Below are 71,456 nucleotides of genomic sequence, written 5' to 3' on the forward strand. Positions count from 1 at the left end.
ACTTCACCTGGAAAGGTCGGGTGGTGCCGAGGCACAATCCAAGCTGGAGAAGATGCTTCAGGAGATCTCGGCAGCTCCCCTCAAGCCATACCAACATCTGGAACTTCTCAAAAAGTATGCGGTTCCCAAACTAACGCATGAACTGGTCCTGGGGAACGCCCACCGGAACACCCTCAAGAAAATGGACGTTCTGATCCGGACCTACGTCCGACGTTGGCTCCGCCTACCCAAGGACACACCCTTGGGCTACCTGCACACCTCAATCCGTGATGGAGGTACCGGGATCCCCTGCTTTGGCACGAGTATCCCCGTACTCCAAAAGAACCGGTTTGCCAAACTCCTCTCCAACAAGAACCCCTTCATACTTGCCATCACCAAACAGAGGTCCTTCGAAGTGCTCCAACGGATCACCAAACGGCCTCTCCAGCTTGGCGATGATCTAATCCAATCGAAGACCAACGCCAAGAACGCGTGGTGCCATGAGCTTCGCCGGTCAGTTGATGGGAGAGACCTCTTCGGCCAACCAACCTGTGACAAACCCAGACCTACTGGGATATGTCACACAGTTACACTAAGCTGCCACCAACCATTCCCTATAAAAAGTCACACAGACCAGGGATGGATTTTTAAACAATAAAAAGAATAAGGTTTATTTTAAATACACACAGGGAAAAATAAAACAATCAGGTGAATAGATAAAGTAACGTGGCTTATTCTCACTCATACAAGCATACAGTTTGGTTCACCCAGAACCCTTAACTTGAAGCACAGACCCTGAACCTATCAGTTCTGGCTAACCAACAGACACCTGAACCTATCAGGTTGGTACTCTGACACACAGTAGTACCCTGTCTGACACACAGACTCCCACAACAGCTTCTTCTTCCCAGCTGCTGCTTCGTCACACCCCAGTGTCTCTCAGCGTCTCAGCATCTTCTAAACTCTTCACACAGGCATCTCATATTTATACAGTACAGCCCCTCCTCCTGATGTCCCGCCTTCCACTCCCCATAGGATGGAACTTTCCCTCCAAACCCATGACAGACAGGTAACATCAGTGCTGTTATGTAACACCTCCCCTCTTTAAAAGTTGTTTTGTAGGGGGAAAGCTAAAAGTGCTTTTCACCAAAAAACAACCTGTATAAAATACACAACAACAGTTATACATACCATATTATACTTACTTACCCTTACACTCTAAGTTAAACCATAGCAAATAAGCATTTAAACATTTACCATATACATTACATCAATTTACCTTTATTCATACAAACCAACTTCAAAACCAGGTACATTTAACTTTGTCATTATTATATACACATAGTCCATGTTCTTTCGCCGTCTTCATTCTTCAGGTCTTCTTGATAAGGCGTCAGCAACACAGTTCACTGACCCTCTGACCACCTTCACTTCAAAGTCATAGTCCTGTAGGTTTAAAGCCCACCTCATAAGTTTGCTATTGTGGGTTTTCATTGTCTTTAACCATTGCAATGGTGAATGGTCAGTACACAGAATAAAATGTCTTCCCCAGATGTAAGGCTTGGCCCTCTGGATCGCGTAGACTATGGCCAAACACTCCTTCTCCACGGTTGCCAAATGTCTCTCACCTTTTTGAAGTTTCCTACTCAGGTAGGACACTGGATGCTGGTCACCATTCTCATCCTCCTGGCACAGAACTGCTCCTACCCCGCTGTTAGACGCATCGGTGTAGATGATGAACTCCCGGTCGAAGTCTGGAGCCCGCAGCACAGGATAGTTGATTAACGCCTGCTTCAACCTCTGGAACGCCGCCTCACAGTCGCTGGTCCACGGGATGCGGTCATCAGCCGTCTTCCTCGTCAGATCGGTCAGCGGAGCCGCAATCTCGCTAAACCTCGGGATGAACTTTCTGTAGTAGCCCACCAACCCAAGAAATGATTTGACTTTTTTCTTGGTGTTGGGTCTAGGCCAATCACGAACAGCTTCTATTTTGGCCTCCAGGGGTTTTATCACTCCTCCCCCTACCATGTGACCCAAGTATTTTATTTCTGGGCTACCCAGCTGACACTTGCTGGCCTTTACTGTTAGCCCTGCTGCACTTAACCTCTGCAGCACTAACTCCAGGTGTATCAGGTGATCTTCCCAGGTATTACTGAAGATCCCTATGTCGTCAATGTAGGCCACTGTAAAGTCACTGAGCCCTGCCAAGGTCTGGTCCATCAGCCTTTGGAATGTGGCTGGTGCATTTCTGAGACCAAAGCTCAGGACTCGAAACTCATAGAGACCAAAAGGGCTGCAAAAGGCAGTCTTTTCTTGATCCCTGGGATCAATTCTTAATTGCCAATATCCCTTTACCAGGTCCAATGATGAGATGAACCGACAACCCCCTATGGTTTCAATCAGGTTGTCTAGCCTGGGCATTGGGTAGGCATCAGGAGTGGTTACACGGTTTAATTTCCTGTAATCAACACAAAACCTAATGCTCCCATCAGGCTTGTCCACAAGGACTATCGGAGAGGACCAAGGACTAGACGAGGGGACGATTATGTTCTCCCTCAGCATCTCGTCCAGCTCCTTCCGCACCTTGTCCCTATAGGGTCCCGTTACTCGGTATGGGGATACTGCCTGCGGGGGTGCATCTCCTGTGTGGATCCGATGCATCACTCCCTTCACTATCCCCGGCTTGTTGGAAAACACCTGTTGATATTTACTAAGCAGCATTTTTAGTTCTTGCTGCTGGTCTTGGGTGAGTGCAGGACTGATCTTTACCTCCTCTGGGTTGTATTTTACTTCCCCTCTACCCTCCCAGAAGGGTAATTCAGCTTCCTCACTCTCAGCTGCTTTTATCGCGAATAAAACCCTCTGTTCCCCTCTGTAGTAGGGTTTTAGGGCATTCACATGAACCACCCTCCTTGCTTGGTTCTCCTCCTGCTCTATTAGGTAGTTCAGGTCTGACATCTTGGAAATGACCCTATATGGTCCTGCCCATTTGAGCTGCAGTTTATTCTCTCTGCAGGGCCTAAGCCAAAGCACTTCCTTCCCTGGGTCAAAGTGCCTCTCTCTAGCTTTGTGGTCATACCATGTTTTCTGTCTGACCTTCTGAGCTTGCAGGTTTTCTGCTGCCAGCTCTAGATTTCTCCTTAGGTCATTCATCAAGGTGTCTATGTATGTCACAACGTCTTGTGGGTCATCCTGGGTGATCTGCTCCCAATCTTGCTTGATCAACTCAAGGGGCCCTTTCACCCCTAAGTGTGCAGCAAACATGTCAGAGTGACCCCTTTGTAAGATCATGGGGCGATACTTTTCAGGTACCACCAGCTGACTTCTGATCCCATCTCCCCCTTTTGAGATATTCCTCAGGGTCTCTCTATATAAAATCCCCTTTTTCTCTATAAATCTCACTGGGGTTTCAGGTGTTAGCTGGGCGTCAGTCACCTGTTCAAAACACTTTTGGAGAGTGGCGTCTGCCTTTTGCTCCTGTCCAAATCTGCTGTCTGTGGTTAAGGTTTCCACCACAGCTTCTGAACTTCCCCCACCTGCTTCCGTCTCTGGCTCATCATTACCCCCCTGAACTGTCCCCGTGGTGGCTTGTGAGCGTGTAATCACTAGCACCCGTTTCACATGTTCAGCCAGGTCATTTCCCACGAGCACGGCTGCTGGCAGAGTCGATGAAATTGCTAGCCGCCAAGCTCCCCTCCAGCCTTGAAAGTTGACAGGTACCTCTGCTACTGGCAGAGAGATCACCTGCCCTTCAATCCCTGCCACCTTCATGCTCTCATTTGGGATTATAAACTCCCTAGGGATGATATCTGGATGGCACAGGGTTACCTGGGAACAAGTGTCCCGCAGCCCCCTATACTGACGGTCAAGTATTCCTACGTCCACCCCTGCTGTCTCAAACAACTGAGAATCTGTTTTTATTAGCAAGCAGCGCTTTACCTCCACAAGAGGACCATTTTCCTCAGCCTGATCAGCAGAGGTAGCTGTTCCAGACTGAGTAGCCATGGCAACAGGCTCCCTCTGTGACACTGAGCCTTGCTCTTTCTGGACACAGAACACAGCTTTTGGCTTGGTCCCACTAGAATTCTGAGGCACCATTCCTTTTAGCTGCTTTAATTTCTCACACTCTGAGATTAGATGACCCTTTCCCTGACAGAAATAACATTTTCTGGTGTATTTTGATTCTCTCTCATCTTGTTTTGGTTTTCCCTCCAAAATCTGAGGTCTTAGTTTCATGTCTGAGGGCTTCCCTTCACCATGGGCCCCTCCCCCTTGCTGGCTTTTTCCTTTTATTCTCAAATCCAGCTCCTTTTGCTTGGCCTCAAACTCAGCCCTGATCTGTAAAATTTCTTCCTCAGCCCTAGCTTTTATCTCTTTTACTTTTTCTTCCGTCTTATCTCTGATTTCTTTTAATTTAATGTCTTTTTGCTGATTATATTTTTCAAGATCTTGCTCCCTTTGTCTGGCCTGAGCCTCATACTTTTCTTTCTTTGACATTTCTTCCACTGATAAATTGTTAATGAACTTATTTAGGAACTTCAATTCTAATTGTACCATTCTAATTTGGAGTTTCAGTTCCATCTGTTTGATCCTCATGTCCATTCCCCTTTTCTTGGCATCTGCCTCTGCCTGACTGATTTCAGCTCTTTCTTTTCTTCTGATTTCCATTTCCCTCACCCTCAGTTCATGCTGTTGGGCTAGGAGCATTTTTCTGAGTTCTGGGTTCTGCTCTCCTGTGCTGTCACCCTGCACTGAGCCAAATTCATCCTCAGAACCTTGGTCAATCTGGGGGTCTTTCACTTCACTCATGTCTGCTACTTGGCTTCGAGTCAAGGGCATAACCCCCCCTCAGAACAGGCTGCTTTAAAAGTCAAGCCTCAAAATAAAACGACCACTTTTTTTTTTTTTTTGCCTCAGAACCAGCTCTCCCTAGAGATTGCTGCTGTTCTTCAGCACTACTTGCAACAGTATCGAGTCAGAGCCTACCCCCCTCTGCTGGGCCTCTCAGCTGGCAAGCTAGATCACTGTTACTACGCAGTTTTGCCTCAGCTTTTTCCCGCCAAAACTAGGCTGCCTCAGAGCACCTTAATCTAAGTCTCCCCAGTTGGCACGTTCTTCCACTAGTGCACCTCCCCGTGAGGTACACCTAGAAGATTACCTACGCGCCTCAGACTGTCCCTGACTAGACCCCCCTTGCTCTGGGCACACTTGCCAAGGCTTTGCTGGACCGCTGGACAACTGGACCAGCCGTATCCCACACGCTGGACACCAATCAATGTGACAAACCCAGACCTACTGGGATATGTCACACAGTTACACTAAGCTGCCACCAACCATTCCCTATAAAAAGTCACACAGACCAGGGATGGATTTTTAAACAATAAAAAGAATAAGGTTTATTTTAAATACACACAGGGAAAAATAAAACAATCAGGTGAATAGATAAAGTAACGTGGCTTATTCTCACTCATACAAGCATACAGTTTGGTTCACCCAGAACCCTTAACTTGAAGCACAGACCCTGAACCTATCAGTTCTGGCTAACCAACAGACACCTGAACCTATCAGGTTGGTACTCTGACACACAGTAGTACCCTGTCTGACACACAGACTCCCACAACAGCTTCTTCTTCCCAGCTGCTGCTTCGTCACACCCCAGTGTCTCTCAGCGTCTCAGCATCTTCTAAACTCTTCACACAGGCATCTCATATTTATACAGTACAGCCCCTCCTCCTGATGTCCCGCCTTCCACTCCCCATAGGATGGAACTTTCCCTCCAAACCCATGACAGACAGGTAACATCAGTGCTTTGGCACGAGTATCCCCGTACTCCAAAAGAACCGGTTTGCCAAACTCCTCTCCAACAAGAACCCCTTCATACTTGCCATCACCAAACAGAGGTCCTTCGAAGTGCTCCAACGGATCACCAAACGGCCTCTCCGGCTTGGCGATGATCTAATCCAATCGAAGACCAACGCCAAGAACGCGTGGTGCCATGAGCTTCGCCGGTCAGTTGATGGGAGAGACCTCTTCGGCCAACCAACCAACCCGGCAAGTCATCACTGGCTACGATTCCCAGATCGGGTTTTCCCCCGTCTCCATCTTCGTGGGGTGCAACTGCGTGGTGGACCCCTACCTACCAAGGGCCACTCAGCTCGAGGGCGTGGACTTTCCAACCCCGACAAAGCCTGCCGAGGTCCTTGCCAACAACCAGAGACCATCAATCACATCCTGCAGGTCTGTGAGATCACGCATGACGCGAGGTGCATGCGCCACAATAGGATCGTCCACAAGACAGACCAGTTCCTGAGGCGCAATGGGCTTCAAACTTGGGTCGAGCCCATCATTCCATCTGGCTCCTCCTTTATCAAGCCGGACATTGTAGCTCTCAATAACAACCACCTGGTCGTCCTGGATGTATCTATTGTTGGGCGCCATAGACTGCAGGAAACCTGGGACATTAAAACATCCAAGTATAGCTCCCCCGCTTGCACTGCCGCCTTGGAGAAGTGGCATGGACTATCCATCCCAATCCGCCACTCCCCAATTGTCATCTCCAACAGGGGACTGTTGCTGTCTAAGTCTGGCCGTCATCTCCGCTCCCTTGGACTTTCCTCCCGTGACCTCTGTGACATTTGCTTTCTGGCCATTGTTGGCTCCCTCCGGTGCTATGATTTGTACACCCGAAGCACTTCGGAAAAACACCGACAGAGTCGGGAAGCCGGTTGTGTATGACTTGCCCTCGGGCACGAACTTCCTAGATAAAGACGCCATTAGCGTAAATACGCCTCAGAGTTACATGTTACATGCTGGTGACAATCTGGTGTATCATACCTGTATGTTTAACTGTGTGATTCTGATAATAAATGGTAAATAGCCAAATGCCTCGTCATCTAATTAGTGACGCGCATGAATGGATGAACGAGATTCCCACTGTCCCTACCTACTATCTAGCGAAACCACAGCCAAGGGAACGGGCTTGGCGGAATCAGCGGGGAAAGAAGACCCTGTTGAGCTTGACTCTAGTCTGGCCCTGTGAAGAGACATGAGAGGTGTAGAATAAGTGGGAGGCCCGCCCAGGCGGCCGGTGAAATACCACTACTCTGATCGTTTTTTCACTTACACGGTGAGGCGGGGGGCGAGCCCCGAGGGGGGGCTGGACCAGGTCTCCTATCTTCCTTTCCTCTTCTTTGTCCCCTGGCCACCCCCACCTCATGTTGGTAGACTGCCCCCTCTCTGCCGCCTGCGGGGAGGGCCGGCTTGCCTTCTCCCCACCATGGGAGAGACAGCCTGCTGCCGGTGCTGGCCCCTCTGGCCAGGCGCCCTGCCCCTCCTCCTCCCGCACCCACTGCCCTGGGGCTGAGCTCCTAGGGCCTCCGGAGGCTGAAGCAGGAATGGGGGAACGTGACAGCTTGGCTGAAATTATTTTTTGGCTGTTTAAATATTGTCATGCATGCTACAACATTCGTGCTGCCGTCGCCCTTGGGGCTAGTGTTGCTCCTTCCCTGGGCGTGAACCAGTCAATCGGATCGGTCAGCGTTTCTCAACTCTCGGCTGCCGCCATCCTCATCGTTACAAAGGCCTAATTTTGATTGAGCCTTCTTAAGATGGCAGAGACCGGCGGCTTTAGCGCGGAAAGGCGTTAGCGCCGAAAGGGGTAGAAAAGGACACCGGCTCTCTTTCCAGGGGAAAAAACCATAAAACGGGCAGCTGGAATCCCGCACAGGGGGCGCAAAATGGAGGCGGCTCCCAACAACATCATCCTTTTCCCCTTCTTAATCCTTGCTTTCAGAGCTTCCCCTCTTCACTCTTTCAACAATCTCAGAGCTGTGTTGCACTGTTTTGAAAACCAATGTTTTATTTTTTATTTTCAGCCCTCCGTATTTCATTCAGAATTAAGTCTCAGGAGGGGGTATTTATTTATTTAATTTTATTTTTACCCACTTCTCTCCTTTAAAAAGACCCAATGCAGACTATCATTAAAAAACCATTTTAAAGCTAACAGAAGGAAGTATGCAAATACTAAAATTCATCAAATACAACACTAAATAAAGGGTAAGCTCTTTTATACTGGGGAGCCCTTTCCTAGATCAGAAAAACTGGCCTTCAACCTGGAGGGGCAAAATAAACCTCCAGGATGCTGATGGATTTGGGGTGAGGGAGCTGAAAAAGTTTCCTTACCCTCCATTCTGCCCCACAAACCTTTCTGGTCCCTCTCTCTGAACACCCTAGACGTTCTTCCCAGAGCCACGATGTGCTTGCTGATGCTGGAGAACTCCGTGGAAGCAAAAGTCTTGCCCAACCAAGAGCCATTATCAGGAGACCCTTGAAGGCGCTTCTGACAGCGATCCAGTCTGCACCACAAATGACCAGTAGTCCTGGACTGCCGCGGAACTGTGTTGCTGCAGCAACCACGTCAACAGACCAGGCTCTGGAATCCAGCAGAGGAACCACTAGGAAATAGATGCCTCCCCTTTCCCCGAAAAAATGTCTTGGGTTAGTACCATGAATCCCTTCCTGTTCCTTCAAGTCCCTGCTCTTAATATTCTAGGTTGCACCAACATCAACAAGGAAGGCAAAGCAAAAGCTAAACAAAAAAGTGTGGCACCTTAAAGATTAACTGGTAAATTTCAACGTAATACAATATGCATCGTGAAGATGAAGAATGTATCGTGGAAGAAAAACTACCCACACACTGTTCAGCACAAGTCGCAGAACCTACAGCACTGAGAAGGGCACCGCAGAGCTCCAAAGGCAAAACCACCAACGTTTATATGGACAGTAAGTATGCTTTCAATACAGTGCGTGTGAAAGCTGTTTTGTGAAAGGAGAGAAGGAAAAATGTGAATAAGCCGCAGATCCTGTTGTTACTAGACACCCTAAACGTCCCAACAGCTCCGGCCATTATGCATATCAAGGAACACAGCAAAACACGGGACGCTAGTTTACAAGAAGGAAATCACCTGGCCAATGCATCCTCAGCGACAAGAATGTGCCACCTTGACACCTGCAGGAGCTCTATCAGCCTTGAACAACGTACAAATGGAATCGTAGAATCATTTAAAAATGAAGTTGGAAGGCACCTACAAAGCCATCAAGTCCAGCCCCCTGCTCAAGCCAGGAATACAATCAAAGCACACCTGTCAAGTGCTTATCAGGTTTTTTTTTCTTGAATGCCTCCAGTGTTGGAGCACTTACCAACTCCTGAAGAAATATATGGAAGCCAAAGACAAACAGGCCGAGGAAAACCCTAGAGAGGTTTTGTGGCGCCAGGAGGAAAAGGATTTGAGCCGAGAGCACCAATAGGCCACATTGTCCCTGAGACGCCTCAACACACCCACCTAGGGGGCAAGGGATAGGAAGAGATGCTTTTACAACATTTAATAGCACCTGGCCTTGAGGTAGGAACACTCTGTGCGGCAGCACAATCTTTGTCTGAAAACTAACCCAAAGAGAAAAGGCCCACCAGCAGCAGTCGGACGACGGGAATGGGCACTTCATCCCTTCCAGAACCTCCAAACGGAGATTTCAGAACCGCCACCAGCAATGGGATGCTGATACTTACTTATCATCCTGGATCAGCTTCCAGGATGGGGCAGTACATTTCCAACAAGAACTAATGCAGGAAAAGCAGGTGGCCCAAATCTTGCTGAAAGACATAACTCCCATAGATTTAATACCCCAAAGTAGGTATAAACACAGACTGCATTTCGTAAATACAGTGGTGCCTGTTACAAACAGCTGTGATGTCACCTGTCCTTCAAGGTTTAGGCTGGAGTGTTAACATCCAATGGTGGTCGGAAGGCGGGACATCAGGGGGAGGAGCTGTGATATATATGGGTGTGTATGGGGGTGAGAGATAGATCAGGATCAGTGAGTGCTGAGATGAGATAGTGATCAGATTGTGTGGAGATATGAGTCTGTGTGAGCTAGAGCCTTTCCTTATGTGATTACCTGATTTATTTGTTTTACCAATCTTAATGTACCAATCAATAAACTTTAGTTATTTTGTTTAAAATCCATTCCGGCCTGAAGATACTTATTGCAGGGAATGGTTGGTGGCAGACTACCAGAAGAGTAACAGTGGAGTGAGGTAGCGACCTTCCCTTGTGAGGCAGAAGGAGGTCGTTACAGTGTCCTGCTTAACAATTACCCCACTCCATGACAAATGCGCTTCACAATGTTTTAATAGGAAGAAATTGCTTGACGATGATCAGTTCCCTGTTTCAGGAACCAATTTTTTTCTTTATGACAATCTAAAATCCGCTGATCGTGGGGATTCAAAATGGCCGCCCGCTGTGCAAAATGGCTCCCTGCTGTTTTCAGGACTGCTTTTTCTCTTTACAGGCACTGGAAAATGCCGTCCTATGATCTTCACTGGACGATTAGGTATTTCACCCATTAGAACACATTAAGCAGTTTCTAATGCATTCTAATTGGCTGTTTACTTTCGCTTGACAACTATTTCATTTTACAGCGATTTTGCTGGAACAGATTATCGTCGTGAAGCGGGGCACCACTGTAAACTAATAAACATCACAAACATTTTGGCTTCAAATGGATCTTGCACACAATAAGGACCTCAATGTTCAGGCCAGGTCAAGAGTTAATAGAACTCTGGAAGAGTCAGTAGAAAGAATTTTCTGTGTGGGAAATGCCTTCACGAGATGAAATAAGTTGCCAAAGGAGATCCATATAATTTGTTTAAGAAAAGCAATGAAAGAAAAAATATTGAGTCAGTAGAGAGAAAGACCTGACAATTAGAGGGATGAAGATTAATGTGCTGAAACAGGTGCCTTGGAGTATGTGGGGGAAAAGACTAGAATATTCTTTCCTCACTAAAATATTAATAGATAGAAAAATCCCATTCCAATGGCAAAATTCTGAAGGAGTTTCTTTGAATTGGGAGACAATATAACTTGAATAGCAAAATGAAAGCTAGAAACTGAAGCTGTCAGAAAAAGATTTACAATTTTCCAGTGGAGAAACAGCAGAAGAACAAGGAGGAGAAGAACAACAACAACAAGAGCTAGAAGGTGAAAAATCAAGTGCTCCACCGAGGAGAACCAGAGGCAAAGAACACAGAGATAAAACTGGGTAGTAAAAGCCGCTCAGATGTCTAAACAAGTAAAGCGTTGTCAGTGAACGTAAAAGGGCTGAACTCGCCTCAGAAAAGAAGAAAAATGTTCAATAATTTTTTTAAGCTAAGGCAGAAATCATATTTATCCAAGAGTCCCATGATAAAGAAACGTATAAAAAGCTATTAGAAAATCCAAAATTGAGTAAGACCTTTATAGCCTCAAATCAACAAAAGAAAAAAGGATTAGCTATGTATATAAAATGAGAATTAGACCCGAAATTGGATTACGCTTTGGAGGATGGGAGATTATTGATGTTGGAAATCTCTAATGAGGGAGAAGAAATATTACTGGTGACTATATATGCACCAAATGACTCGCAACAAAAATTTTTTATCATCAATTGAAAACTCAGCTAATACAAAGAAAAGAACAGAAAATGTGTATCCTGGGAGATTTTAATGCAATCTTGATAAAGAAAAGGATACATCAATGGCAAATGGAAATGGGAGGAAGAGAACAAGAAATGTGATACCCAAGGTGTTTTTGGAAATGGCAGAAGAATTAAATCTAAGCGATATATGGAAAATCAGTTATCCTAAGAGAAGGGACAATACATTTTATTCAAATAGGCACAATTCATGGTTGAGAATCGATAACTGTTGGATCTCAGAGGAACTTACACATCAAGTGGAAGAAATTGAAATTCTACCAAATACATATGCAGACCATAACCTTATATCAATGACATTAGGGAAAGCAACAAGATCTCTTGGAGATTAAATGATTACCTATTGAGAGAGGAGATCTTCCTGAATAAAATTAAAAATGGGTTAAATGTTTTCTTTCAAATTAACAAATCCCAGGACACAGGGATGATAGTGATATGGGATGCTGCCAAAGCTTATTTCCGCGGTTTTGCAATAGAATTAATGCACAAAGAAAAAAGGAGAGAAATAAACAATATCAAACATTAACAACATCCCTAAAAAGAGAGGAAATGGAACTAAAGAAGACTCAGACAGCTAAGGACTGGTTAAACAAAATAAATATTCTAAAGTATAAAATTAACTTACTAGAACAAGAGATGGAGAAAGAAATTAAATTTGCTAGCCACATTTTTTAAAAATGCGAATAAACCAGGAAGATGGTTAGCACATACAATAAAAAAGAGAGAAAAAACCAATGATTACTGTAATGATGGATAAGCAAAGAAAGGAAGTATATAAACAAAAGGAGATAGAAAAAGAAATTCAAAATTTCTATGCAAAATTTCTACAAAAAGAGAATTGGCACAAGAGAGACAAGTGAACTACCTAAATAAACTTCCAGCATGAAGATTAAACTCTCAACAACTGGAGAAATTTAAAAATATCCAATGAGTAAGATCGGAGAAGCGTGGAAAAAACTGAAAAGTGGAAAAGCCCCCAGCCCAGATGGACTTCTAGCTGAATATACTACAAAGCATTTGAAGAAATTTTAAGTCCACACTTCAAGAAGTTAATTAAGATGCATAGGCATCCTTCAGTCTCGAGAGATTATGGTAACATGCTCTGAATCGAGGAGTGTCCTCTCCAGAGCATGAAGCCCGGGCAAGGTAATATGGAGGATAGGCTGTTACCCAAGCAGCAGATCCCCCCTCTCCACGTTGCTGAAATGGTCCAATGGAAAGGCAAGAGCCAATACAACTGGTTCCAGCAACGTCGCAGGAGTTGGCAGAACGACACATGCTGCCTTCGGGACTCCAGCTCCGGATTTTGCCTCAAGGTTAACTCCTGAAGCCTTTTCCATGAGTGGATGTAGCCACAAGGTAGTGGAGGTTTGAAATCAGTTTTCCTTCTCCTAAACGGGCTGCCTTCCATGGTTGACGAGTCCCACCTACCTGGCCTGCTCTTTAATAGTGCAAAAGTATGATCTGATCATGAAAACTTTCCTGACTACCCGGCTTATGCAAATCTCATTGGCTTTCCTATTTACCATATTAAGGCCAGATATAAAATTCGATAATTTCAGCGCGCGGTCCTGGGACACCCTCTTTTAAATCAGGAAGTCCCACCCCTAGGCCCCACCCCCAGGCCATGTGCTCAGGAGACAAAAAGAAAGCCCAGGAAAAAAAAACTCAGCAAGGCATCCATGCAAACAGACTTTTAATTAAGATGAGGGGGGGGAATCCCAAACTCATGGAAAGAGGCATATATATCCTTAATACATGAGAAAGAGACAGGGAAAAAAATCAAACCAAGAATTATAGACCAATATCTCTCTTATATGTCGAATATAAGATATTTGCAACCATATGGCCAAGAAGTCTAAAAGAGGTAATTAAAGAAATAATACATAAAGATCAAACACATTTCGTTCCTAAAAGGAAATTATCATGAAATATAAGGGCAATAATAGATATTATGGAATATTATGAAATACATCCAGAAAAGCCGATGATGTTAATCTTCTTAGATGTAAAGAAAGCTTCTGATAATGTCAACTAGGAATTTATGTTACTAAAATTAAAGGAGATGGGAGTGAAAGGAACTTTTTTTACAAACAATCAAAGCAATGTATACCAACCAGAAAGCCAGGATTAAAGTTAATGGCAATGTAAACTGGAAACATACAAATTGAACAAGGCACAAGACAGGGATGTCCGCTACCCCCGTTATTATTTATTTTAACATTGGAAATTCTGAACAGAAAAATAAGGGAGAATGACGGAATTAAAAGACTTAAAATTAGAAGAGAAGAATTTAAGGTGCAAACATACGTGGATGACCTTGTAATAATAATAGAAAATATGGGAGAATTAATAAAAGTTATAGAAGAATTTGGACTGGTGCCACGTCTTAAAATAAATTATCAAAACCCAAAATTTATGACCAAAATAGTAAAGAAAGAAGATGTGGATAAATTGGTAAGGAAAACACCCTGTTGAACCACTGCCCAAATCTCCAGAAATATTCGGCTTTCTCCCATTCTCCCATGAGGGAGAACTGTGCCATGCAACGAAACACGGGCGGCTTCTACTGGGACTTGAGCCTCTCTGGCCATTCGTTCCCTTGGCTTTACAAATTGACCCTGATCCATTTTGACGTGGAGAGTCCCTTACCTTGGCAGCATGCTGACACCTTCAGACAACGCCCAGGTTCCCAGAAGAGACCTTTCCCACTCCTGGAGAGCCTGCATCTGGCCAGTCTGCCTTTCTCTCTGGATCACAAATTCTGGAAATTTAGAGTGACAAAGGAAGAACACATCAGGACCTTCGCCAACCTAGATTATGAAGGAAGATAGACGGGTAATGGATTTTACAATGAATTTCCAGAAGGTAGAAAATTTATTTCTCTTCTTTAAAAAAGAGAGCTCCCAGAATCTCCCAGTCAGCACTGTCAGGTTTTCCGAGTTTCAATATGAAATTAAACAAGGAGAAATTGGGCTGCCCCTAAGGTTGTTATATATATAAAATAGAGAGAAATAGCCAAACGAAGAATACATCCTTGTTTTTAAAAGTAGCACAGTACGACTAGATGGGGCGGCTATAAATGTAACTAACAAACAAACAAATAAATAAATACATAAAATTAATGTAACTTCAAATAAGGAAAAGTGTATTTATTTCAGGGGCTCAACTTTAGGGGAGCCCTCCTTCGTTTGTGCTGCGTCTGTGTTTGGTAATTGCCTTTAATGACGATAGGGGGCTTGGCTTGGGTCCCGCTGCAAAAAGCGGGGGTTCCTGCTCGTACCTTCCCCTTGTTTCTACATTGCCATGATAGCTCAGGGCATGGACTCACCGTTCAGTGTATAGGATTTTTAAACCCATTTAATATACGCTTTTAAAAGAACCTTTATGATTTCCTGTTATTCTGCTCTATGCTCAGAGGGTCTTGAAAGGCTGGGGAGCGGCGGAGTGGAAAGGGGGAGGGATTCTTTACAGCCAACTCGGCTGTCCGGAGAGAAGCCTTTCGCTTCAGGCAGGCTTGTTTTTAGAACTGGTTTTAAATGCCTACTGAAGTTGTGTGCTTCTTTTTTAACATTCTTTGCGCTTCTTTTATTCTTTTTAACATTCTGCAAGAATACATTTCTGTTAAGCTTTTTCTAGTGTCTGTTTTTCACACAGTAAGCCGCTTTAGGGGCCTTTTCAGGAGAAAAGTCCAGTTCCTTTGGAATCAATGAACTAAATAAATACATAGCCTACTGGAGACCTCAGCTGAGATTCCCTCCTCTAAACAACTCTTATTTCACGGCTGCTGCTCCCATGGGTGGGTTAGCATTTTTCTCTTTTAGGCCACCAGGGTAGTTTCAAAGTGTGTTTTTTCTTAAACACCCCCCCCCCCCCGCTGCCAGGGTTATGGTTTTCCAACAGCTGGGTGGTGTAGAAATACAATGACTCGATTTAAAACTCTCACAGGGACAGGGGACAGGTCCTACAAACATTGAAAACAGGACAGCCCCCTTGGAAGCACCCCTTCTTAGGCATGGAAAGGAAGCACAGCCTGGAGAGATGTGCATCTGCCAGAACGTGGCCTTTCCAGCCGCTCTTCAAAGCACAGCCCTCTTTTCCCTCTGGGACCCCCCTAAGAGGGGTGGAAGGGGAAGGGGAGGCAGGGCAACCTCGCAGGGCTGGTTTTCCCTTAGCCTTCCAATTGGCAATTACCGGGTGGGGCGGGACATCTGGTTCCCGCTTGTCAGGCCTTCCTCCCAGAGAGGCTCTCGGGAAAAAGGACCATTCCGGGGTAGTAAAGGACGCCGACTCTCTTTCCGGAGGGGGAAAAAACAAAACACGGACCTGGAATCCGGCACAGGGGGCAAGAAATGGAGGCGGCACCCAACAACCGCATCCACCAAACATGCGGGCACTGACCTCAGGCCTATTTGCAGGCCCCCAACCCAACCCCGGCCATGCCCTGGGAGAAATATTTCTGGGAGGGGAGAGGTTTGGTGTAGGTAGATTAAGATATCTTTTTCATTTAGAAATAGTTTAATTTCATTTTTCAAAAATAAATTTTGTCTTTGGATTGTCAACCAACAATGATTACTTGATGACCCGCCACAGGGATGGTCCTATTATGAGAGATGAATTTGGAAGTTAACAAGTAACGTTTTACTTGTTTCTTCTTTTTGCAAAATGCTTCTGATTCTTCTTGAGACTTTGGTTTCTTTCCATTTTCAAACTGTGGACAAAAGACTTTCAAATGCTCACCAAACTGGATATGCTCCTTCCTTTTCCCCTTTTTAATCCTTCCTTTCAGAGTTTCTTTCCCCTGTTCACTCTTTCACCAAACTCACAGCTGTGTACCACTGTTTTGAAAATCAATGTTTTATTTATTTTTATTTTTAGCCCCCTGCATTTCATTCAGAATTAAGTCCCAGGAGGGGGTATTTATTTATTTAATTTTATTTTTACCCACCTGTCTCCTTAAAAAGGACCCAAGGCAGACTGTATAATTAAAAGGCAATATTGAAAGCTAATAGCAGGAGGTGTGCAAATACTAATATGCATTAAACAAATACCACACTAAAAAAGGGTAAACAAAAGCAACATCAAAAACACATTCGAAGCAGTAAGTCACAACCATCCATCCATTTAAAAAAAAAACCCACTCAGGTAACCCCATCACTCAGGAAGAGCCTGCTGAAGTTCTGTAGGCCGGTTGTTATTTTGATATGTAGCAAAGGAACCAGTTCTTTCTTAGATTCTGGGGAGCCCTTTCCTAGATCAGGAAAAGTGGCCTTCAACCAAGGGGGGCAAAATAAACCTCCAGGATGCTGATGGACGTCTTACCCTCCGTTCTGCCCCACAAACCTTTCTGGTCCCTCTCTCTGAACACCCTGGACGTTCTTCCCAAGAGCCACGATGTGCTTGCTGATGCTGGAGAACTCCGTGGAAGCAAAAGTCTTGCCCAACCCAGAGCCATTATCAGGAGACCCTTGAAGGCGCTTCTGACAGCGATCCGGTCTGCACCACAAACGACCAGTAGCCCTGGACGGGCTCGGAACTATGTTGCTGCAGCAACCACGTCAACAGACCAGGCTCTGGAATCCAGCAGAGCAACCACTCCTTTTTGAGTGAAAACTAGTCCGAAGCTTTCCCAGGGATCCGTGGTGGTTACGTAGGCTGGGCTGCCAGCTGCTTTCCTCGCTAGGGTTTCTGTGCTTGGAAGCAGCAGCCTGACTAGCAGCAAGCCTTCTTTTGAGAACAGCTGCCCAGTTCACCTAGCAGGACACTGGCCTTCACCATCCCTTCTGCTCTTCACCAGCCAGGAAAGTTTCATGTCACCTGCACACTTGGACACCTTTGCTCCTTATCCCTGTTCTCCAGTTCATTGAGGAGCAGGTTGAGAAGCACCGGCCGGTCCCAGGACAGAGCCCTGGGGCACACCGCTCTTCCCCTCTCACACCCAGTGTGGAAATGGCCCATTGACACCTACTCTCTCTTTCCTGGTTCTCAATGCCTTCTCAATCCACAAGAGGACCTGCCCTCTTATCCTGTGACCGGGAGTTCTCTCAGCAGCCTTTGGTGAGGGACTGCCTCAAACGCCTCAGTCAGAACTGTCACCTGAGTTCATATTTAAGAACTGACACTGGAAATCATCTTACTTCATTTGAGTGAGGAGATCCAGGCAAGAAACATAAGCGACTTTGAATCTGGAATAGCTTCGGTGACAGGAGTAGCCTTACTTCACATCAAAGAACTCACATTTCAATGAACGGGATCTTCATTTACATGGACTGCTCATTAGTGAACTCACACAGGGTGGGACCCGGAACCTGTTTTCTTAGCAGCATTCACCCTCTTTCACGTGAGATAAGTCACAGTGGTCCCCAAACCTGGGCCTCCAAATGTTCTTGGACTTCAGCTCCCAGAAATCCTAGCTACCAGAAGTGGTGGTGAAGACTTCTGGGAATCGTAGTCAAGGAACATCTGGAGGCCCAAGGTTGGGGACCTCTGAGATAACAGATCCAGGGCAAAAAAAGTGGAATGAAACAAGCTGCAGGGAATGTTGAAAGAACTACAATAATAGAAACAATTGTATAAAATATCAGAAGGGCACCTGTTTTCTTTCAATCTGTGGAATATGCTAGTATCTAAATATACAGAATGTGGGAAGACATTGGGTAAAGGAAAAATGTTTTTTTTTTTAAATCAAAGAAATTTCATGAGAGAGAATCTCAATCGATTCATGCTAGAAGAACTCTGGTGTGACCTTCCCTTTCCTCTTTCAGGGGAACCCAAACTTTTAATCTAGATGGGAAATACATGACCTTCTGTTTGAGAGGGAACATCTTCTGGCACAGAATGATTTTTTGAAAAAAAAGAAAGAAAAGAAACTAGAAGTGCAATAAGGTTGTATGTCTGGAGTCACTCTTGAGTTAAAAATGATGGAATTCCTGTTCAACTCAGTCTAATATAGGACAGGGTTTACATCCAAGGACTGTCAATGCAGAAGCACTTCTGTAGCGAACTTCACCATTTGATCTACACCCGAAACTGCACACCAACCAACCAGTTGAATTTGCTGCTGTGCCTATGGCACTGCTTCCTGGATATGACTTTTATTTCTGTTCAACTCTCACTACAGCTCCAAGTTCTGCAGGCCTAGCTACACAAGAGGATTTTGAGCTGTTAATGGGTGAATCACCTACTTTAGTGGTAAGACGACCAGAGTAGCATTAGTACTAAAGCTGAGATGCAGAAATTGGTTGAAGAGAATTATCTTAACCTTGTCCGTCACTAAGAGGTCTGATTGGACACAAGGCAAACTGGGTTAGAGGCAGAAAATGTGAGAAATGGCCACTTACGTGGAATATGAGAAAAAAATTAAAGACGGACATTAATTCCCAGACACACACTCCCTACTTGAGATTTTGTTGGCAGATGGGAAGGCTGTAGGAGAAGAGGAGGCATGAACATAAGAGAGAGTGACTCAAGAAAGGAATCCCCTGCCTTGCTTTTCCAAAATCTGGACTAGGTGATGGACAATAGAAATTCTGGAGGTGCTTAATTATCAGAGTCCACCTAAGTCAGAAGCAACTTGATGGTTGAAAAAGAAAAAATATCCTTACGTTTATGTTTCCTTCTGAGTAGAAGGTGATCCCAGCCCAATTTATGCCAACCATATTCAACCGTATAGGGATCCCTCCCTACCACTTTCCTGCCAACTTTCCCGTGACTAGAAGCTCGCTCAATTTGTACCACTCCGTCTCCCTCCCTCCGATCGGGACCTGGGGAGTTGGTCCACGGATCTGTGGAAAGCAGAAGGGCAAAGTAATAAACTTTTAGCAACGTGAGGGGAGGGGCTGTATGGACTATTGAGAAGGGAAAGGGTCACACGCATTGTAATACATAATTCTACTTGCCTCCTGAATGGCAGGATCTTGATGGTCGTATAATCCTCCTCCATTCCCATTTGAGAGAGGAACAGAGAAAGAATATCTCTGGGTAGAAAGAGAGAGATGTCAGGGTCGAGAGAATTCCACTGATTTGTGCTTGAATTGGAGGAGTCCTGTTTTTGACTGTGGATGAGATGGAAAGATCTCTGCTGTTTCCCCTTCTGTTTCTGTGGGGTGGGAGTGCGAAAGTGGACCCGTCCGGTCCCTCTTTGCCTTGCTGAGCTCCAGCCTCAATGCGGTGCTAGAAGAGAAATCACAAAGAAACGTCGTCGTCACCTTCACTTCCTCGTTTGGACTGGATGCTCGGACATCCCTTGGTGCTGGAGACCCTGCTGTGGCCATGAAAGGAAACCGAGCGTCCATGTGGATTCTGGGTTGTTTGATTACTAACTTTATGACAAGGGCTAGAATATTAATAGTTAGATTTTGGAAAGACAAAAATGATATTAAATTAGAAGATTGGTATGGTGAAGTATGGGATACTGCATTAAACGATAAATTGACTATTGAACTCAAGATGAAAAGAGGGGAAATAAGGTCTAATGTTTTTGGGTGTTTGCTTTTTGAGGTAGATTTGTTGAATTTGAATTAGTGAAAGGAAAGGGCAAACCCTCTAAACAACAATCTAAGCAATGTTGGAAAGGAAGTTTGTAATAAAAAAATTGTTCAATGAGGTCCAATCGGTATGGGGTGCACGGAAGAATCTAGTATATATCAAGCAATACTATTTGTATTTTTTCTGGGTTTTGTTGTTGTATTTGTTATTCTATAATAGTCACTGGAGTTTGCAATGCCAGGATAGGCACAAATGATGAGACGCTTTCTGCATGGTTCAATGTGACCTTTCCAGAACCTATCCCTCATAAAAATTTTAACCACAGGCAATTTAATGATTGTGTCTGTAATACAAGCAGTATTATTTGTATTTTTCTGTTTTTGTTGTACAGTATTTATTTATTTTTTAAATTTAAAAAGGATTCTGGGTTTTATTTTGGGGTTTCCATATATATTTTTTTTGTTTGAAATTTGTCCTCAATTTAAATTCAAACACTTTGGTACAAGTTCATTTTTGATGTTTTTAATTGCTTCATGTATTTGTAAGTCTTGTGGTAGTTTAATTGCTTTTTCATTTGTAATTTTTTTTGTGCTTTGAGTGAAGCTGTTTCTAAGCTTATGATGGCAACCTTTGCTGAAACATGATTTAAAAAAATGCCCAAAGCTTAAGTTCAGTTTTCATATATTACTAAGTGATGTGCTGAGTTTTACATAATCAGAAGACATTTAAGCATTCATACTTAAATGTTTTTTTTTACAACTGTAAGATGTTTAAACAATAGGACACCTTTGAAATAATGTTATATATTATGCTACTTAGAAGATATGTAGAAATAAAACTTGTAGTAAAAGTCAAGCTTTGGAGTTGCCTGGAATGATTGCAAGAAATAAAAGATTTGTTCCTCGATGCCCGGAGGAGTCAGGAACCGTTTTTGTCTGTTTCTATCCTGGGATTTACCCTCTGGGGAGGTTCTCCCTCCCTCAACGCGTGACACGGAACATTTAATGATAAATCGATCAGGACATTTCTATCCTGCGATGCCCTCCCCACACATACGCACACCGCCCATCATCCTAACATTACAAAGCGATACACACAGAGAGCAGAGGATGGGTGGCGCTGGATCAAACCACAGGCCTTAAAACAGTCAAAGCAGTAAAAGAACGTAAAAACAACTTACAGCCTCCAAAATAAGTTCTCCCCTGTTCTCCAGAAAAGGCTGTGTGGGCGGTGAAGGAGGCCAAGTTACTTTCTTTCGTTCCTTTTTTTTTCTTTACCCCCACCACCACCACCATTGGTGCCTCCAGGATTCAAGCAAAGGGTTGTGTGTGTCTCTGGGGGTGGGGTGGGGGGTTCTCCTGCCTCCAGGGGTGGGATCGGGACCCCCGAGGCATCCCATCTCCCCCTCCCCCACCGAATCAGAGAAGCAAACCAAACGCCTGCTTTGCAAGGCCTGCGTGCAATGCACAACAAGGGAGGGGGGGGTTGATCTAATTTACAATCCGGATTTCACGGAGAATCGGCGACGCCCCCCCCCGTCCGAAACCCTAGGGGGTTTAGGGGCGAAACCCCCCCCCCCCATCTTTTGCACACCTCCCAATGGCTCTCCTCCTTCGAGGTTGTAATCCCTGCATAAAGACCCTAAAGACGCGGGAAAAGGGTCAGGATAAGCGCCCTCTCGCCCGCTTTCGGTTTCTCTTTTGAAGAAACGCCCGAAGGGGGGGAGGAGCTCCTCTATCCTCCTTCGTAGCTCTAGGTTCCCCCCTCTTCAGGCCAAAGATGGGAAAGGAAACCTGGGGGGGGAAGGAAAACTGGGGGGGGGGAAGGGTGCCCCTGGTTTGGACTTCGAAGCAAAACTGGGTCCAAAGGGCAGGAATTCATCCCCCCATCATCATCATCATCATCTTTTATCGTCTGCTGTCATCCCATCTCTCTTCCCCCCCCCCGCTCTTCATTCATGGAAGTCTCCCTTCTGAGGGACTTAGAGCTATGAAAGGGGAAGAGGGGACTCCTTCCTTGGCGCCTTTCAGACTGGAACCAGAAAAAAAAACTGGAGGGAATTGGGAGGAGGCTAATGGGGGGGGGGGAATCCTGGGTTAGGGAAGGAAGGGAAACCCTAATTTGGACCTCCTTCTTCTCCCTCCCGACTCTCTCCCCTTTATTTCTGCAATACTTCCCCTCTTTCATTTATGAAAACGTTAATTTAATTTAAATTGATCCCTCCTCCTTCAGTGAGCCTGCCTGCCTGCCTGCCTGCTCTTCTGCCTCTCTCTCTCTCTCTCTCTCTCTCTCTCGGTTCTCCGGGGGGATCCGCTTGCAAAGGGGTTTTCCTGGGGGTGTCCCGCCTCTGGACCTGGAATGGGGGGGGAATGAGTTGCAGAACATTGTGTGTGTTTTGGGGGGAGAAAGAAACGAGGGCGGGCTTCTCCCCGCGATCAGGAGTGGATATGGTCTCTTCCCCCCCCCATCTGGGTCTGCATTGCACAAATGCCTGCAAGGGAGGTGGGTTTTTCCTGGTTCCCCTCCCTTGGGATCTTTGGGGCAAGATGTCCGAGGTGGTTCGGAACCCACCCCTGGAGACACAGAGACCTCCCTTGTCTCCTCCCAGCAACCCCTCCTTGGGTGTCCAGGCGGCGGGGGAAGGGTTTGTCCTGGTTATTTCCAGCAAGGAACACCCCCCCTCCGACTTCCCTTCAATCGTGCAAGGATCAGTGGGTGTTCAAAGGAATGAGAAAAAAATGTTGGGGCCTGTCCCCGCAATGCACCCTCCCATTTTTCCTTTTCCAGCCAAAGTCTCAAACCACCCCCACCCCCAGAGATATCTCAGGCCCACTATATCGATGATATTCTGTACTGTGGTTCTGAAGGGTGTTGCAAGTCCTGTATGCAAACACATAGGGAGAAATTGCAGAAACCTTTCCACTGCTTCACCACTGCATCTATCAACACAACACAATGGGAAAGTTAACTGGTCCAAATGACTCACATCAGGAGTGGAATCCACACATATTGAATAACACTCGGCCAACTTCACCTCCTTCACAACTACGTTTTGAACTGCCAGGCCCATCAAATTAATAAATCCTCTTTTCTCTGAAATAAGATCAAAACTTCCCACAGGTATGTCGCAATCTCCATCATGGGATGTTGATGGCACAAGTTTACTTTTAAATTTGCCCAAAACTGGGTAGCCTGCCCTGTAGCTCCCTTCTTTTACTATTCCTTCCTATGCCATCTCCCCCTCCCCCAACGATTCAGAGAAGCAAACCAAACGCCTGCTTTGCAAGGCCTGCCTGCAATGCACAAGGGGGGCGGGGGTTGATCTAATTTACAATCCGGATTTCACGGAGAATCGACGCCCCCCCCCGTCCAAAACCCTGGGGGTTTTAGGGGCGAAACCCCCCCCCCCCATCTTTTGCACACCTCCCCAATGGCTCTCCTCCTTCGAGGTTGTAATCCCTGCATAAAGACCCTAAAGACGCGGGAAAAGGGTCAGGATAAGCGCCCTCTCGCCCGCTTTTGGTTTCTCTTTTGAAGAAACGCCCAGAAGGGGGGGAGGAGCTCCTCTATCCTCCTTCGTAGCTCTAGGTTCCCCCCTCTTCTCTTCAGGCCAAAGATGGGAAAGGAAACCTGGGGGGGGGGGGTTGGACTTCGAAGGAAAACTGGGTCCAAAGGGCAGGAATTCCTCCCCCCATCATCCTCATCATCATCTTTTATCGGCTGCTGTCATCCCATCTCTTCACTCCCCCCCCCCGCTCTTCATTCATGGAAATCTCCCTTCTGAGGGACTTAGAGCTATGAAAGGGGAAGAGGGGACTCCTTCCTTGGCGCTTTCAGACTGGAACCAGGAAAAAAGGGGAAACGAAACGAGAGAATTGGGAGGAGGCTAATGGGGGGGGGGGAACCCTGGGTTGGGGAAGGAAGGGGATCCCTAATTTTGACCTCCTTCTTCTCCCTCCCGGCTCTCTCCCCCTTTATTTCTGCAATACTTCCCTTTTTCATTTATGAAAACGTCAATTTAATTTAAATTGATCCCTCCTCCTTCAGTGAGCCGGCCGCTCTTCTGCCTGCCCCCCCCTCTCTCTCGGTTCTCCGGGGGATCCGCTTGCAAAGGGGTTTTCCTGGGGGTGTCCCGCCTCTGGACCTGGAATGGGGGGGGGGGACTGAGTTGCAGAACATTGTGTGTGTTTTTGGGGGGGGAGAAAGAAGCGAGGGCGGGCTTCTCCCCGCGATCAGGACTGGATATGGTCTCTTTCCCCCCCCCCGGTCTGCATTGCACAAATGCCTGCAAGGGAGGTCAGTTTTTCCTGGATCCCCTCCCTTGGGATCTTCGCGGGGGGGGGGGGGGAAATCAAGATGTCCAGGGTGTTTCAGAACCCACCCCTGGAGACACAGAGACCTCCCTTGTCTCCTCCCAGCAACCCCCCCCCCCCTTTGGTGTCCAAGGGAGGGGATTGTCCTGGTTATTTCCAGCAAGGAAACACCCTCCCCCCCCCCCACACTTCCCTCCAATCCTGCAAGCAACAGTGGGTGTTCAAAGGAATGAGAAAAAATGTTGGGGCCTGTTCCCGGCAATGCACCCTCCCATTTTTCCAGCCACAGTCTCAAGCCCCCCCCCCAGAGATAACTCAGCCCCACTATATCTATGATATTTATGACATCTGTACTGTGGTTCTGAAGGGTGTTGCAAGTCCTGTATGCAAAAGCATAGTGACACATTGCAGAAACCTTTCCACTGCTTCACCACTGCATCTATCAACACAACACAATGGAAAGGTTAACTGGTCCAAGTGACTCACATCAGGAGTAGAATCCACACATATCGAATAACGTTCAGCCAACTTGACCTCCTTCACAACTGCATTTTGAACTGCCAGGCCCATCAAATTAATCTAATGAATAATACCATCAAAGCTACAATGAATTGCAATATTTCAAAAAGCATACTGTACCTTTCTTTCCTTTAAAGAGATCCAGACTTTTAAAAAGATCCAGCAATCTACGACAACACCAACCCACACCACCACAGAGTGTGTGTGTTAGGTCTGCTAGCTTTATCCCAGGGTTAGCCAATCCTGGGATTGCTCTCTCAGCTGTTACAATTTACTCAGCTGGATAAATTCTAGCTTTCCCTGTTTCTTTGGTAATGATCCTTACAAATACTTATTGCATCGTACAAAACTGTATTTAACAATTCCTCCAGGTTTCTCCCAAACCTGTCAATACGCAAGAACGTATCATGGTCTTAGCACCCCAGAATCTGAGGTTCGGCCAGAGAACCCTGCCAGCTTCCGCTGCTGTCCTTCACACCTGTTGACCGGCCTGGAACCTCTGTTAGCCTCTCTCCTTTCTTTCGGATTCCAGGCTCAAGAATTCCCTTATTATGTTCCTGCCGGAGCTTCTAGGCTCCCAAGGTCCAAGGCAGTCACACCAGAAGAAGGAGAGCCTTCCTTTGTTTCTTCTCATGAGTATTTTACTCATTTCCAAGGGACAAAAGGGGAAAACATACACACACAGAGCAAGAGCCAGCAAGCTATCGCCTTCCTGTACACCAGGCCGGTTAAAAATGTGAGGCGGGCCGGATGTGGCCCACCAGCCGTCGTTCAGAGACCGCTGTATTTTCCCCAGACAACAGACTCTAGTATTCCAGTGGCGAAGGTAAAAATATAGCATTTGAGTGAAAAAAGAAAGACGGCATTTGTCTTACGTATTCCAGGCAAGTTTCTTTAGCTTTCACAAATGTTTCTATACTGGGTAAACCAACCCCTAAAGCTGGATGGCATGGATGCAAGTGTGGATGGAGATAGATCCATCGGACACCATCTGCCTAGGCAATCTCTATCTTGGGGGAAAAAGGGGGCCCTTCTTCGAGGAAGCCACTCAAGAGAGGGGCAGCAAGTGACCAGTCCAAAGTAGTGCCCCAAGAGCAGGGTAGAACTGAGTGATTAGCAGAATCACCCTGTACATCTTGGGACACTGTGGAACAACTCCCTCTTTTACTTATCCCCCTCCAAAAAGCATATGTTTGGTATCTTGTCTCCTTCCTCCTTATGTAAGAGTCCCTTTCTGGCTCAAATTTTAAAAGGAGGAGTAGCATCCCAGCAGCAGGAAAACAGCTCCGCTCTAGCCATTGGAAAGCACTCCCCCCAAAGCCAAATATTGGCCCCTCCCATAGGGAGCAGATTGAAAATCATGGAATAGTTGGTCGGGGAGGAAGCCTGAATACGAGCTCTGCCTTCTCCTTCCGATTTGTTCTCATGGAGCAAACAGGGCTTTGTCTTGGATTCTCCACCCCCCCCCCCTACTTTCCTTTCCTCTCTCCTGCCTCCTTCTCCTCCCTGGAGATTCCCTGTATAGTAGATAGATAGATTGACAGACAGGACTCTGGAGAACAGCTTGGACATGGAAACACACTGGGGTAAGAGAACTGGTAAAACCACCCCACAAATATCTCCCTTACCTAGAAAGCCCTATTGGGGGTCCCTCTATTTTGACCTGATGAGACAGAAGACACATACACCTTCCGGCCAAGCACAAAGGAAACCGGCCGGGCTCTTTTCAAAGTCAAGGGAGCCTTCATAAATTGCCCCTCCATGTCTTGAAAGGCACAGTTCATCCCACTATATCACAAAGAAAACTCCCCACACGAGAAGGACCTGCCCTCTGAGCCCCATCACAGAGTCCCATGTAGACTAAATCAAGAGGAATCTGAAAGAGGGGAAACCAAGGGGATCCGGAGCTCTTCCAACTCATTTTAGGGGTGGGATGGCTCTGGAGGCAGAAAGTCTATCCTGATCTATTTCTCTTGCCTTGGGGGGGAGCAGACTTCGATCCCCCTCCCTCCTTCCCAGGCCTGCCCTCTGCCCCTTGGTCCTGACTTCCCAACCACCAGTGTCCCCTCTCCCCTTAGACCAGAGGAGTCCCTAGACCCAATTCCCACCCTTGTCCACCTCCCTCTTGCCCTCTTCCGTTCCCAAGGGTCAAGGGGAGTCCCAAAAACTGCCTTTTGGTCATCATCATCAATTTAGAACTGCAGAGCTGGAAGGGACCCTAAGGGCCCCTTGAGTTCAGCCCGTCAGGGAGGCCCATTTACAGCATTTCTGAACTGTCTGTGTATAAATACACGTGCTTCTGCTCACCCACCAATGTTTGTCCCTTCTTTGCTTCACTCCAATAACCATGACAGCATCTGTGACAACCCAGAGTGGAGGTGTCCCCCTTTACTATAGCGTGCAAGTTCCACACTCCCTATTTATCACCCACTCTCTGCAGACCCCCAACCAACCACCTACACCAGATGCTGATGCTTAGGGTTCATAAGAAGAAACAGACACCTTCACGTGATGCTTTCCCCTTTCCCTATTTCTGAATCCAATGAACGCATAATCCCCATGATGGTAATAATACTAATATTTTTAGAATCACAGCGCTGGACCCTCTGGATCATAGAAGTCCAGCCCGTGTCAAGGAAGCCCAGTGGGGGATTCGAACTCCAACCTCTGGATCCACAGCTAGGATATCTAAACCAGTTCTACACAACAATTGGAGGTTGTTCATGATTTTGTGTGCCTTGGCTCAATGACCCCCCAACACTTTCTCCCTAGATGTCGAGCTCGATAAATGCATTGGCAAAGCAGCTACCATGTTCTCTAGACTCACAAAGAGAGTATAGTTTAACAAGAAACTGATGGCATATACCAATATCCAGGTCTATAGAGCCTGTGTCCTGATCACACTCCTGTAGTGCAGTGAGTCCTGGACCCTTTGTGCATGGTAGTAAAGCTGAACACATTCCATATGCGTTGTCTCCAATGTATTTTTTACATCACCTGACAGGACAAAGTTCCAAATAGTGTAGTCCCGGAACTAATTGGAATTTTTAGCATGTATGCATTACTGAAACAGCGACATATGCCTTGGCTCAGGCATGTCATGAGAATGTTTAACGGTCAGATTCCAAAAGATCTCCTGTATGGAGAATTAGGGTGGGGAACGTGCCCCAGAGGAAGACTACAGCTGCGATACAAGGATATCTGCAATCAGGATCTGAAGGCCTCAACAGATGGGAAACTTTGACATCTGAGCGTTCAGCCTGGAGGCAGGTGGTGCATCATGTCCTCTTGCATTTTGAGGAGACACTTGTTCAGCAAGCCGAGGCAAAGAGGCAGTCCCGAAACCAGCAAAACCGGGGAGCTGGACAGGGGATAGATTGTATTTGTCCTCAGTGTGGAAGGAATTGTCACTCTCGAACTGGCCTTTTCAGCCACACTAGATGCTGTTTCAATACTTCTGTTCAGAGCACATTACCATAGTCTCTTGAGACTGAAGGAGGCCTACATAGAGCTATCCAGAGGTTTCCCACTTCCTTGTTGAAAAGACAGACAGCTGGAGATGCACCCCTGGCTTCACCCCACTTTCCTAGGGGGGTTCTCCTGTTGACGCCTAACCCCATGTCCACACTTGCACCTTCTGAAAGCACACATATGGGTGGTTTTTGCTGGCCTTAAGTCCTTTCAAGAAAGGAAAATGGTGGGAAGCGCTGCTTCCCAAGGAGAAAGGCAGGGGATAAACAAACAAACAAACAAATAAGGAAAATAGTTATGGGATGCTACAAGGCAAGACTTGCTTCTGGTTCTCTTCAATAAACCACCAAAGTGATTAAAATGTAGTAAACGGTCAGCAGGGAGTATTACACCAAAGGGGTTCCTGCTCTTTATATCCTGAGGAGATGGGCCATGAGAGGAGACAGAGAGCCCAGCCAGACTACTGACAAAGAAGACCACACACCAATAATTTTGGGTTAAGCACTATTCATGTAACATTTATTGATGAGACATAAGATATAGGATAGAAGACAAAAGCTACGAAGAGGCCTCTCTTTCATACTTCCCATTTAGGGCCACGTGCCTGGTGGGAAGTGGTCCCCTCTCATGCATGCCAAAGCCAGTCACAGGGAAAGGGCAACCGTTGGTCCCTTGGCGGGAAAATAAAAATGATGACTCTGAGGAGATTCTCTCTCTTCATCTCTGTCAATGTTTAAGGGTGGCTCCTCAGAATTGCCATGAGGAGGAAAGAAGTGCTGAAGTTTGGAGTGTGTGTGGTGTGTGTGTGTCTGTTTGGGGGGAGTGGTGAGGGCCGACCCACTCCTTCTGCTGCCCGAGGCAGAAGTGTTTTCCTGTCAGACATGAGAGAAGTTGGGGCTCCGTGGAAGGCAGCGGCCACCACACAAACATTCTCTCTCTCTTTTCTAGCTGAAGGGATGCTGTGTCAGCTCCTTTTTGGGGGGAGCCCCCTGACTCCCCCCTTTTTTCTCCCTCCTGAGGCAGAGGGAGCTTCAAAAAGGGGCTTGAAGTTGAGTTGGTGTTCCACCTCACTCTTGCAAGGGGAGTTTTTCTGGGGAGGTGGGAGAGCGCTTGGCTCTCCAAGACCCCACTGATACATGGGCATACAGAGGGCTTGAACTGACTCTGCCCCACTGACTAAAAAAAGGGATGATATATTTCCCCCGAGGAACCGAATCTTGCTCCAATGCAGAATATTTTCTGCCAGTTTGGCCCTGAATTCTGCATTGAGGGCCTTCCACTTTTTTAAAGGCCTGCTCCTCAAATTGATAATATAATATAAATGTAGATCACTGCTTTGATTAAAGCCCTTTCTACATTCCAAGAAATTTTATGGTTTTTACCCTGCATGAGTTCTTTGATGAAATCTAAAGGTAACGTCTCTGTCTAAAGCTCTTTTCACATTCCAGGCATTTACATGGTTAATACTATGTGAGTTGTTTGATGTGAACTAAGGTTACCTTTCTGACTAAACATCTTTCCACATTCCAGGCATTTATATGGTTTCTCCCCTGTGTGAGTTCTTTGATGTGAACGAAGGTGACTGCTCTTAATAAAGCCCTTTCCACATTCCAAGCATCTATATGGTTTCTCCCCTGTGTGAATTATTTGATGGTAACGTAGGGCACTGATTTGACTGAAACTCTTCCCACATTCTACGCATTTATATGGCTTCTCTCCTGTGTGAATCGTTTGATGGGAACTAAGGTAATCTTTCCGACTGAATGTCTTCCCACATTCCAGGCATTCATATGGTTTCCTCACACTGTGAGTTCTCTGATGTGCATTTAGGCTACTGCTGTGACCGAAGCTCTTTCCACATTCCAAGCATTTATATGATTTCTCCCCTGTATGAATACTTTGATGTACCCTCAAGCTATCACTCCGTTTAAAGCTCAATCCACATTCCGAGCAATTATATGGTCTTTCTCCACTGTGAGTTCTTTGATGGGAACTAAGGTGACAACTCTGACTGAAGCTCTTCCCACATTCCAGGCATTCATATGGTTTCTCCCCTGTATGAATTCTCTGATGTGCATTTAGGCTACTGCTGTGAGTGAAGTTCTTTCCACATTCCAAGCATTTATATAATTTCTCCCCTGTATGAATACTTTGATGTAACCTCAGGCTATCACTCCGTTTATAGCTCAATCCACATTCCATACAATTATATGGTTTTTCTCCACTATGAGTTTTTTGATGGGAACTAAGTTGACCACTCCTAATGAAGCTCTTTCCACATTCCATGCATTCATATGGTTTCTCCCCTGTATGAGTTCTTTGATGCGAACTTAAGGTACTGCTGTATCTGAAACTCTTTCCACATTCCAGGCATTTATATGGTTTCTCCACTGTATGAATTCTTTGATGGGAAATAAGATAACAATTCTGACTGAAGCTCTTTCCACATTCAATGCATTCATATGGTTTATCCCCTGTGTGAGTTCTTTCATGTAAACATAGGAAACTGCGCTGACTGAATCTTTTTCCACATTCCATGCATTCATGTGGTTTCTCTCCTGTATGAATATTTTTATGTAACCTCAGGCTATCACTCCGTTTAAAACTCAATCCACATTCCAAACAATTATATGGTTTTTCTCCTGTATGAATTCTTTGATGTAATCTCAGGCTACCACTGTGATTAAAGCTCCATCCACAGTCCATGCATTTATATGGTTTTTCTCCAGTGTGAATTCTGTTGTGTGAATTAAGGCTATTACAGTCACGGAAGCTCTTTCCACATTCTATACACACATATGGTTTCTCCCCTGTGTGAGTTCTGTGATGTAAATGTAGGGAATTCCTGTACCGGAAGCTCTTTCCACATTCGAGGCATTTATATGGTCTCTCCCCTGTGTGAGTTCTTTGATGGAAACGTAGGGTTTTGCTGTCCCTGAAACTCTTTCCACATTCCTGGCATTCATATGGTTTCTCCCCTGTGTGAATTCTTTCATGTAAACGTAGGGTACTATTTCTACTGAAGCTCTTCCCACATTCTATGCATTCATATGGCCTTTCTCCTGTGTGGGTTGTTTGATGGGAACGAAGATTACTGCTCTGACTGAAGCTCTTCCCGCATTCCAGGCATTCATATGGTTTCTCCCCTGTGTGAGTTATTTGATGTTTACTTAGGTACCTCCTTTGCCTGAAGCTCTTTCCACACTGCATACAGTTATACCTTTTCTCCCCTATGAGGGGTTCTTCATCTGAAATACATTTATTATTCATAGTGAAGCTTGTTCCATGAATTGACATGTTTTTTTCTCTCAGTGTACTCAACAAATTCTAGGTACTCTAGCAAGCTTTTCTGCCAAAGGAATAATTTTGCCTTCCTTTTTCCTAGGAGTACATTCAGATTGTCAGGAGTTTATAAACACCATCTGGAGATTTCTTTTTTCTGCCACTGCCTGTCTTCTGTTTTGCCTTTTTCCTCCTTCTGGAAATCGGATTTTCCTCTTTCCTGCTTTTTCACTGGTTCTTTTCAGTATAAGAAGGGGTGGTTAATCAATTTCTGGTTCTCCTGTTTGTGACCTGAAGCAGGAAGAAAAAACAGAGAAGAAGGAGTACAGCACAAAAGGCCATCTGATTGGGGATCAAGCAAGGGATTTGTTTTTCTCACTGATGGTCATGGGAAAAGAATAGATACACCAAGAGCAGCCAAAAAGGAAAGGATCCTTCTTGCTTAATTCCATTTCATTTGTATGTAAAGACAGAATGGGAGAGGGGTCAGGATTAATAATAGTTTTTTTGTGAAAATCATAAAGTATCATAAAATATGTTACAAATAAACTGCAACACTCAGGAATCTCTTCTGAATTGCTTTTTAAAAGTGGCTCCACATAACTAGCGGAGTGAAAAGTGAAAATGTGGAAATTTCCCAAATCCTTGTGTCTAAACTAGAAGAGAAAGATGGAACATTTTTGGCTGTCAGGACCAGTTTACTATGTTTATCTAACCGGGAAAAATGCCAATTATTAAATAGGAATGAAACTGAAAATAGACCACAGGTGATGTAACTAAAGTAAACAAATGAAAATGCCCTTCTTAGTGAGATCAAAGGGAGAGAAGAAATTGCATTCTTGGCCCACCACTCATGGTTTTTATGCTAGGAACCATTCAGTGGGTCAGAGACCTTTATGTTACTTTTACTGAGATGTGGTAATGTACAGGTAATTACTATTAATGGCTATGAAGGATATTTGTTGGATTTTGAAAAGTGGCAGAAATATCTATTATTTTATATGGTTAGAGGTTCATTTTCGGACTAGTAGATTTGTGCATAGAAAATAGACTAAATAATAAGAGATAACCAGCACTTTGTATGGAGTATTTGAAACCATGAGACTTATGGAGGAATTAACTTATCAAATTCCCACAGACTCAATGGGCTTACCCTTGTGTGATTTACTAATGTAAGCAAGAAAATCTGGGCCAATATGTACCAATTTTTCTTCTTTGCTCAAGCTTGTCTGGGTCCACTTTGCTCAGGCCTTTCTTGGTTCTCCTTTGCCTGCTTCTCTTCCAGAAAAGTCTTTCTCACACAGCCCTGCTTCTCTTCTTATTCCCTCTGCACAATCGGATCAATGACTTTCTCAGAAAAGCTTACCCAACGGCATTAGGACAAGGCCAGCACTTCTGTTAGGTGAGGTGCCAGCTTTGGGCACCCAGTTCTGGGGGAATAAATTTGGTAACATGTCTATCATCATTCCACCCATTTTAGCCTTCCGGGAAGACCCCAATCTGGGCCAGGCCCTTACTGAAGCCAGGCCAGAAGGGGAAACACCTGCTGGGCAGTTGGTCTGTGAAATACAGAATGGCCTCCTTTCCCTAGAAGCAAAGCCATTCCCCTCTCCCCAGGAAGATGAAGGGGATTTAGCCGAGTCATTGGGAGCACAAAAGCAGCAAGTGTTGAGGACCTTAGAGCAGGAGATTCCGGATGTCCTGTCTTGCAGGCCCAGGCCTACCACCTTAGTAGATCAATGTTAATGTTAGGCATCCTTCAGTCTCGAAAGACTATGGTGACGTGCTCTGTATGGAGGACTTGGAACAGCGTCTAGTGTGGCTGAAGAGGCCAATTCGAGAGTGACAATCTCTTCCACACTGAAGACAAATCCAATCTGTCCCCTGTCCGGCTCCCTGCTTTTGCTGCTTTTGTGACTTCCTCTTTGCCTCGGCCTGCTGGGCAAGGGTCTCTTCGAATTGGGAGAGGCCGTGAAGCACTGCCTGCCTCCAGGCTGAACGGTCAGATGTCAGGGTTTCCCATCTGTTGAGGTCTATTCCTAAGGCCTTCAGATCCTGCTCGCAGATGTCCTTGTATTGCAGCTGTGGTCTCCCTCTGGGGCGATTTCCCTGCACTAATTCTCCATACAGGAGATCCTTTGGAATCCGACCATCAGCCATTCTCACGACGTGATCAAATCAAAACTAATCCAGGAGTAGTGGTGCACTCAGCAGTCCAAAACTAGCTCCAACACCTCTGGCAGGTTATAATAGAGGAAGGCAACTCCATGTTAGACCTGGGGGTTATTGAGCCCTCCAACAGCCCATGGTGTACCCACCCAGTCCTAGTTCCGAAACCTGATGGCAACACCAGGTTCTGCATTGGTTTCCACTGAATGAATGCAGTATCTGTTTTCGATGCCTACACCATACCCAGTGTGGACAAATTGAGATTAGGACAAGGGGTATTCACAAATCCCCCTCCAAGAGACCGATAAGGAGAAGATGGCTTTTAACCCCCCCCCCAATCGGGCCCTACCAATTCACTTACATGCCCTTTGGATGCATGTGGCAGTGGCCATGTTGCAACATTTTATGGATAAGATTTCAGTCACATATATAGATGTCATGGCAAAGGTGCTTGAATAATTCAGAGAAGACGGACAGGTCATAGTGGAGAGTTCTGACAAAACGTGATCCACCTGGAGCAGGAACGTGATCCACTCTACTATCTTTGCCAGGAAAACCCCATGGACAGAAACAAAAGGCTAAAAGATATGATGCTGGAAGATGAGTCCCTGAGGTCGGAAGGTGTTCAACATAATACTCAGGAAGAGTGAAAAACAAGTACAAGTAGCTCCAAAGCTAATGAAGTGGTTGGGCCAAAGCCAAAAGGACACTTAGCTGCAGACATGCCTGAAAGTGAAAGGAAAGTCCAATGCTGCAAAGAAAAATACTGCATAGGAACTTGGAATGTAAGATCTGTGAACCTTGGGAAGCTGGATGTGGTTAAACGGAAGATGGCAAGAATAAACATTGACATCCTGGACATCAGTGAACTAAAATGGATGGGAATGTGCAAACTGAATTCAGCCAATTATCATATCTACTATTGTGGGCAAGAATCCTGTAGAAGAAATGGAGTAGACCTCATAGTCAACAAAAAAGTGGGAAAAAGCTGTACTGGAATACATTATGCGAAAGGCAGGACTGGATGAATCCCAAACTGGAATTAAGATTGCCAGAAGAAATATCAACAACTTCAGCTATGCAGATGATACCACTCTGATGTCAGAAAGAGGAATTAAAGAAGCTCTTAATGAGGGTGAAAGAGGACAGCACAAAAAAAGGTCTGAAGCTCAACATCAAAAAAGTAAGATCATGGCCACTGGTCCCATCACTTCCTGGGAAATAGAAAGGGAAGAGATGGAGGCAGTGAACAATTTTACTTTCTTGGGCTCCATGATCACGGCAGATGGTGACATCAGCCACGAAATTAAAAGATGCCTGCTTCTTGGGAAGAAAGCAATGACAAACCTAGACAGCATCATAAAAAGCAGAGACATCACCTTGCTGACAAAGGTCCGCATAGTCAATGCTCTGGTGAAGTGAGAGCTAGACCATAAAGAAGGCTGACTGCCAAAGAATTGATCCTTTTGAATTGTGGTGCTGGAGGAGGCTCTTGAGAGTCCCCTGGACTGCAAGGAGAACAAACCTATCCATTCTGAAGGAAATCAACCTAGAGTGCTCACTGGATGGACAGATCCTGAAGCTGAGGCTCCAATACTTTGACCGTCTCATGAGAAGAGAAATCTCCCTGGAAAAGGCCCTGATGTTGGAAAAGAGTGAAGGCAAGAGGAGAAGGGGATGACAGAGGACAAAATGGTCTTTGAGACCCATGGGATAGGAGGCTCTTGCAAAACTGAAGCAGATGCTCTGCAAAGCTCCAGTCCAGCAAGCCCCTGTCTTTTCTCAGCCTTTTGTCCTGTTCATGGATGATTCGGAGCGGGGACTTGTAGCCATCCTCGCTCAACACTATGAGGATGGGGAACATTCTGTCCGTGACTTTAAATACTTCTGATGTCTTGGTTTGAGTCAAAACATCGTCATGCTGAGCTTTAGCTCTCTTGGGAACATAAACCTTGAAAGAGTCTGGTTCCTTTGGGGACACAATGTCAGCTTGACCAGAGAGATGTGTATTGACTCAGAACCCTTAGCCAGGAAGTTACTTCCTTAACACCGTATTTGTGCAGTACATCCTGAATGAACTGTTACATGTCTTTACATTTAAAAGGTTTCATGCATAAATATTACATAATATTGTAGGAGTTAATACTCCTCATTGTTACGACACTGGATTAAGGAATTATTAACAATTTGTTATGAGTCGAAAGCCTTATAGAAAGAACAGCACCAGTCTCTCCCTCCATCTATTGACCAATCCCTCCATCTATTGACCAATACACTAAGGTGTATTCATGAATTGTTTTTTCTTATTTTTTTTAAGCCAGTGAAGCAGCAAGCTCTGATTCCATGGATACAGCAGTCCTTCTGTACTGGGAAGCAGTAGCCAGTGGCCAGTGAGAAAAGGGTGCCGCGAGTGAAAAAAGTCTGTGAACCACTGATCTAGTAAGTTTCCACGATATATTGTCCTGTGCTTTACAAACTTTTATTTTGAAAAAATGATTTTAAAGAGGAGGGGGAAGACCTAGTGATTCCCTTCTCACCCCCTCATTTTCTTCCTTGGGAGCTGCAAGGTGGCTGCAATGATCCCTCTGAAACTGCCACCCCCACCTTCCACAAGAGAAACTCTCCTTCCCTCATGAAAGAAAAAAAGTATGTAAGTTTTGGAGACTTGGTGGTGGAATCTGATTTTGGAATCTGTAGTCTGAACAGGAAAACACCCTCCTCATAAACGGTCTCTGTGCTTCCTGGTTCTCTCCCCCAGGGTGCCAGTTTCCCTGCATCCCCACAAAGGAGCCCCACAAGCCCTTGGAGACAAGCCACCTCATCCCTGCTCAGCCTCCTCCTTCCCTTCTTTCCCTTCTTTTCTTTTCTTTTCTTTTCCTTCTTTCCCTTCCCTTCCTGCCTGGACTTTCTTTAAGGACTGGAAATGCCATCAGGTTCCCGTTTCCTTCATCCGCTTGCCCCCCCTGCCTGACCCTTCACTGCTGATCCATCAGGATCTCCAGGACCCTGATCCCACCCTCCAGGCTGGATGTGTTCAGAGCTACTCCAGGTGGTCTGATTCCTTCTCATACTGGGGCACCCACAGTTGAACTTCCAAAAGGAAACAGACTCATTAGGGGGAGCGTTTATGTCCTTCTGGGAAGGGGAGCTGCTCCTTCAGGCTGTTTTCATAGCCCTTCCCCCCCACACACACCTAACAAAGAGCCCCAAAATGGAAGCAGCAGGAGGGATCCATGGAAACAAAGTCCTTCCATAAAGTGGACAGCTTTGATTATTGCATTCAGGGCCAAACCCCAGAAAAAATCACAATCACTCCACTTTGATGGCAGAAAGTGAGGAGGAATTAAAGAACCTTGTAATGAGGGTGAAAGAAGAGAGTGCAAAAAATGGTCTGAAACTCAACATCAAACAACCTAGGATCATGGCCACTGGTCCCATCACCTCCTGGGAAATAGAAGGGGAAGATATGGAGGCAGTGACAGATTTTATTTTCCTGTGCTCCATGGTCACTACAGATGGAGAGAGCAGCCACAAAATTAAAAGACGCCTGCTTCTTGGGAGGAAAGCGATGACAAATCTTGACAGCATCTTAAAAAGCAGAGATGTCACCTTGCCAACAAAAGTCCAAATAGTCAAAGCTATGGTTTTTCCTGTTGTGATGTATGGAAGTGAGAGCTGGACCATAAAGAAAGCAGACTGCCGAAGAATTGATGCCTTTGAATTGTGGTGCTGGAGGAGACTCTTGAGAATCCCCTGGACTGCAAGGAGAACAAACCTATCAATTCTAAAGGAAATAAACCCTGAGTGCTCACTGGAAGGACAGATCCTGAAGTTGAGGCTCCAGTACTTTGGCCATCTCATGAGAAGAAAAGAGTCCTTAGAAAAAACCTTGATGTTAGGAAAGTGTGATGGCAAGAGGAGAAGGCGACGACAGAGGATGAGATGGTTGGACAGTGTCTGCGAAGCAACCAACATGAACCTGACACAACTCCGGGAGGCAGTAGAAGATAGGAGGGCCGGGCGTGCTCTGGTCCATGGGGTCACGAAGAGTCGGACATGACTAAACGACTAAATGAATGTTTGCTTTATTTGCTTGAAGGCTGCAGAGAAATAATATTTTAATAGGAGAAATTCCTATACTTCACATGCCACTCAAAAATTGTTTTAAAAATATGAACAGAAACTTGCAATTGACACCTTGTGGCCAAAGAGAAAACAGTCAACCACAATGTGCAAATTGTTGCAAATGGGAATTTTATTGATGATCATTGAAATCAAATATGCTGGATGGGAAAAAAATACATTCCATCATTTGGTGAGTCTTGGTGGGAATGCCAGAACTATAATGACAGGGGAAAGAATTATACACCTTTTAAGATGGATGAAAAATCAGGAACATCCAGATCCTGATCACATGGAGAACTGAGCTACGTGGAAGTCACTCAGGAGGCTGCAGACTGAAGTTGGCAGAAGCAAAGTGAACTTGAAAACCATGGGGATTTTGTACCCACTTAGTCCTCTGAGAGAAAGAACAGGCAACATCACAACCATCTCACCATCCTCTCTGTCCCTTGGCATGTGTCATGGATGTTCTGGTGGTGGCTCTCCCAAAGGCTCCTGGTGTTGCTGGGCAAAAATTAATTGGTTTACTTGTCTATACAATGCATTGCATTTTACTAACTGTACCTCTGATCTAAAAGAATCTTCTTACCTGCCTTGCAAATGGTGGAGGGATTTTGAATTGGATTCTTCTGTTCAGGTCCAGAGAAAAACAAGGAGAAATCAGCTTCGCTTCACCCACTCCTTTGGAGAGACAGAAAAAGAAAGAAATCAATTTGGAGACTTCTTGGATAAAGAAGAGATGACTTACAGTGCCTTTTTTATATAACTTGTGGGCTCCATCTCTCTCTCTCTCTCTCTCTCTCTCTCTCTCTCTCTCTTTGTGTGTGTGTGTGTCCTTCAGAGAGCAGAAAAAGGGGAATGGAAAGGCAGCAAGGAAAGGAACACCAGGGAGGAAGAAATGAAAGAGGGGAAGGAAGGGGCATCTCATGGATTCTGAGACATGAGCTTGATTGGGGAAGGGATTAACAGCTGGGAACAAGACAACCACAGGCTCTGCTTCTGGTTCCCACAGGCAGGAAATAGGAGAACCGTACCAGGTGGCATTTCTCCCAACCGGAAAACCCTTCCAGGTGAGCCAGTAGGTTGTCTGGACAGTGTGTCGGACTTGGGAGACCTGGGTTCCAATCTTCACTCAGGAGGGGAATCTTCCTGGTGCAGGTGGCACTGGAGATCCCTGAGCATTGCATTTCTCTTTAAAAATCCTTCTTAGCGTCCCCGTAAGTCGGAAGCAACTTCAGAGTGCAGAAATTCCACCAGCAATCTCCTCTAATCTAATAAGGATATTTGAGGGTTGCAAATCTACCAACTGAATCTCCAGCCTCGTCTTGGACTGGAAGAGACACAGGAAATAACGGTTGTTGTGGGTCTTTTGGGCTCTTTGGCCATGTTCTGGAGGCTGTTCTTCCTAACTTTTGCCAGTCTCTGTGGCTGGCATCTTCAGAGGACAGCATTGCTGTCCTTCAGCTGTCCTCTGAAGATGCCGGCCACAGAGACTGGCAAAATGTTAGGAAGAACAACCTTCAGAACATGGCCAAAGAGCCCAAAAAACCCACAGCAACCATCAGATCCCAGCCATGAAAACCTTCGCGAATACAGGAAATAACGTTCAACCCTCAATTCCACTTTCGGCCCCAAAATCACCACCCACGAACCTCGCACGGCTCTCCCTCCCTGCCTTCAGCCAAGGTAGGTTTCCGTGGACTCACTCTCTCTCTTGCCACGGGGCCATGAAAGAAAGCCATCTCGTTGTTCTGGATGGTGAAAGATGCCGACACAAGGACCATCCCAGCACGCCTTCTGTTATGTAGTGGGTCCAGACACGACAACGGCTTCCACAACATGACATACACAAGACACACGTTCAATAAATACTCATAACTCCACCCCAATCAAGCCCTATAGACATCACCTCATTACAAGGTCCACCTTTCTCCTGCAGCTGTCATAACCCTCCTTTAAAGTACCCAATGCACTACATCTCCCCCCTTAAGACAAGATTGTACCCGGTTACAATCATCATCTTGTAAATAAAAGGGAGGTGCCCGTACTCGCTGAGAATGTCTTAACCCATTATCTTCAGCCTGCCCATTGAAACCCAATGGATCAGGCTGCTCCGCCATTGATACCTCCGCACGTTCCCCAGCATCACTACCCTCTGGTCTTGACACGGTTAGTGGATGTATGACTGAAGCAGGAACACTGTCCATGCTCTGTTCAGAACACGGCCAAAGAACCCAAATACTGTAACCCACAACAACCAATCAATGTTGCATTTTTTCGGTCCCTTATGCCACAAGCCAACCTGTATCTCAACACTCCTCTAGGTCTGTAAAGTTACAGTGCCTGTAAAGTTACAGGGCCATAACATAATTAACGGCTGACTCACTCAGCCCCTGGTCACACTTGTAAAAAGCATGCCAACAAGCAATCTCTGACAGTTGAGGCGAGAAATGGTCCTACAGATTGTCTTTGATGACAAAAATGTTACTTTTTTTAAGGGGGTAGGAGCACACAGCGCTCTCACTCTCTCAAAAGCAGGCAGTCCACAAGAGCGGAGGAAGGCAGCTCTAACAGTCTCTGTTTTCATTATTTTGTTAGTCGCAAGGTAAAACTCAAACCTTGATAGGTAAGTTTCCCTGTCTGCAACAGCTGGGTCAAAAGGCTCCAAATATCCCTTGATGTCCTTCACTCCTCCAAAATTTCGCTCGTCCTTCACTGCTCCAACGGTCAGCCCACAGGTAGGTAATTAATTCAGTCCAACATACCCTCTGTAGGAAAACAAAATCCCACCTTCGTTGCCAGTGTTATGTAGTGGGTCCAGACACGACAACGGCATCCACACATAGTCCTTTATTCCAAAGACAACATGACATGCACAAGACACACATTCAGTAAATACACCATAACTCCACCCTCCCCAATCAAGCCCTCTAGACATCACCTCATTACAAGGTCCACCTGTCTCCTGCAGATGTCAGAGCCCTCCTTTAAAGTGTCTGATACACCTTCCTTTCCCTCCAAGCCCAGTGGGCACGGCTCCTCTCCCTGGGACTTTTCTCTCCGGCAGGGAGAACCTCCCTCTTCCCACCTGCTGAGACTCCTCTTTTCCCTCTGAGCTCACCCTCAACCCTCACAGGAGCAGGGAGGGATGCAGACCAAAGGGGTCTTGCTGCCAGGGGGAGCGCAAAATATTTGAAGATGATTCAATCTAGGACACTGCAGAGGCCTGCCAGGCAGGGAAAGCCCCAGAAGCAAAAGTTGGGGATGGAGATGCAAAAGGAAAAGATGATCCTGAGGCCAGAGGCTCCATATGGGGTGCAAGAAGATCCTCTCCCTGGGGAGATTTATTCCAGCCTTTGGTGAAGAACGTCCCCTGAAGGGAAACCCATCATCTCCTTGCTCACCACCCAGGGACCCCAAAGCCCCCTCCAGTTGCCCCCAGGCTTTGGTCGGAAGAGGAAAGGAAGGGCAGAGAGCCCCCTTGTTTGCACCCCCTCGAGGCGGGCAGGATCCTTCCCTTCCTGGACAGGCACTCGCACGTTTCCCCCTCCCCCTCCCGTGTCATTCAAGAACGACAGGGTGAAAGGAGGATGATGGAAACCTCCCTCTCCCACAATCCTTGATTCACGAGATGCGAAGGAGGATCGACAGGTGCCTTGCTCTGATGGGTCATGGGGTGTGTGTGTGTGTCCGGAGTGTCTCCCTGTCTCTACGGGTGGGATCTGCTCCCCCAACATCCGACCCCTCCCCATCATCTGCAAATAGGACACAGTGGAGGGGAGGAAGCCTCCTTTGCAAGACCAATTCGGGTCCTTGCAATGGAGACCAAAACGGAGACGGGGTAGATTTGCAATCCGGATGGCAGGGATTTTTGCCTTCCTTTTTTCTTTTTTTTTTTACATCCCTCCCCCGACATTTTGCATCCTTCTCCCAATGGCTCACCTCCTTGCGGATCCTGAAGCGGGGAAACTCCCGAGGAGGCCCTTTTGCAAGCGCCCTCCCCAGAAACCATAGAGATGGGACGACAGACCCCCTCCTCTCTCTGCTTCCGCTTCCTGTTCAGAGAAACGCCAAAGGGGAGGAGTTCCTCTACAACCCTCGTAGCTCTAGGTTCCCTCCTCTAAACCAAAGGATTTCATGAATGACGGGAGGAGAAGGGAGTGGAGGACCCGCAGGGGGAAAAAAGGGGGGGAAGAGGGTCCGGGGGGGGGTAAAGGTTATAAAGAAGAGTCTCCTCCCTCCGCTTTTTGGCAGAGACTGACTTTTGGAGAACCTCCAAGGAGAGGCGCTCCTGCATCCTCTTTCCTAGCTCTAGGTTCTCCCTCTTCTCTTCTTGCAAACGATAGAGGGGGAGGGGGCAGGGATTCCTCCCCATCATCATCTTCTTCTTCTGTCCTCTGCTCTCACCCCCCCTCGCCCCCAGCTCTTCATTCCTGGAAACGTCCCTTCAGGAGCTAGCAGGGGCAAAGAGGGGGTTCCTCCCTAGGCGCTTTTCAAACGGAAAAAGGGAGAGGAAACTGGTGGGGAAATTGGGTGAGCTAGGAAAGGGACCCCTAATTTTTTTCCACCTTCTTCTCCCTCTTGGCTCCCTGCCCCCCCCCGCTTTATTTCTACAACTTTTCTCTCTCCCCCATTCATGAAAACAAATCTTAGGAGGCCGAAAGGGGAGAAACCTATTGCTATGAAGAAACTGAGGCGCTCATCCTCTTGGCACTTCTCAAACAGTAACCCCCATTGTTTTCCCCACACATGGGGGGCTCCGCAGTCTACCCTCCTACATGTGCCCGTTCATGTGTGGTTTCAAAAAAATAAAGGGATCCTTTCTTTCCTCTTCTTGTCTTTGGATCACCCCTGCAAATAATCTGCTCAGGCCCTGCCGACTTTTGCAAGGTCACCTGAATCCCAGAACCCTCTCAGCCAGGCGGGTTTGATTTCCCCTGTTCCCACTTCCCGTTTCCCACCAGAGGCATTAGACCTAGATGGCGAGTGGTGGGTGTGAGACATTGCAAACCATCCCTCCCCCAGATTCTCTCCAGCCTCAGGTTTCTTCCCTTCCATCTTGGACCCCTCCAAGTGCACGGAGAACCTAGAAATGGAAAAAGGGCCAAAGGCCCTCCAAAGTGCAGGCCTGCCATGTTCCCAGTTCATGGCTCCCCTCCACTAGCATAAACCGTGCCCCTGATGTGGTGCTGAATGTTCATTGTTTGGGATCAGTCTAGGAGTTACCAGAGGGAAAGAAGAAAGAGAGGCAAGCAGGGAGGAGAAAAGTCCTCTGGCTGAGCCCCGGCTGTGTGTGTGTCGGCCGGGGGTCAGATAACAATCACCAGGTGGGTGGAGATTCAGGTACAGAAGAGGGCTAGGAAGACTCAAGACTGGGGTTGTTTTTCCTGGGGCACCCGAAGAGAATGTGATAGCTTTATGGGGAGGAAGAGAGGTTTATTTCTGTATTCATATGATTTTTATACTGCACATCTGGCTGCCGAGGCCACTCTAGGAGGTTTACAAAACAGGACAAAACAGTAACATAAGAACGAGAATCAACAACGAGAAACAAAATATAAAAGTGAGGGGACGCAAGGTGGCTTACCATGTTAAATCCAGTCTTATTAAAAGCACAAAAAATGCAAACTAAGAAGCAAGTAAACTCTAAGAATAATTAAAAATACATTCAGTAAGTAATGTAGAGCCAACTACCTCGAGGCTGATTGTATCATCATCATCATCATCATCATCATCATCATCATCATCATCATCATCATATCTTTATTGTCAATTCACAACATGTGTGCAGTGAAATTGAATGATCCTTCGTTGGTACAACCACACAAAGCACAAAAACACAAAATACATTCAGACACAGAATACATCTGCTATTTTTCAGCCTATTTGTCCGGCTGGCTATGCTTCTATAGCTCTTGCCCGATGGTAGAAGTATGAAGAAGTGCTGTCCCGGGTGAGAGTCATCCCTAAGGATTTTACTCACTCTGTTGTGACAGTGGGACCTGGCAATTTCCTCCAGCAGGGTTATGGGGCAGCCCACAATTTTTTGTGCTGCACTCATCACCCTCTTGTCCGTGGTTGTTAAGCCAGCGGACCATACTGTGACACAATATGTGAGGACGCTTTCTATTGCTGACTGGTAGAAGGGTGTCATCAGCCGCTGTGTCACCTGGTTTTTCCGTAAGACTCTTTCTTAGGAGATGGAGTCTCTGTTGGGCCTTCCTGACCACCTGGAATGTGTTACTTTTCCAGGTGAGATCCTGGCTGAGGTGCATTCCCAGGAATTTGAAGGAGGAAACCCTCTCCACACTGCTCCCCTTGATACAGAGTGGGGCTGGTTCCTGTCTCCGTTTCCAGAACTCCAACACCATCTCCTTAGTCTTGCTGGTGTTTAGGTGCAGATTGTTTTCTAAGCACCATGTAGTTAGCTTCTGGATTTCTTTCCTGTATGCTGTTTCACCCCCTCCTGTGATAAAGCCCAGCACAGTGATATCATCTGCAAATTTTATTATCATGTTAGATGGGTCTGAAGGTATGATCATGTGTGTACAGCGAGTACAGGTAGGAACTAAGCACACAGCCCCGAGGGGAGCCTGTGCTGAGCTTCAGGGAAGAGGATGTAAAAGGAACCAGCCCTTACTGTTTGTGGGTGGTCTGTCAGGAAGTCTCTAATCCAGTCGCAAGTGAGGGGAGGAAAATTTAAGTCAGTCAGCTTCTCGATGAGAATGCCTGGCAGAATGGTGTTGAAGGCCAAGCTGTAGTCTATGAAAAGCATCCTGACATAGTTTCCAGGCGTCTCCAGGGGTCTCATTGCCGTGTAGGGCCATGGCTATGGCGTCGCCTGTCAACTTCTTTCCTCTGTAGGCGAATTGGTATTGATCAAAATTTGATAGAAGGCATGACCTGAGGTGTTGGAGAACCAGTTTCTCAAAGCACCATCACTACAGACATCAGTGTGATGGGTCTATAATCGTTCAGGCCATTTATGGCCATTTTCTTTGGAACCGGGATGATCATGGCTGCTTTCAAACATGGCGGTACACTCGCTGTTTGCAGGGAAAATGTTGAAAATCCTTGTTAGGACCCCCATTAGTTGGTCAGCACAGGTGTTTATCACTTTCCCCGGCACTCCATCTGGACCTGCGGCTTTGTTAGAATCCATAGCCTTCAGTGCAGCTTTCACCTGATGTTCATGCAAAATGAATGGCTGGAGGGCCGGCGGGCTGGTGCTTACAGGGTCAGGTCTCTTCACCTCGTAGCAAGCGAAGAAGACATTCAGCTCTTACACCAGCGAGGCATCAACTTTGGCTGTCTTCATCGTGTTGTAGTTGTAGTGCTACAGCCTCTGGCACACCTGCTTTGGGTTGTTGTCTGCTAGGTGATTCTCTACCTTGGCTGCCTTGATACCTCTCCTTAAATTTCCTCTGGTTTCCCTGTATTATCTTTCAAAATGTTTGAGAGATTTCCCAATGTCTTTCATGTGACTGAACATCCCAAGGCATTAATGAGATTTCCCCAATGGGTGGTTACCATAGACAACTTTGTGCCCTTCTGCCTTCTCCCTTGGATCCCTTCTCTGTCGGGCCTGTCTCTCCCTTTCATCTTTCTTAAGGTCAGACCAGAACATTTTGACAGACTAACAAGTTTTACAAATTTATTTTTAAAGTTTTAAATGTTTTTAGCTTTCATAGAATCGTAGAATAGTGAAATTGGAAGGGGCCTCTCAGGCCATCATGTCCAAAACCCCCCCCACTCAATGCAAAAATAGAAATCAAAGGATATATGCCAGGTGGTTTCTCTTGAATGCCTTCACTGTTCGAGTGCTCACCACCTCTCAAGGTAGTTTGTTCCACTGTCGTACTGCTCTAACAGTAGGGAAGTTTTTCTAATATTCAAACAAAATCTGGCTTCCTGTAACTTGAGCCCATGGTTGCGTGTCCTGGACTCTCAGAACAGATTCTGCTCCTCCTCTGTATGACAGACTTTCAAATATATGAAAAGTGTCATCATATCACCCCTCTGTCTTCTAACCTCTAATAAGGAAGTGGCTCTCACGACAAAAATCTATGCTCTACTCATAACAAAATAAATACAGGATAAGAGCAACTGTATGTCTACCCCTTAGAGAAAGAGAAGTGACACAGATAGACTCCTGAGAGCATCAGTCTAATATCATATGGAAGAAGTAGCGAAGAAGAAAAAAAGACCAAAAGTATCAACAACCCTCCCCTACTCCCACATCTAATTCTGCTCATTTCAACTGAATGGTGTCAGGATTTTGATCTTTTGGTGAACAGGGAGTTAAATTTTAATATTATAATGAAGTGAAGAGTCACAAATGTAAGGTAAAGGCCAATGTAATGACTAACAGCATACAGGTGGAACAAGCTGATGTAATGCTTGATTGTTAAGCAAGACCAGCTGTAAATGGAGAAATGTGATTGGTTGCTCTGGGTATAAATGTAACAGAGACAGAACAGACTTTTGCCACTCAGCAGTAAGTCTGGTGGTCATTTACTTCTATGTCAATATTGCTCTGAATGTTGTTATGCCAAATGTATCTTGCCTTGTATATATGTATCTATGTGTCCAAGGCAGACCATTCAACATCACAATAATCCAAGTTTATGCACCAACCAGCATTGCTGAGGAGACTGAAATTGAACAATTCTATGAAGATTTACAACACCTTCTAGAACTGACACCAAAGAAAGATGTTCTTCTCATTCTAGGGGACTGGAATGCTAAAGTAGGGAGCCAAGAGATAAAAGGAACAACAGGGAAGTTTGGCCTTGGAGTTCACAACGAAGCAGGACAAAGGCTAATAGAGTTTTGTCAAGAGAATAAGCTGGTCATCACAAACACTCTTTTCCAACAACACAAGAGGCGACTCTATACATGGAAATCACCAGATGGGCAATATCGAAATCAGATTGATTATATTCTCTGCAGCCAAAGATGGAGAAGCTCTATACAGTCAGCAAAAACAAGACCTGGAGCTGACTGCGTTTCTGATCATCAGCTTCTCATAGCAAAATTCAAGCTTAGACTGAAGAGAGTAGGAAAAACCACTGGGCCACTCAGGTATAATCTAAACCAAATCCCTTATGAATACACAGTGGAAGTAAAGAACAGATTTAAGGAACTAGATTTGGTGGACAGAGTGCCTGAAGAACTTTGGATAGAGGCTCGTAACATTGTCCAGGAGGCAGCAACGAAAACCATCCCAAAGAAAAGGAAATGCAAGAAAGCAAAGTGGCTGTCCAACGAAGCCTTAGAAATAGCAGAGAGGAGAAGGGAAGCAAAATGCAAGGGAGATAGGGAAAGTTACAGAAAATTGAACGCAGACTTCCAAAGAATAGCAAGGAGAGACAAGAGGGCCTTCTTAAATGAACAATGCAAAGAAATAGAGGAAGATAACAGAAAGGGAAAGACCAGAGATCTGTTCAGGAAAACTGGAGATATTAAATGAACATTTTGCGCAAAGATGAACATGATAAAAGACAAAAATGGGAGGGACCTAACAGAAGCAGAAGACATCAAGAAGAGGTGGCAAGAATACACAGAGGAATTATATCAGAAAGATTTGGATATCCCGGACAACCCAGACAATGTAGTTGCTGACCTTGAGCCAGACATCCTGGAGAGCGAAGTCAAGTGGGCCTTAGAAAGCCTGGCTAACAACAAGGCCAGTGGAGGTGATGGCATTCCAGTTGAACTATTTAAAATCTTGAAAGATGATGCTGTTAAGGTGCTACATTCAATATGCCAGCAAGTTTGGAAAACTCAACAGTGGCCAGAGGATTGGAAAAGATCAGTCTACATCCCAATCCCAAAGAAAGGCAGTGCCAAAGAATGCTCCAACTACCGTACAATTGCACTCATTTCGCACGCTAGCAAGGTTATGCTCAAAATCCTACAAGGTAGGCTTCAGCAGTATGTGGACCGAGAACTCCCAGAAGTACAAGCTGGATTCCGAAGAGGCAGAGGAACTCGAGACCAAATTGCTAACTTGCGCTGGATTATGGAGAAAGCCAGAGAGTTCCAGAAAAATATCTACTTCTGCTTCATTGACTATGCGAAAGCCTTTGACTGTGTGGACCACAGCAAACTATGGCAAGTTCTTAAAGAAATGGGAGTGCCTGACCACTTTCTCTGTCTCCTGAGAAACCTATATGTGGGACAGGAGGCAACAGTTAGAACTGGTCATGGAACAACTGAGTGGTTCAAAATTGGGAAAGGAGTACGGCAAGGCTGTATATTGTCCCCCAGCTTATTTAACTTATATGCAGAATACATCATGCGGAAGGCTGGACTGGAAGAAACCCAAGCCGGAATTAAGATTGCCGGAAGAAATATCAACAACCTCCGATATGCAGATGATACCACTCTGATGGCAGAAAGTGAGGAGGAATTAAAGAACCTTGTAATGAGAGTGAAAGAGGAGAGTGCAAAAAACGGTCTGAAACTCAACATCAAAAAAACTAAGATCATGGCCACTGGTCCCATCACCTCCTGGGAAATAGAAGGGGAAGATATGGAGGCAGTGTCAAATTTTATCTTCCTGGGCTCCATGATCACTGCAGATGGAGACAGCAGCCCTGAAATTAAAAGGCGCCTTCTTCTTGGGAGGAAAGCGATGACAAATCTTGACAGCATCTTGAAAAGCAGAGACATCACCTTGCCAACAAAAGTCCGAATAGTCAAAGCTATGGTTTTTCCTGTCGTGATGTATGGAAGTGAGAGCTGGACCATAAAGAAAGCAGACCGCCGACGAATTGATGCCTTTGAATTGTGGTGCTGGAGGAGGCTCTTGAGAATCCCCTGGACTGCAAGGAGAACAAACCTATCAGTTCTAAAGGAAATCAACCCTGAATGCTCACTTGAAGGACAGATCCTGAAGCTGAGGCTCCAGTACTTTGGCCATCTCATGAGAAGATAAGAGTCCTTGGAAAAAACCTTGATGTTAGGAAGGTGTGATGGCAAGAGGAGAAGGGGACGACCGAGGATGAGATGGCTGGACAGCGTCTGCGAAGCAACCAACATGAACCTGACACAACTCCGGGAGGCAGTAGAAGACAGGAGGGCCTGGCGTGCTCTGGTCCATGGGGTCACGAAGAGTTGGACACGACTAAACGACTAAACACATGTGTAGCCATAACCAATATATTATAATCACTAAGAACTCTCGTGTTGTTTTCTTCCCATGTCTAAGTCTCCACAGTCTCTTAGTTTGCTAAAGTTAAGTGGGAAGAATGGAAGCAGTCTGATAGGAGGCTCTGTATAACTGGTGTTCTCAAGTTTCAAGGCTTGTTTTTTAAACAGAGGTGATGCCTGCAGGAAGCCGGAGAGACAGACCATGGCATCTAAACTATCTACCCATTCCCTACTCATTCCCTACTCAGGATCCCATCCCATAAAAGGGGTAAATTTTACATTCCTTCCTTTTCCCCAAAAAATTCATTTCCTGTGACAGAAAAAGGTACCTCTCGAACAATGGGTCTCAGATCTCACACCTAGATTAAAAGTTTGGCTACCCCTGAAAGACAAAATGGATGGTGACACCATCGTTGTTCTAGCAGATGTCTACCCAAACCTCAACAATTTATTGGGATTCTCTGTAATGTAGTTTCTTATTTTATTTCTTTATTTATTTATTTGATTTATATCCCGCCCATCTGGTATATCATACCAATCTGGGCGGCTAAAATACTATCATGCCATAGGTATCAGTAAAATACAACGAATTAAAATAATGCTAACATTTATACTTTAAAATGGGGCTGTAAATATGATAATTATTTATTTGAACTATTTTAATTAGAACCTCCCAAAATTCAATGATAAACATTCCATGCATGAATACAGTTTCTCCTGTGTGAGTTATTTGATATAAACTTAGGGCACTGCTGAGCCTGAATCTTCTTCCACATTCCATGCATTCATGTTTTCTCCCCTGTGCGAGTTCTCTGATGTGTATTTAGGCTACTGCTGGAACCAAAGCTGTTTCCACATTACATGTGTATATATATATATATATATGATTAATGCCCTTTATGAATTCTCTGATGTAATCTCAGGCTACCATGCCATTTAAAGCTCAGTCTACATTTTATTTATTTATTTATTTATTGGTAGACCGCCCCCTTGCTGCCGCCCGCAGGGAGGGCCAGCTTGCCTGAGAAGACGGCGGAGCGGCCTGGACAGGACCGTGTACCCTTTGCCTTCCTCTCCTCCTCTTCTCCACCCCACCCCCTTGGTAGACCACCCCCTCGCTGCCATCCGCAGGGAGGGACGGCTTGGCTTTTCCCCGCCGTGGGAGAGGCAGCCTGCCCACGGAGTCAGCCCCTCTGGCCCGGCGCCCTCCTGCACCCACTGCCCGGGGACTGAACTCCTAGGGCCTGGAGAGGCTAGAAGAGGAACGGGGGATGTGACAGCTTTGCTAAAATTCTTTTTAAACGTTTGTATTCGTAGGGCAAGTACTAAAATCCATCTCTCGTTCGTGCTGCCGTCGCCGTCGGGGCTAGCGTGAGGCTTCCTACGATCCCTTTTCTCTCCCAAAGTCCGTTGTTCCTTCCACTGGGTGCGTGCCCCTTCCCTCTGCCGAAACCCGTACTACCAGAACAGACGCACGCACGCACAGACATAGAGGCAAAGACAAAGACAAAAGCAGAAACGCACAAAGACAGAGGGACAAAACCACACAAAAAGAGGGAGAAAAAAGAAACGCGAAACCAAGAAACAAAGAAAACAGCCCGCCACCACGTACTCGCAGTTGTTATTTTGTGACTGGCCTCTTCCCGTTTTCCTATCACATGTCAGGTGTTTAGGACCTCGATATTTGGCAGAGTGCCTTCTCCCACCCAGTTCTGCCAGAGTCTCTCGTTCCAGCCAGCTGGTGGCTGAGGGGCCTAACACCAAGGGAGGTCTGGAAGGAAAGAACGAGGAATAGGGCCTTCTTGGCAGTGGCCCCTCGCCTTGGAACAACTTGCCAGTGGAGAACCACCTGGCTCCCTCTCTGGGTGTTTTCAGGAAAAAACTTAAAACCTGGCTATTTGGGCAGGCTTTCTCTCCTGCCATATCTTAATTTCTTATTCTTCGCCATCTTGGACATATAATACAGTATATATTTTGGTTTTATTGCTTTTAAAATTGTAAACTGCCCAGAGTAGACCTTTGGTCTAGATGGGCAGGATAGAAATTCAATAATTTATTTATTTATTTATTTATTTATTTATTTGTTTGTTTATTTATTTATTTATTTATTTGATTTATATCCCGCTCATCTGATCAAATCGACCACTCTGAGCGGCTTCCATAAAAGTTTACAATGTACAATAACCCATAAAATTGCAAATTAAACAACATCACATATAATAAAACAAATAATAAATAGAAGGGAAAAACAAATTAAGTATTGACATTAAGAAGAAATTAAGTATTGAAATAAATAAATAAACAAACAAACAAAGAAATTTCCGCATTCCACTCAACATCTTCACACATTACAGTCATTTATATGGTTTATCCCCGTGTGAGGTTTTTTTATGTGAACTAAGGTGAGCGCTCTGACTGAAGCTCTTCCCACACTCTACGCATTTATATGGTTTCTCCCCTGTGTGAATCCTTTGATGTGTACGAAGTTGACTGCTGTTAATGAAGCCCTTTCCACATTCCAAACATTTATATGGTTTCTCCCCTGTGTGAGTTCTCTCATGGTAAATTAGAGTACTTCTGTCCCTGAAACTCTTTCCACATTCCAGGCACTTATATGGTTTCTCCCCTGTGTGAATTCTTTGATGTGAACTAAGTTGATGATTTTGACTGAAGCTCTTCCCACATTCTATGCATTTATATGGCTTCTCTCCTGTGTGAGTTGTTTGATGGGAACTAAGGTGACTTTTGCTACTGAAGCTCTTCCCACATTCCAGACATTCATATGGTTTCTCCCCACTGTGAGTTCTTTGATGGGCATTTAGGTTACTGCTGTGACAGAAGTTCTTTCCACATTCCAAGCATTTATATGATTTATCCCCAGTATGAATATTTTGATGTACCCTCAAGCTTTGACTCCGTTTAAAGCTCAATCCACATTCCGTGCAATTATATGGTTTTTCTCCACTGTGAGTTGTTTTATGGGAACTAAGGTAACAACTCTGACTGAAGCTTTTCCCACATTCCATGCATTTATATGGTTTTTCCCCTGTGTGAGTTCTTTTATGAAAACGTAGCTTAGTGCTCTGACTGAAACTCTTTCCACATTCCAGGCATTCATATGGTTTCTCCCCTGTATGAGTTCTTTGATGTGCATTTAAGCTACTCTTGTTACTGAAGTTCTTTCCACATTCCAAGCATTTATAAAATTTCTCCCCTGTATGAATACTCTGATGTCTTCTCAGGCTACCACTGTGCCCAAAGTTCCGTCCACAGTCCATGCATTTATATGGTTTCTCCCCTGTATGAGTTCTTTGATGCAATCTTAGGGTATTGCTTTCCCTGAAACTCTTTCCACATTCTAGGCATTTATAAGGTTTCTCCCCTGTATGAATTCTTTGATGGGGCCTAAGGTAACAACTCTGACTAAAGCTCTTTCCACATTCCATGCATTCATATGGTTTCTCCCCTTTGTGAGTTCTTTCATGTAAATGCAGGGAACTGTGCTGACTGAATCTCTTTCCACATTCCATACATTCATATGGTTTCTCCCCTGTGTGACTTTTCCGATGTGTATATAGGCTACTGGCGAAACGAAAGCTGTTTCCACATTCTATGCATTTATATGGTTTCTCCCCTGTATGAATTCTTTGATGTAATCTCAGGCTAACACGCTGTTTAAAGCTCCGTCCACATTCCATGCATTTATATGGTTTTTCTCCGGTGTGAATTCTTTTGTGTAAATTAAAGCTACTCATATCGTGGAAGCTCTTTCCACATTCTATGCATTCATACGGTTTCTCCCCTGTGTGAGTTCTATGATGTACACTCAGGGAACTGTTCCGACTGAAGCTCTTCCCACATTCCAGGCATTTAAATAGTTTCTCCCCTGTGTGAGTTCTGTGATGTATATTTAGGCTACTGCTCCAACTGAAGTTCTTTCCACATTCCAAACATTTATATGGTTTCTCCCCAGTGTGAGTTCTTTGATGGAAACGTAGGGTATTGCAGTCCCTGAAACTCTTTCCACATTCCTCGCATTCATATGGTTTCTCCCCTGTGTGAGTTCTTTGATGTAAATATAGGGCACTGCGTTGACTAAACCTCTTCCCACAAGCTATGCACTTATACGGCTTCTCTCCTGTGTGAGTTGTTTGATGGGAACTAAGCTGACCACTCTGACTGAAGCTCTTCCCACATTCCAGGCATTCATAAGGTTTCTCCCCAGTGTGAGTCCTTTGATGTAAACGTAGGGTACTGCTGTGACCGAAGCATTTCCCACATTCTGTGCACTTATATGGCTTTTCTCCTGTATGAGTTCTTTGATGGAAACTAAGTTGATCTTTCCGACTGAAGCTCTTCCCGCATTCCAGGCATTCATATGGTTTCTCCCCTGTGTGAGTTATTTGATGTTTACTTAGGTACCTCCTTTGCCTGAAGCTCTTTCCACACTGCATACAGTTATACCTTTTCTCCCCTCTGAGGGGTTCTTCATCTGAAATACATTTATTATTCATAGTGATGCTTTTTCCATGAATTGACATGGCTTTTCCTCTAGGTGGACTCAACAACTTCTAGGTACTCTTGCAAGCTTTTCTGCCAAAGGAACAATGTCACCTTCCTTTTCCTAATATTACATTCGGATTGTCAAGAGTTTATAAACATCACCTGGAGATTTGTTTTGCTCTGCCATTATCTGCCTTCCGTTTTGCCATTTTCCTCCTTGTGGGAATCTGATTTTCCTCTTTCCTGCTTCTTAATGGGTTGCTCTCAGTATCAGAATGGGTGGTTCTATCAATTTCTCCTGTTTGTCACCTGAAGGAGGAAGGGGAAAAAACAGAGAATAAGGAGTACAGCACAAAAGTCCATCTGATTGGGAATCAAGCACGGGATTAGTTTTTCTCATTTATGGTCATGGGAAAATGAGCCGATACACGCACCAAGGGCAGCCAAAACGCGAAGGATCCTTCTTGCCAGAGGGGCATACGTATAGGAAGGGCAACCAACCTTCAGAGGACGGCCCTGGTCTAGATTCTGCTCTTGCCCAGAGGCGTCTGGTGCTGCAAGGAACCCCAGCACCCTCAAACTGCGCAGGTGCCGACACTGCAGAACTTGTGTTTATATATAATTGTTGCGGGCCGCTCTGAAGCCTCTACCAATACAGGCCTCCAAGAGTGCTCACTACTCTTCTTCTACTGCTGCCACCAAAGTTTATTCAGTAATCAAAATAGACAACTGTTTCTTCTAAAACAAAACGTTGTTTATTGATTTAACAAAATAAAAAAGAGTGAATCACAGGTAGTAGTAAATCAAGTTGTAAATCACGTTTCTCAATTAATGTACCTCACACAGACTTTTCCCTCAATGACTAGCTCTCACAAATCTATCTCACTCTCTCAAACAACTTCTCTCATCTCCAAAAACTCTCTCAAAAAAACTCTCCCTCACACATCACACACACTCCTTATATAATCCAGCTCCTCCCCCTTCTGCACCACCCTCCGTCCTCTCATTGGCTGATGTTCCCCTGCCCAGCTGTGACGGACAGGTGAGAGAAGAGCTGTATGTTACAATAATCTTTCCACCTTTCATTGTTCCAAATAAAGTCCTAGTTCTACAACAGCTTACTGCCTCGTCATGGAGGGAGCGGTAGGGGGCTCACACACATATGCTTAATTCAAAAGTCATAGATATGCAAAATAATGGATTAAAAAACTTAAAAGTCCATAAAAATGGAACCTAAGCTTTCAACAAATACTTTTCAGAGAATACATCTCAGTTGTAAGCTTATAGCTATGCAAAGTCCAGACAAGAACTCAGTCATGTTTGAATCAAAATTATAAAAACATCAAAACACAGTTCATAGCCTATGAAGGCAGAGAATGCATCTCTATAATGTTTCAATTAAAAGTAAAAAGGAACATAACTTTAAAAGATACAAAAGCTTTCTTAAAATTATATTAAAGAACATTACGGTTCTTATAATAAAAAAATACAAAATGAAAAGCATTCTTTATGAAAAGCATGCTCTAAGCATCTGGCTGATACATAGAAATACATTTTCTCTAAAAGAGAAAAGCTCACCTGGACTTCATCTGTGTCATTCCCATGGCTGTCTCCTGGCTGCTCTCAGTATGTCTGCCACCTCCCACTTGTTTGCAAAAAAAACAGCTGGCCATGATCCACGGGAGATGCCTCCTGGGAGATGTCCTCATTCCCTTTGAGATATTCCGTAAACATCATAGAGGTCTCTATTTAAATACTTTTGCTGTTTTGGTTTAAGTCAAAACATCGTGATGCTCTCTAGGGCAGTGGTCTCCAACCTTGGGACTACCACTCCCAGAAGCCTTCACCACCACCTTGGCTGGCCAGGATTTCTGGGAGTTGAAGTCCAAGAACATCTGGAGGCCCAAGGTTGGGGACCACTGCTCTAGGGAACATGGACCTTCAAAGAGTCGGATTCCCTTCGGTACTCAATGTCAGCTTGACCATGCAGATGTGTATCGACTCAGCTGCCTGTCCAGTTAGCCCTTAGCAGGGAAAATGCCCCCATTTGGAGTTACGTCCTTAACATCGTATTTGTCGCAGTGGCCAGTCCTGGTAATACACCCTAGAAAGGTTTGTTCATGAGTTTATTTCTTAACCTAACATTGTATTTGTTCCGAACATCCTGAATGATGGTTACACGCCTTTACATTTAAAAAGTTTCATGTGTAAATACTACATATTCCTCATTGTTACCACAGGGGATTAACGAATTATTGATTTGTTATGAGGTTAAAGCTTTACAGAACAATCAGCACCAGTCTCTTGTACCATCTAGTGGCTAGTTCAGGTAATACACTCTAGAAAGCTGTATTTACGAGGTTTTTTTTCCTATTATTTTTGCTAAGCAGTGAAGCCCCATGTTCCGATTCCATGGATATGGCCAGGAAGGTGTACTCACAATTTTTTTCTATTTTTTCTAAGCAGTGAAGCAGCAAGTTCTGATCCCATGGATACGGCAGTCCTTCTGTACTGGGGAGCTGTGGCGAGCGGCCAGAGAGAAAAGGGGGCCGCAAGTAAAAAAGTTTGTGAACCACTGATCTTGTATGTTTCCATGATATATTGTCCTGTGTTTTAGGAACACTTATTTAAAAAATTGATTTTAAAGAGATGGGGGGGGAGACCCGGTGATTCCCTTCTCACCCCCTCGTTTTCTCCCTTGGGAGCTGCGAGGTGGCTGCAATGATCCCTGTGAAACTGCCCCCCCACCTTCCACAAGGGAAACTCCCCTCCCCTCATGAAAGACAAAAGTATCTAAGAGAATTCTGGGGTCTGGGTGGTGGAATCTGATTTTGGAATCTGAAGTCTGAACAGGAACAGGTTTCCAATTCTAGAGAGGGGAAATCTCATAAATAGTCTCCATGCTTCCTGTTTTTAAACCGCAAGGTGCCATTTCCCCTCCATCCCCACCACTGAGCCCCACAAGCCCTTGGAGACAAGCCACCTCATCCCTGCTCAGCCTCCTCCTTCATCGGCCAGGATAGACGGCACGGAGGGGCTGCTTCTCTCCCTGGCCTCAAGCAGGAAAGCTTCCTTCCTTTCCCTTCCTGCCTGGACTTTCTTTAAGGAATGGAAACACCATCAGGTTGCCGTTTGCTTCATCTGCTTGCCCCCCTGCCTGACCCTTCACTGCTGATCCCTCAGGATCTCCAGGACCCTGATCCCACCCTCCAGGCTGGATGTCTTCAGAGCTACTCCAGGTGGTCTGAATCCTTCTCATACTGGGGCACCCAGAGTTGGAACTTCCTAAAGGAATCAGATTCATTAGGGGGAGCATTTCAGTCCTTCTAGGAAGGGGAGAAAGAAGACGTTTGGGGGAGCCCCACACACCAGACTAACCAGAATTTGCCTCTCAACAAAAGCACTTGCCCTTTGGGAGTAAGCACTTCATCCAAGCAGGATTGGGCACAATAAGGAAAACATTCTGTACATGTTCAAAGAGCTAGCGTAGTAACTTCCAAACTGAGACCCTCAGTCGGCAAGGGAAACTCATGGTGTGTATGTGGTGGTGGGTGGGGGGAGGCTATTTCGTCCACTCCTTCGACATATCACCTTATGTTGGTGCCTCTCTGACCTCTCTTTTACAAACCAAAAGACTCCACTGTTTTCTCGACAGTATCAGGAACCAGCTGGGGCCACCCCAACACAAACACCAAGAACGAAACCCTTGACTTGAGGCTACTCTGGAGGTGAAGACTCCAGCCTAGTAGGGTACAGTCCGACCCATGGAGAACAGGCAGACCAAGCACTGCAGGAAAAGCTGGGGAGTCATATCTGGAGCCCTGAAGCCCATCCCTCTTGATGATGGGTGATGACCAAACAGACATGGTACCCACTCATGTAGAGACACAGGCCTTAAGAATGAAGGACTCAGAGTATCTACCTTGAATTTGCATATACTCTTTGGTTGTCTTCCTGTTCTATCCAGATTAAAAACTAGGAACAGTTTTTTGTGTGTAGGCATCCTTCAGTCTCGAGAGACTATGGTAGAACAGTTTTTTAAAAATCTGTGATTTTTAAAGGAGACAGCAGAGCATGCCAGAAAAAAAGAACTAGACAATTCTTAAGATGGAACAGAAATCAGGAAAGTCCAGCCCCTGGTCACATGGACAACTGAGCTACGTGGAGGTCATTCAGGAGGCTGCAGACTGAAGTTGGCAAAGTGAATTGCGAAAATATGAGGATTTTGTACCCACTTAGTCCTTTGAGAGAAAGAACAGGCAAAATCACAACTATCTCACCATCCTCTCTGTCCCTCAGCATGTGTCATGGACATTGTGGTGGTGGCTCCCTCAAATGCTCTTGGTGTTACTGAGCAAAAATCAACTGACTTACTTGTGTAAGTTCTGCAATGCATTGCATCTTACTAACTGTACCTCTGATCTTAAAGAAAGTAATGTAATCTTCTTACCTGACTTGGAAATGCTGGAAGGTTTTTGAACTGGATTCTTATCTTCTGGTCCAGAAAAAAAACAAGGAGAAATCAGCTTCGCTTCACCCACTCCTTTGGAGAGAGAGAGAAAGAAATCAGTTTGGGGGCTTTATGGATAAAGGAAACTACGGCTTAAGAGCAAATGCCTTTGTCTTTTTTTTATAACTTGTGGGCTACACCCCTCTCTCTCTCTCTCTCTCTCTCTCTCTCTCCCCTTCAGAAAGCAGGAAAAGGGGAAAGGAAAGGCAGCAAGGAACACCAGGGAGGACATAAGACGAGAAAAAAGGGGTATCTCATGGATTCTGAGTGATGAGCCTGAACAGGGAAGTGGTGAAAAGCTGGGAACAAGACAAGAACCACAGGCCCTCATTCCGGTTCCCACAGGCAGGAAAAAGGAGAAGCAGACCAGGCAGCATTTGTCTCAACCAGAAAACCCTTTCAGGTGAGCCCTGTTCGGCCCTGAAATGGCCATCCACAAACCTCGCACGGCTCTCCCTCCCTCCCTTTTGCCAAGATAAGTTTCCGTGGACTCCTTCTCTCTCTTGCAATGGGGCCATGAAAGAAAGCCATCTCGTTGTTCTGGATGGGGAAAGATGCTGACACACGGCCCATCCTGGCATGCCTTCCTCTCCCTCCAAGCCCAGTGGGAAAAGAGGCCCTGTGCAGTGAGGATCAAGGAGCCCGGGTGGGCATGGCTCATCTCTCCCTGGGACTTTTCCCACCAGCAGGGAGAGCCTGGCCTGTGCCCATTCCACGCACACCCCACTGAGGCTTCTCCTTTCTTTCTGAGCTCACCCTCAACCCTCACGGGAGTGGGAGAGATGCAGAGCGTGGGGTCTCGCTGCCTGGTGGAGCACAAAGTATCTGAGGATGATTTGGTCTGGAAGGGACAATTCAGAGCCATTCGCTTTAGAAAGAGACCTGCAGGAGTGAAAAGCCCCAGAAGCAGATGCTGAGGATGGAGATGCAAAGGGCAAAAATGATCCTGAGACCAGAGGCTCCATATGGGGTGCAAGAAGATCCTCTCCCTGGGGAGATTTATTCCAGCCTTTGATGATGAAGAACGTTCCCTGAAGGGAAGCCCATCATCTTCTGGGGACTTTTTCTGCCTGCCTTCATTTCGGGGGGGAAATTTTCCTGTTCAGGAGTAATTCAGCTACCAACCCATGTAGAGAATTCTTGCAACATCTCCGCATCCCTTAAATTAGGTGACAGACAGAACCCAAGTGGACCTAAAGATACGGGGATTTCGCACCCACGCCGTCCTTTTTGAGTGTGCAGAACAGGCCACCGCACACCCGTTTCAGTGTCTTCTCCGTCCCTCAACGTGTGCCATGGAAGATTCAATGATTAATCGATCAGGACATTTCTATCCTGCGATGCCCTCCCCCCCCCCCCACTGCCCATCATCCTAACACTACAAAGCGACACACGGAGAGCAGACAATGGGTGGCGCTGGATCAAACCACAGGCCTTCAAAATAACCAAATTGTTATTGGGTTCAAAAGAACAAATTGTTAAGAAAATGTATAATTATATGTTGGAAATTCAAATGCAAGATGAGATGGTTAAAGAACTAATGATTAAGTGGGCACAAAACATAGGGCACAACATTGATATGGATCAATGGCTGAAAATATGGCAAAATAACATAAAGCTCACAAGATCGGTTAATTTTAAAGAGAATATATATAAGATGTTTTATAGGTGGCATATGACCCCAGAAAAACTGTCAAAGATGTATACTGATGTATCAAATAAGTGTTGGAAATATGAAACACAAATGGGAAGTTATTATATGTGGTGGTCATGTGGAGTAGCGAAAAAATATTGGAAAAGAGTACATGCTATGTTACACCAAATTTTGCACTGTAAAGTGTCACTAATCCCAGAATTGTTTTTACTAAGTATGATACCCGATAATATAGATAAGTCAAAGGAACACAGTTATATTATTACGGCAGCCAGAATTATGTATGCTAGAAATTGGAAAAGTCCGACAATACTGGAACAAGAAGATCTTATTGAAAAGATACGGGAAATAGCCGAAATGGATATCTTATCAGAAGCCATGAAGGATCAACCCTTGCAAAAGGCAACAGAAAGATGGGACTTATTTAATAAATGGACTAAATTAACAGGCAGTAGCTGAACACATATACTGAAATGAGAACTTTATATATAAGGCAGAAAAGAGTAAGTAGAATGATCTAAAATTTGATATGGCAATAGGTATAGATTGGATCTTAGTATGTTATTGTCTCCCCGCTTCCTCACAAATCCCAATTCCCCTTCTTCCTTTGTCATCCCTCATGTTAAAAACAAAATTAAAAAACAAAAAAAATTTTTTTTAAGGAAACAAATTTAATAGTAAAACCAGTAAAATCAAAGAAAACTGACTTCACAATAAAGCCATCAAAATCAGTTAACTTACAATTAAAAAATAAATAAATAACCAAAGCATTAAAAGAAGGTAAAAATAGATGGCAGCCTCCAAAATAAGTCCTCCCAAGTTCTGGAGAAAGGGTTTGCGGGCGGTGAGGGAAGCCAAGTTACTTTCTCTCGTTCCTTTTTTTTTAAAAAAACCCCACCGGCGTCTCCAGGATTCAAGCGAAGGGTTGTGTGTCTCTCTGTGTGTTTGTGTGTGCGCGGGTGTGAAGAGAGAAAACTTGCTTTTAGGAGCCATGTTGAGGGGGGTGGGGGGGTGTTAGTTTCCCTGCCTCCATCTCTTCCCCCCCCCTCCCCTGAACGTCCCCCTAATGAGAGAAGCAGAAGTAAAAAAGCCTGCCTTGCAAGGCGTTGCTGTAATGCAGACCGGAAAGGGGGGGGGGAGGCTGATTTGCAATCCAGATTGTAGGGGAAAAACCTCAGGGGGTTTGCCTTCCTCCTCTTGACCCCCCCCCCCAATATTTTGCACCCCCCCTCCGGAATGGTTCGCCTCCTTCCGCCTCCCGAGGTGAGAAACCAAGTCTCGGAGGTTCGGCTGTTCTCCGGGGACCATAGAGATGGGAGGAGACAGACGCGCCCTCTCATCCCTTTCCGGTTCCTGCTTTTGAGAACGGGCACAGCAGAGGAGCTCCTTATCTAACCTCTTCGTAGCTCTAGGGTCTCCCTCTAACCCAAAGGGTTTCACGAGGGGGAGGGGGGAAAACCCAGAGAGAAAATGGGGGGGGCTCTGGAGAGCTGGAATCCCCCCCCATCATCAACATTATCTTCCGTCGCCTACTCTCAGCGCCTCCCCAGGCTCTTCATTCATATGGGAGACGGGGAGGGGGGAAAACCTGCAGAAAGAGAAAGGGCGAAAGGATCTGGGGGGGAGGTGTTATAAGGAAAAGTCTCCCTCTCCCCCCCAAATCTTCTTGGCAGACAGTGATTGACTCCTGGAGCAGGTCCGATTGTGCTCCTCTATATAATTCATAGCTCTAGGTTCCCCCTCATCTCTTCTTGTAAAAAGTTGTAAAGGGGGGGGGGACCCCTGGTTTGGACTTCAAAGCAAAACTGGGGCCAAAGTCCCCTCCCCCATTCACGAAAAGAAAGGAACTGGCAAAAGGAAGGAAGGTAAAGCTATGAAGAAATGGAGGCACTCTTTCCCTTGGCGCCTCTCAAACAGCAACCGGAAATGATTCTATTTCTTATTTTATTTTAATGGATCCCCTGCCCCTTGAGTAAGCCAGCTCTTCTGGGCTGGTGGCAGCAGCCAGTGCCGGCCTCTTCCTCCCTCTCTCTCTCTGGGGTCTCTTGGGGATCAGCTTGCAAAGGGGTGTTCCTTGGGGGTGTCTCCCCTCTGGACCCGAAGGGAAGGGGGTGAATTGGGATGCATAAGGTCGTATGTGCGTTGGTGTGGAGATAAATACGTGAGCAGCGAGGTGGAGGCTTCTCCCCGTGATCCGGACTGGACGTGGTCTCCCTTCACCTGGGTCTGCATTGCACGAATGCTTGCAGAGGTGGGGTTTTTTCTGGGTCCCTCCCTTGAGATCTTTGGGGGAGGGGAAGCAAGATGTCTGGGGTGGTCCAAATCCCACCCCTCCACCATCTCCTCCCAGCAAGCTCCCTACCCCCCCCCCAGTATGTGTCCAGGATTGGGGGCGGGGTTGTCCTGGTTTTTCCTGCAAAGACCCCCACAAAACTTCCTCGGGAATCCTGCAAGCATTGGCGGGTGTAAAAAAGAATGAGAAAAATTATTGGGGCCTTCCCCAGCCCTCCCAAAGTTTCAAGGACACACACACCCCGGAGCGTGCCCCCCCCCCCGTGGAGGAAACCCAAGCCCCCCCTTTCCCAAATCTTGAAAAAGGCTGCAGATCCCCCGGGGAGGGAAAGGCCAGGTGGGTGCAGGAAGGAAGAGGAGTCAAATGCTTGAAAGTTTTCCTACAGAAAAGGGCGAGGATCTGTTCTGCACCATCCCAGAGTTCAGGACATGCAAAAATGGACTCACGTTCCAGGAAGCCAGATTTCGATTGAATATCAGAAAAAAACATTCTGTTAGAGTGGTACAACAATGGAACAAACTACTGTATGTTGAGAGATTATGAGTGCTCCAACACTGGAGGCATTCAAGAAAAACTTGGACAACAACCCAGCAGATATCCTTTGATTTGTGTTTCTCCATCAAGCAGGGGATGGACTTGATGACCTGAGAGACCCCTTCCAACTTCATTATTCCATGAATCTATGATATCTACCTATGATATCTATAGTGTAGTTCTGAAGGGTGTTGTAAATTGTCATGTTTGCGAAAACATAGGGAGAAATTGCAGAAACCTTTCCACTGGTTCACCACTGCATCTATCAACACAACACAATGGAAAGGTTAACTGGTCCAAGTGACTCACATCATGAGTGGAATCCACACATATTGAATAACACTCGGCCAACTTCACCTCCTTCACAACTGTGTTTTGAACTGCCATGCCCATCAAATTAATAAATTCTTCACAGACACACAAGGACTGTTAAGATGAATGGTTGTGGTTGTTTCTGGTTGTTACTCTACCTATCAATATGTACATAAAAAGGGCAAAATGCTGCTATTAATTCACACCCAACCCAAAGAATTTCCAAGAGCGACTGCTTTGTGATGGCCCCTATGGGGAAAATTCGCTTTGCGATGATCGCGTGGAAGCGCTTCCCCACGATCATCCCAAAGCCCCCGCTGATCAGCTATGCTGCGAGGAGTGGGGAGAGAGAGAGAGCCGAAGCACAGCTGATCGGCAGGAGTTTGCGAAGATCGCAGGGAAGCCATCATTGCAAACCCCCACCAATCAGCTGTGCTTCAGCTCTGTCTCTCTCTCTCCCCCCTTGCAGCTCCAGCTTCGGCAGGGAGACTGAGGCGGCGACACCACCCTGGCCGAGAAAGACCCTCTGTAGGTGCAGAGGGTCTTTCTCGGCCAGGATGGCAGCGGCGGTGCCTCAGTCTCCCTGCCGAGGCTGTCAGTCTTCCTGCCGAGGCTGGAGCTGCGAGGGGTGGAGAGAGAGAGACGAAGCACAGCTGATCGGCGGGGCCTTTAGGAATGATCATGGGGGAGTGCTCTCCCGCGATCATCACAAAGACCCCATTTTTGCACAGCTGACCGGCGGTTCCAAAATGGCCGCCCACTGTGTTGCCTCGCTTTAGAGGCACCGAAAATGGCTGCCCCTATGGAGGATTTTCACATAAGGTGAGTTTTTAAGCCCATAGGAACGCAATAAACACATTTTAATGCGTTTCTATGGGCTTTTAAAAATCGCTTAGCGATGAAATCGCTTAGCGACTTTTTTCCTGCATGGATTAACGTCGCTAAGCAAAGCATCACTGTGACAGACATGGCAGACACTCATGTAGAGACACAGCCATTAAGAGTGAAAGACTCAAGAGTATCTACCTGCAATCTGCATACATTCTTTGGTAGTATTTCTATTCTTTCCAGATTAAAATCCAGGGAAAGCATTTTAAAAACCTGTGTACTTTGAAGGGACAGCAATGCCAGAACTATAATGACAGAGGAAAGAACTACACACCTCTTAAGATGGATGAGAAATCAGGAAAGTCCAGCCCCTGGTCACAAGGAGAACTGAGCCACGTGGAAGTCACTCAGGAGGCTGCAGACTGAAGTTGGCAGAAGCAAAGTGAATTGCAAAAATATGAGGATTTTGTACCCACTTAGTCCTTTGAGAGAAAGAACAGGAAACATCACAACCATCTCACCATCCTCTCTGTCCCTCGGCATGTGTCATGGATGTTCTGGTGGTGGCTCCCTCAAATGCTCTTGGTGTTACTGAGCAAAAATCAACTGACTTACTTGTGTAAGCTCTGCAGTGCATTGCATCTTACTAACTGTACTTCTGATCTAAAACAAAAACATCTTCTTACCTGACTTGCAAATGCTGGAGGGCTTTTGAATTGGATTCTTATCTTCTGGTCCAGAAAAAAACAAGGAGAAATCAGCTACGTTTCACCCACTCCTTTGGAGAGTAAAAAAGAAAGGAATCAGTATGAAGGCTTCTTGGATAAAGAAGCATCCAAACTTACTGAAAATTACGAGTTAGAGTAATTGCCTTTGCCTTTCTTAATAACTTATGGGCTCCATCTCTCTCTCCCCCCCTCCTTCACAGAGAGGAAAAAGGAGAATAGAAAGGCAGCAGTGGAAAGAACCCCAGGGAGGAAGGAAGGCAAGAGCAGAAGAAAGGGGCATCTCCTAGATTGTGAGAGATGAGCTTGATTGGGGAAGGGATTAACAGCTGGGAACAGGACAACAATCACAGGCTCTGCTTCCGATTCCCACAGGCAGGAAAAAGGAGAAGCAGACCAGGCGGCATTTGTCCCAACTGGAAAACCCTTCCAGGTGAGCCAGTGGGTTGGACTTGGGAGACTTTGCTTCCAATCTTCGCTCAGGAGGGGAAACTTCCTGGTGGGGGCGACATTGGAGATTCCTCAGCATCTCCCTTCTCTCAAAAATCCCTCTTAGCGTCCCCATAAGTATGAAACATAGGGACGTGGTAGCACTGCGGGTTAAACCGCAGAAGCCTCTGTGCTGCAGGGTCAAAAGACCAGCAGTCGTAAGATCGAATCCACGCAACGGAGTGAGCTCCCATCGCTTGTCCCAGCTCCTCACCAACCTAGCAGTTCAAAAGCATGTAAATGCGAGTAGATAAATAGGTACCACCTCGATGGGAAGGTAAACAGCGTTCCGTGCCTAAATCACGCTGGCCACGTGAGAACGGAAACTGTCTTCAGACAAACGCTGGCTCTACAGCTTGGAAACAGGGATGAGCACCGTCCCCTAGAGTCGGACATGACTGACTAAATGTCAAGGGGAACCTTTACCTTTTACCTAAGTATGAAACAATTTCAGAGCACAGAAATTCCCCCAGCAACCTCTTGTAATCGAATCAGGATATCTGAGAGTTTCAAATCTACTGATTGAATCTCCAGCCTCATCTTGGAGAGGAAGAGACATGACAAAGAGAGACGTTTGACCCTTGGTTCCACATTTTGCCCCCCACATTGCCATCCACGAACCTCGCATAGCTCTCTCTCCGTCCCTACTGCCAAGGTAGGTTTCTGTGGACTCTCCCTCTTTCTTGTCACGGGTCCATGAAAAACAGACATTCTGTTGTTCTGTACAGTGAAGGATGCCAACACACAGCCCATCCTGGCAGGCCTTCCTCTCCCTCCAAGCCTGATGGGCCAAGAGGGGGGCCCAGTGCAGTGGGGGTCAAGGAGCTAGGATGGGCATGGCTCCTCTCTCCCTGGGACTTTTCTTGCCAGCAGGGAGAGTCTCGCCTGCGCTCTTCCCACCCACGCCCTGATGAGGCTTCTCTCTTCCCTCTCCAGCCTCATCCCTCAGCCTTCATGGGAGCCGGGAGATATGCAGACCACGGGGTCTTGTTGCCAGGGGGAGGGCAAATTATTGCATGATGATTCAGTCTGGTAGAGGGAAACCCCAGAAGCAGATGCTGGGGATGGAGAATAAGAATAATCTTTGCAAAAGGCAAAGATGATCCTGAGACCAGAGGCTCCATGTGGGGTGCAGGAAGATCCTCTCCCTGGGGAGATTTATTCTAGCCTCTAGAGAAGAACAGTCACTAAAGGGAAACCCATCATCTCCTTGAGCCCTTTTCTGCCTGCCTTCATTTCTCAAAGATTTTTCTTGCTCAGAAGCAACACTACAGGGAACCTTCAAAGGTAAACAGGGAAGAAACGGACATCTCTCCGTCCCTTGAATTAGGTGACAGACAAAAGCCAAGTGGACCTAAAGATACGGGGGTTTCACACCCACGCCGTCCTTTTTGAGTGTGCAGAACAGGCCACCTCACACCCGTTTCAGTGTCTTCTCTGTCCCTCAACCTGTGCCACGGAAGATTCAATGATTAATTGATCAAGACATTTTCCACTCTGCGATGCCCTCCCCCCCCCCCCCCAATCATCCTAACAGGACAAAGCGATGCTAGCGGCGGATCAAACCACAGGCCTTCAAAATAACCAAAGCATTAAAAGAAGGTAAAAATAGCTTGCAGCCTCTAAAAGTCCTCCCAATTTCTGGAGAAAGGGTGCGTGGGCGGTGAGGGAAGCCAAGTTACTTTCTCTCGTTCCTCTTTTTTAACCTGCACTGGTGCCTCCAGGATTCAAGGGAAGGGTTGTGTGTCTGTTTATGTTTCTCCCCCCCCCCTCTCTCTCTCTCTCTCTCTCTCTCTCTCTCTCTCTGTGTGTGTGTGTGTGTGTGTGTGTGTGTGTGTGTGTGTGTGTGTGTGTGTGTGAGAGAGAGAGAGAGAGAGAGAGAGAGAGAGAGAGAGAGAGAGAGAGATCATGTGTGCCTTGCTTTCAGGAGCCATGCCGGGGAGGGGGGAGTTTTCCTGACTCCAGGGGTGGGGATCGGGACCCCGAGACATTCCCCCCCCCCCCGAACATCCCTTAATTGGAGAAGGAAGTAAAAACGTGCCTTGCAAGGCGTTGCTGTAACGCAGACCAAGGGGGGGGGGGAGGCTGATTTGCAACCCTTGGGGGTTTTGCCTTCTTTTTGAAATAACCCCCCCCCCCCATGTTTTGCACACACACACACCCCGGAATGCCTCACCTCCTTCCAGGTCCTGGGGACGAGAAACTCTCGTCTCCCCGCAAGCCCGTTCTCCGGGGACCATAGAGATGGGAGGAGAGAGAGAGAGAGAGAGACTCGCCCGCTTACCGCTACTTCCGGTTCCCCTTTGTTACTCAGATGATTTTGGACTGCGACTCCCAGAAGCCTTCATCCTCAGCTGTGCTGGCTGGGGTTTCTGGGAGTTGCAGTTCAAAAAAACACCTGAGTCACAAACCACTCTCATAGGTCTACCTTCTCCCCCCCTCCCGCCCCCGTTTCACCTAATGGATGTTTTCCTGAATGAACAGAGAGGCGGGAGGCGGGGGAAGGATCTGCAGGAACAAGTGTGTGTGTGTGTTTAGTCGTTTAGTCGTGTCCGACTCTTCGTGACCCCATGGACCAGAGCACGCCAGGCCCTCCTGTCTTCTACTGCCTCCCGGAGTTGTGTCAGGTTCATGTTGGTTGCTTCGCAGACACTGTCCAGCCATCTCATCCTCGGTCGTCCCCTTCTCCTCTTGCCATCACACTTTCCCAACATCAGGGTCTTTTCCAAGGACTCTTTTCTTCTCATGAGATGGCCAAAGTACTGGAGCCTCAGCTTCAGGATCTGTCCTTCAAGTGAGCATTCAGGGTTGATTTCCTTTAGAACTGATAGGTTTGTTCTCCTTGCAGTCCAGGGGATTCTCAAGAGCCTCCTCCAGCACCACAATTCAAAGGCATCAATTCTTTGGCGGTCTGCTTTCTTTATGGTCCAGCTCTCACTTCCATACATCACGACAGGAAAAACCACAGCTTTGACTATTCGGACTTTTGTTGGCAAGGTGATGTCTCTGCTTTTCAAGATGCTGTCAAGATTTGTCATCGCTTTCCTCCCAAGAAGAAGGCGCCTTTTAATTTCAGGGCTGCTGTCTCCATCTGCAGTGATCATGGAGCCCAGGAAGATAAAATTTGACACTGCCTCCATATCTTCCCCTTCTATTTCCCAGGAGGTGATGGGACCAGTGGCCATGATCTTAGTTTTTTTGATGTTGAGTTTCAGACCGTTTTTTGCACTTTCCTCTTTCACTCTCATTACAAGGTTCTTTAATTCCTCCTCACTTTCTGCCATCAGAGTGGTATCATCTGCATATCGGAGGTTGTTGATATTTCTTCCTGCGATCTTAATTCCAGCTTGGGATTCCTCCAGTCCAGCCTTCCGCATGATGTATTCCGCATATAAGTTAAATAAGCTGGGGGACAATATACAGCCTTGTCGTACTCCTTTCCCAATTTTGAACCACTCAGTTGTTCCATGACCAGTTCTAACTGTTGCTTCCTGTCCCACATATAGGTTTCTCAGGAGACAGATAAAGTGGTCAGGCACTCCCATTTCTTTAAGAACTTGCCATAGTTTGCTGTGGTCCACACAGTCAAAGGCTTTCGCATAGTCAATGAAGCAGAAGTAGATATTTTTCTGGAACTCTCTGGCTTTCTCCATAATCCAGCGCAAGTTAGCAATTTGGTCTCGAGTTCCTCTGCCTCTTCGGAATCCAGCTTGTACTTCTGGGAGTTCTCGGTCCACATACTGCTGAAGCCTACCTTGGAGGATTTTGAGCATAACCTTGCTAGCGTGCGAAATGAGTGCAATTGTACGGTAGTTGGAGCATTCTTTGGCACTGCCTTTCTTTGGGATTGGGATGTAGACTGATCTTTTCCAATCCTCTGGCCACTGTTGAGTTTTCCAAACTTGCTGGCATATTGAATGTAGCACCTTAACAGCATCATCTTTCAAGATTTTAAATAGTTCAACTGGAATGCCATCACCTCCACTGGCCTTGTTGTTAGCCAGGCTTTCTAAGGCCCACTTGACTTCGCTCTCCAGGATGTCTGGCTCAAGGTCAGCAACTACATTGTCTGGGTTGTCCGGGATATCCAAATCTTTCTGATATAATTCCTCTGTGTATTCTTGCCACCTCTTCTTGACGTCTTCTGCTTCTGTTAGGTCCCTCCCATTTTTGTCTTTTATCATGTTCATCTTTGCGCAAAATGTTCCTCTAATATGTCCAATTTTCCTGAACAGATCTCTGGTCTTTCCTTTTCTGTTATCTTCCTCTATTTCTTTGCATTGTTCATTTAAGAAGGCCCTCTTGTCTCTCCTTGCTATTCTTTGGAAGTCTGCATTCAAGTTTCTGTAACTTTCCCTATCTCCCTTGCATTTTGCTTCCCTTCTCCTCTCTGCTATTTCTAAGGCCTCGTTGGACAGCCACTTTGCTTTCTTGCATTTCCTTTTCTTTGGGATGGTTTTCGTTGCTGCCTCCTGGACAATGTTACGAGCCTCTATCCAAAGTTCTTCAGGCACTCTGTCCACCAAATCTAGTTCCTTAAATCTGTTCTTTACTTCCACTGTGTATTCATAAGGGATTTGGTTTAGATTATACCTGACTAGCCCAGTGGTTTTTCCTACTCTCTTCAGTCTAAGCTTGAATTTTGCTATGAGAAGCTGATGATCAGAACCGCAGTCAGCTCCAGGTCTTGTTTTTGCTGACTGTATAGAACTTCTCCATCTTTGGCTGCAGAGAATATAATCAATCTGATTTCGATATTGCCCATCTGGTGATTTCCATGTATAGAGTCGCCTCTTGTGTTGTTGGAAAAGAGTGTTTGTGATGACCAGCTTATTCTCTTGACAGAACTCTATTAGCCTTTGTCCTGCTTCGTTCTGAACTCCAAGGCCAAACTTCCCTGTTGTTCCTTTTATCTCTTGGCTCCCTACTTTAGCATTCCAGTCCCCTAGAATGAGAAGAACATCTTTCTTTGGTGTCAGTTCTAGAAGGTGTTGTAAATCTTCATAGAATTGTTCAATTTCAGTCTCCTCAGCAATGCTGGTTGGTGCATAAACTTGGATTATTGTGATGTTGAATGGTCTGCCTTGGATTCGTATTGACATCATTCTATCATTTTTGAGATTGTATCCCATTACAGCTTTTCCCACTCTTTTGTTGACTATGAGGGCTACTCCATTCCTTCTACGGGATTCTTGCCCACAATAGTAGATATGATAATCATCTGAGCTGAATTCGCCCATTCCTGTCCATTTTAGTTCACTGATGCCCAGGATGTCGATGTTTATTCTTGCCATCTCCTGTTTGACCACCTCCAGCTTCCCAACATTCATAGATCTTACATTCCAGGTTCCTATGCAGTATTTTTCTTTGCAGCATTGGATTTTCCTTTCACTTCCAGGCACGTCCACAGCTGAGCGTCCTTTCGGCTTTGGCCCAACCACTTCATTAGCTCTGGAGCTACTTGTACTTGTCCTCCACTCTTCCTCAGTAGCATGTTGGACGCCTTCCGACCTGAGGGGCCCATCTTCCAGCGTCATATCTTTTAGCCTTTTGTTTCTGATCATGGGGCGTTCTTGGCAAAGATACTGGAGTGGCTTGCCATTTCCTACTCCAGGTGGATTGCGTTTAGTCGGAACTCTCCACTATGTCCTGTCCGTCTTGGGTGTCCCTGCACGGCATAGCCCATAGCTTCTCTGAGTTACTCAAGCCCCTTCGCCACGACAAGGCAGCAATCCATGAAAGAGGCAGGAACAAAAAGGGGGGATAAATCAGAGGAATAAGATTCTCCTCCTCTCCCTTCTCTGAACAAATACATATCCTGATGTTTCCCAAAGGGAGGAGCTCCTCTACCACCTTCCTAGCTCTAGGTTCCCCCCCCCCCGCCCCGCACCTGTTGTCTTGCCAACAGGTGGAGAGGAAGGGAGGGGGGGAGAAATGGGGCAGGAGAGAGGAAGAGAGAAGAGGGGAAAACACAGGCCTTTGGAGGGGGAGGCAGAGGGTTACTCTTATCCCTCTCAGCTTTGCTTCTTGTCAGTGAAGCTGCCCCCCCCCCCAGAAAAACATCCATTTCTTGCTATAAGCAGATGGGGAAATGAACCCTTTCTGGTTTGTCTGGAGGTGCCTTGGAAGGAAAGCAACTTCTCCCTCTCCCCCCCCCTCCTTTTTGGGCAGATTTGCTTGGCAGCTAAACCTTCTGCCTGGCTTCCCCACGTTGAATTCTTGAGTGATTCCTGGCCTGAAGGGCTGCAGCATATAAAGGAAATGGCTGCTTCTCCCCCCCACCCCACCCGGCTGTGTTTCCATTCCTTAAAAGAAAGTCCAGGGAGCAAGAGAGAAGGGAAGGATGCTTTCCGTGCGAAAGGGATGGTCACTCACGAATTGGCCTTCTCAGCCACACCAGACAGGATTCGAAGACCTCTATTCAGAGCACATTACCAGCCAGGGGAGCGTTTCCAGCAGTCTGTCTCTTCAACAAGGAGGTGGGAAACTGCTGGATAGCTCAGCGGTTTAGATAGCTTACTTGTGGAGCCAAAGGTTGGGAGTTCAAATCCCCAACTGGGCTTCCTTGACACGGGGCAGG

General features: G+C 46.0%; 2 protein-coding genes and 1 long non-coding RNA gene across 13 annotated transcripts; all 3 read right to left on the reverse strand.

Annotated features, from left to right (window-relative positions):
* Positions 1–16,277: 16,277 nt before the first annotated feature.
* On the reverse strand, positions 16,278–21,809 carry LOC144587314 (uncharacterized). Its single transcript, XR_013542467.1, has 2 exons — positions 21,176–21,809; positions 16,278–19,680 (listed from the first exon to the last, which is right to left on the reverse strand). It is a non-coding gene; the product is annotated as an uncharacterized LOC144587314 (long non-coding RNA).
* A 6,979-nt stretch (positions 21,810–28,788) lies between these two features.
* On the reverse strand, positions 28,789–58,059 carry LOC110070130 (uncharacterized). 11 transcript variants are annotated; one of them, XM_078387083.1, is made up of 4 exons: positions 57,982–58,059; positions 38,461–38,552; positions 38,306–38,375; positions 28,789–31,871 (listed from the first exon to the last, which is right to left on the reverse strand). In XM_078387083.1, the coding sequence occupies exon 4, from the start codon at positions 31,593–31,595 to the stop codon at positions 29,751–29,753; it is 1,845 nt and encodes a 614-aa protein (XP_078243209.1). In that variant the 5' UTR covers positions 31,596–31,871; positions 38,306–38,375; positions 38,461–38,552; positions 57,982–58,059; the 3' UTR covers positions 28,789–29,750. The 11 variants fall into 11 exon arrangements, with proteins under 11 accessions (XP_078243209.1, XP_078243208.1, XP_078243215.1 ...); XM_078387082.1 differs by lacking the exon at positions 57,982–58,059 and adding an exon at positions 53,694–53,828; XM_078387089.1 differs by lacking the exons at positions 38,306–38,375; positions 57,982–58,059 and adding exons at positions 40,490–40,639; positions 41,814–42,479.
* LOC144582980 (uncharacterized) lies at positions 42,642–53,694 on the reverse strand. Its single transcript, XM_078386961.1, has 2 exons — positions 49,017–53,694; positions 42,642–46,452 (listed from the first exon to the last, which is right to left on the reverse strand). Exon 1 carries the CDS (start codon positions 53,567–53,569, stop codon positions 51,383–51,385), a length of 2,187 nt encoding a protein of 728 aa, XP_078243087.1. The 5' UTR covers positions 53,570–53,694; the 3' UTR covers positions 42,642–46,452; positions 49,017–51,382.
* Positions 58,060–71,456: the final 13,397 nt, after the last annotated feature.

Source organism: Pogona vitticeps, chromosome 2 (genome assembly GCF_051106095.1).
Source record: "Pogona vitticeps strain Pit_001003342236 chromosome 2, PviZW2.1, whole genome shotgun sequence".
Taxonomy (NCBI): domain Eukaryota; kingdom Metazoa; phylum Chordata; class Lepidosauria; order Squamata; family Agamidae; genus Pogona; species Pogona vitticeps.

Excerpts from the sequence above, each read along its gene's own strand:
- LOC110070130 (XM_078387081.1), bottom strand. The coding sequence starts at position 31,595 with ATGTCAATTCATGGAACAAGCTTCACTATGAATAATAAATGTATTTCA.
- LOC144582980 (XM_078386961.1), bottom strand. The coding sequence starts at position 53,569 with ATGTCAATTCATGGAAAAAGCATCACTATGAATAATAAATGTATTTCA.